Below are 72,089 nucleotides of genomic sequence, written 5' to 3'. Positions count from 1 at the left end.
TGTGTGTGTGTGTGTGTGTGTGTGTGTGTGTGTGTGTGTGTGTGTGTGTGTGTGTGCATGTTTTGAGATAGTGCAGGTTGAAAGTTCAGTCACAAGTATAGTAGTGCAGGTGGAATGTTCAGTCGCAGATATGGTGGTGGGGGATGGGGGGCGGGGGTTGTCAGTGGCCTTGCTGGCTAGAGGCTGACAGTGGAGGGAGAGTGGGTTGAGTGTTCAGCATCTTGATCGCTTGGTGCATTGTGCTGCTCGCCAGCCTGGAGGTACGGGAACGGAGGCGCCTGTACACAGTAAATTGTGTAGTGTTAAAATAACACTTAAAGAGTTAAAATCAACACTGTTCTAGTGTCTATTTGGTCCTGCTCCAGATCAGTGTTAAACACTGGTGTTAGACTTAAAGTGTTAAGCTAACACTATAAAGAGTAAAGCAGTTTCGGGGAGCACCCTACTAACAATTTTTAGTTCTAAGAAGGTTCCTGGAACACAAGCCCTTGGTTCCAGTTTAGTTCTGGGTAGTCCCCAGAGTCATGTTTGGTTATTTTTCCTTGTTGGTTGCATATTTGGTTCCTTAGACATGCTCCTGATGTTCCCCCAACCTTGTTTATTATTGTGAATGTGTTTTGGTCCTGCCCCACTATCTCTCACCATAGTTGAGGTACCCTGATCATGGTAATTAAGCACCTCCCATCCTCCACCATGACTGAAACACCCTGCGCCTGGCATCAGCTTGCCACACTGCTCTCTTAAGCTAATGGTGAAAACATGTAAAATGTCTATGTTTAATAGATCAGTCTATGCTGCACTGCATCACAATGTGAAAGAAGAAATATCAGCTGAGCATTTATGAACACAATCTAATGGGGATTAATACCAAATGTTTTCCTTAATGAAGTTAAAATATAACCATACCATCTACATCAAGTGCACAATGGAGCAAGCAAAGTAACATGTGCTGTTACTGACTAGCTCACAAAGCAAGGCACAAGATGTAGCTAACAAATGCCATAAGCCAAAAGCGCCTTTAGCTTGCTTGCAAACATCAAGTGCACAATGGAGCAAACAATGTAACATGTGCTGTTACTGACTAGCTCACAAAGCAAGACACAAGATGTAGCTAACAAATTCCATAAGCCAAAAGCATCTTTAGCTTGCTTGCAAAGCAGGTAAACAAGCGCTATGCTGTGCCATGCTGACCAGCCAGCAGGCAGGCAGGCAGGCAAATATTTAAAGCACTGTGACAGTCCAGGTTTATATACAGGCTCAAGAGTACCATGTGACCAGATTGATTAGGAGTTTTTCAGGTGCAAGCAATTGAGTCATGATATACCAGCCCTAAGTAATTAGGTTTGGCCAGGCGCTGATGGACAGATTGGTTGTGAGGGGCCTGCTTGTTACCGGCAAAGGTGTAACAAGATCTCAAGTTATTTCTTTCACTCAACACATCTTTTGTGTGATGTTGTGTGCACAGCCAAACCTTAGATCAACCCAACCAAGTTGAGTTAAATGAATGAAATGGAATAAAAAAAAAAAGATTGTGTACATGATTAAATCTGGAGGAAATACTGTTACTAATATGTAGACGTATATGATTTAATCGGGTGGACAGTCATCATTGCTTATGCTCTGAACAACACAGTATAAACAATGTTGGGCAGACAAACTCCATCACCTCGAGGAGGCGGGGGCTCTCTGGAGTACTTCTAACTCCACACAATTTAACAACTTCATTTGTCACTGACACTGGAGAGCATCTCACTCCATTTGGTGTTGGAATTACTCCAATAGTGTTAATAAGCCTTAACACTGCAAAATTAACACTGGCAAATTTACTGTGTACCTCTTTCCAGAGGGCAGGAGGCTGAACAGTTTGTGTGCAGGGTGGCTTGTGTCTTTGATGATCATCAGTGCTTTCCGGGTGAGGCGTGTGGTGTAAATGTCCTGCAGGGAGGGGAGTGGTACTCCAATGATCTTCTTCACTGTGTTCACAACACGCTGGAGTGTCTTCCTGTTTTTCTCCGTGCAGCTTCCTCCCCACACTGTGATGCAGTTGGACACGACGCTCTCTATGGTTCCTCTGTAGAATGTTGTCATGATGGAGGGTGTAGCACTTGCCTTCTTTAGTTTGCGCAGGAAGTAGAGACGCTGATGGGCCTTCTTCGCCAGTGATGTAGTGTTGGTGGTCCAAGAGAGGTCGTCGCTGATGTGCACTCCAAGGAACTTGGTGCTGCTCACTCTCTCCACAGCATCGCCGTCGATGGTCAGTGGTGGCAGTTGTTTTTGGACCCTTTGGAAGTTGACAACAATCTCCTTGGTCTTGTTGACATTCAGCAGGAGGTTGTTGTCTTTGCACCATCTGGCCAGCAGGTCTACTTCTTCTCTGTAGTGAGTCTCATCGCCCTTGGTGATGAGGCCCACCAGTGTTGTATCATCCGCAAACTTCACTAGATGGTTAGTGCTGTGGGTCGTTGTGCAGTCGTGTGTCAGCAGCGTGAACAGCAGGGGGCTGAGAACACAACCTTGCGGAGCCCCCGTGCTCAGGGTCAGGGTGCTCGAGGTGTTGTTCCCTACCCGTACTGCTTGTGGTCTTTGCATCAGGAAGTCCAGCAGCCAGTTGCAGAGGGAGGTGCTGAAACCTAGTTTGTCCAGTTTTCTGATGAGTTGTTGTGGTATTATGGTATTGAATGCTGAACTGAAGTCAATGAACAGCATTCTCACATATCGTCGGCTTGCTACCAAAATCGCCTAAGTCCGAATTTGGTCGAAATGAGATTTTTGCATAAACTTACTCCCCTACAACAGCTGCATCACCCTGCCTTTCTGCCAGGGTCATTGATCAATCACAACAGTCACCAGAGTCAAAAATCTGTATGTATAAAGTCACACACTGCCTATGAGAAAATGAATGACCAGGGACGTAGCTATAGGGAGGACAAGGAGGGCATTTGCCTGTAGGCCTAGGGCCCTCCTGCAGGTGGCAGGGGTAGGAGCCCTATTATGATCTTGGCAGGTGGTATGGGGGCCCTATCTATTCATCCTGGGGCCATGTGCACAATTGTTCTGCCAATGTGAATGACTTGGGTAACTTGACTTAGTCATTTTTGATGCAAGAAGCAGTTTATTTACATCTGTTAAGAGTCTCTCTCTCTCTCTCTCTCTCTCTCTCTCTCTCTCTCTCTCTCTCTCTCTCTCTCTCTCTCTCTCTCTCTCTCTCTCTCTCTCCCTCTCTCTTTCTCTCTCTTCAAAGACAATGGCCATGTTTCAAAACTTCATTCTTAGACATCTGTCTGAGGTAATCTAGCTACCACACAACGGTTGTAGCCTTACATTAATTAATAGTTGTAGCCATGAAATAATTTGAACAGTTATTAATCATGTGCTTTATATAATGTTTTCACAGCTTTATAGGAGACTGCAATTCCCTATGACATGCAGTTATTTCATAAATCATTCTATTGTTTTATAATATATATTTTGATCAGCATTGAGCTGATGATTATGGTGCAATACATTATTGCATACTCAGTGAGAACACCAATTTCATTCCTCTAAGTTTCCACTAGTGGTTCTATACCATAATTTGAATGCCATGGTCATTGTGTTGAAGTGGGCAGGGCACAGTTCTATGACCAGGTTACCTCTGTCATGGGCAAGGTTGGGAGGGTGGGGCAGTTCTATGAGCATGGAGAAGAGCAGAAGTTAACCAAAGATGATAAACAAGGAGGAGACAGTTCGTGAGGAGGTACAAGGACCAAAGAAGTGCCCCACCCCTTCATCCTCCTCCATGACTGATGGGACCTCAACATGGAGATTGGACGCCACTGCATGGCCTTCTCTGTATGGCAATGCAATCTGAATCTGTCCTGATATGAGCAATGAATGTATTACCATCATGGCAATTGCTCTGGCACATCCACAAAAAGAGTTTTACTTTGATGAGAATGTAAATAATGTTAACATTGAAAGATAACATGACTGAAAGTGCTAGAAAGTAAAATTAATCTGTGCAAATCCATTAGTAGATATGAGATTTAGCAGCATGCTAAACTGTTCTACAGAAAAGTTTCAAACATTCACCATTTCCAGGATTTAATTTTGGAATGAAAATAAAAAGAATAGTATAACTATCAAAATAATTTACAGTGCATTGTTCTTGTTGTGCTGCATCAAATAATTTATTTTAAAGTGTTTTGTTTTCCTTAGGAGCAATTTCATGTTTAACTTGCAGCTTCGGTCAAAATAAATAAAGAAAATAAATCATTATCTTAGACAGGTACTGTATGTAGTGGACCAATGACACAGACAGGATGACAGGATGATGCAGATGTGGTAGGGGAGTAAAGTTCTGCAAAAATCTCCTTTGACCAAAATTATTAGGGGGGACTCTTATTGCTCTTTGCCCAGGGTCTCAGATTTCCTAGAACCGCCACTGATGTTTGGCGCCCCCTAGGTAATTCAGTTTTCCCCTGTTTTCCGAAAACCCCAAAATCGGACTTAGGCGGTTTTGGTAGCAAGCCGACGATATGAGTCTTTATTGTCCAAGTGGGTGAGGGCTGGATGGAGGGCAGAGCAAATTGCATCCTCCGTGGATCGCTTGGCTCGGTATGCGAACTGGTAGGGGTCTAGGGTGGGGGGTAGGGTGGCTTTGATGTGTGACAGGACTAGCCGTTCGAAGCACTTCATGATTATGGGCGTCAGTGCTACAGGACGGTAGTCATTGAAGCATGATGGTGATGATTTCTTCCGCATCACTAGGTGGCAGCAGGTAGCGAACAGCATTAGTAAAGATGAGAGAATTAGTAATATATGAATATAGAATGTGATTGCTTGACTATCGCAAGTGCGTGTGGGTAGCAAAGTTTTTGAAACGAAAAACTCAGATCTGACAAAATTCGGACGCTGATGAAAGAAGACAATACCGTGAGCTCGAGGCAATACAATGAGAGTAGCCTATTTGGATTTACTACAGGGGATGCAACGGCACCGATTCCATTGTGCTTGGTATGTGGTGAAAAATTATCCAACAGTGCTATGGTACCAAGCGAGCTTAGACGCCATCTCCAAATGTAACACTTCACTTCAAAACAAGAATGCCTATTTTGTTAGCATGCTTAAGCAGACAGAACCAGGCAGAATTTACGAGAAAAAACACAAAGGCAAATGAGAGAGCCCTTAAAACTAGCTACCACCTAGCTGAACTTGTAGCTAAATCAAAAAGTCGCAAACAGTTAGGTCCCCCTCTTTCCTCCTTTTTCAAGATATTCTGATATTACAAAAAAATACTTCTCCTGTTGTTTTTTCTTGCAATGTCTTACAAAATAGGAAGTTTTCTCTGATTGCGTCCCCATCCACAAAATGCACATTGGCCAGGAGTTGGGCATGTATTCCTATAGAATGTTTTTGGGACAGAATAACAATTTGTATAGTAGGGCTACTTTGACGTTCATAGCCTCTTTAAGAAGTTAACATGTTAGTGCACTTTCTACTTGAAAGAGGAAAAGATGATAAAAAGTACAGTTCTGTGTTGATTTGATTGGTATTCAATACACTTTGATAAGAATATTGTTAATATAGGCGTGGGTACAGGATATAATTTGTTTTCATTATTTATTACATCATAATTGGTTGGTGGTGTGCCGCGAGATTTTTTTTAAAAAAAGGTTGTTCAAAAAAGGTTGAGAAACACTGGTCTAGCCTATTAGATAGCCAACATATTCAATAAATTAACATCCTTAATTTAAAAACAACACCACACTCAGTGTTGTTTTAAATCAATATGGTGTTAAAATACACCAACACACTCTGTTTTAACATCGACACTGAATATTTAACATTCCCATATTTGCTGTGTATGATTCACCCAACTGCAGTATTTATAATATGAAAGTCAGCCATCTTTTACCTGAATTTAAGATCCAAAGCAGTGCCACAACAAACCACTAACCACCGTCTTATTCACCAGGCTGTGCTCGAAGTCCAACCCAGCCACCTCCAACGCCACAGACTCCACCTGGTCGGACCCTGATAGCCACATATTGCGATCCTGAGGCATTGGGCATTTCACCAAACCCAACCACTGCATCAGTCTTCAGAGAAACGCCGTCTGCAACACCTCAAACACCAACATGGTATTGGAGCATCTTTAAAAACCTGAAGATGACAACCACTTCTTTTCCAGTGACGTATCAAAGTAACAGACCTACCAGGCCTACACTTAAATTGCCAAGTTTTCTGGAGAGGAGAAAGTACAGACACAAGAAAAAGGGATTAAGGAGAAAACAACAATCAAAACATTCCCCTGACAAGGACAGAAAGACTCCAACTGTTCAGACCCTGACAGCCACATATAGCGATCCTGAGGCAGTAATTTCACCAAACCCAACCACTGCGTTTCCAGAAAAGGACCACAAAACTCAAAAGCCTTATACAGACACACAGAGGGCAGGTAAGTAGTATCTTCATCAATAGAGAGGGATCGGGAGGATGTGATGCTATGCATGCAGTTACCTAGACTGTCTCTGGTCAATCAATCAAAATGTACATTTTACACAAAATGTATGTGTACATGTACAATGTACATTTATCACAACCACTCAGTTGACGCAAAGTACTTTACTTACAGATAAAACTATTAATATGAATGCTTAACCATTAACTGTTAAGTAATGAACATTGTTAAATAAGGTCTGATTCACATAATAATGTTTGCTTCAAAATGCCAATATTTTCACCCACAGTAGCACCTGATTATTTAAACAACAACTCACACTGCTGACTGTACCAATGACTGATGGATTAAATATCACAACCTACATATTTCATGGCTTAATTAATCACACTGGGTTAGTCATAGGAAGAGTTTTGTGTTATGGAGAAGAATGCTTTAAAATAATGACTAACAAGAACACTTTGCAACAATCAAGCTAATTTCTTTTGCCTGTTTGTGCAGGCCTGTGTCTGAAATAGGGGTGTATACAAATGTCCCTGCATGCCCAAGAGAGTCAACTATCATAAAGATAAACTTTATTTTGAGGGTTAATTAAAGACAGGGCTGTTGTGCTATAGGAGTATTTTATTCACACACTACATCATCATGTCTTCAACAGATAAAACTCCTGTGAGCAACTGTCCCTGTCTGAGGCTGTTAAACACCATAGAGCAACTCAGTTTCCAGGGGCTGCACAGTTACACAGTACAACACCAACCCCCATGTGCCATCACGGCTATAAGGTAAATATTCTTCTACTTCAGAGGGGAAAATAAAGTGAAAAAAGTGAAAACCCATTGGGAAACTCCAACTCACATTGTCATTGTGACACAGCACTCCACAGCACACAAGTGAACACTGCACACAACGAAATTGCATTTATGCCTCACCCGTGCAAGGGGGCAACCCTCAATGGCTCCCCTAGGGAGCACTGCGGCGGGACGGTACCATGCTCAGAGTACCTCAGTCATGGAGGAGAGCACTGGTTGATTACTCCCCCCACCAACCTGGCGGGTTGGGAGTCGAACCTGCAACCTCTGGGATGCAAATCTGACGCCCTAACCGCTCACCCATGACTGCCCATAAATACCGCACCTTAAGGCCACACTGGCCGAAACGTTTCTGTAAATAAAATTCAGCATGATGGACAAGATTCCGGATTTTAACCTCTGAGGTGAACTAGTGCCTACCTGCACCTCGAAACCTCTGGGGTGCATTGGTTTTCCTCCTCCAATAATATTCTGCTACTAGCATAACTACAGATAAAATATCGCAATAATCCACTACATATAAAATACACACCCCCTTTCTGATCTTATTACAGGTTCAGTGTCCATTAGGCCTACATACAAAACAACACCAATTTCTCACCGCTCCTTTCTTATTTTATCTTATCTTATTACAGGTTCAGGAGAGTGCAGGGGACATTTGTATGTGCAGATCCAGGGAGTCCTCGGACGAGGGAAGCTATGGGATATCTGGACAGGAGGAACAAGAAACCCAGAAAACCACCCTCCAGCTCTCCATATCAAGATCATGAGACTCCTCCATCAAATTCTACCACCACACCAACTGTTCAGCACTGGGGACCTACACCCTCTACCCTGACACCTGACTCTACAGGCCAAAAGAGGCACCCTACACAATCAGGTGAGTCTACCACTCTTTTACGTATAGTGGTGGAACATACATGTACGTACAATACAATTTATATAGAGGTCTGGTTATTATTGAAGTATTTTGTTGTTATTATAGTATTTTACTGGCACATGATATCATAGTGTCTTCAACAGTTGACACTCTTGTGACCAACTGTGACTGAAGTGCCCTTCAACATCGCACCAGTAATGCGACTGAGCTAATATTTGTTACAGGCTACAGTCTGTTTAGTTCACAGGCAACAGGTCTGGATGTGTAGTAGAAATGTGTGCTGTTTACGTGCATTTCAGTGCTGTCTCTAATACAATATAGCAAGGTGGCCCAGAGAACGTGAAGGTCACCAGTGTAGACTTCACTGGCAATGTAAACTGCCCTAAAAGTCAAAGTGCAGGGTCATTCCAGCTGGAATCAGCAAATTTCTGAAAAATCTCCCACTCGACCCCCTCGGATTTGCCTGAAAAAAATGTATGTGATGGCTTAAACATCCAATAGATCATATCCACAATATCAGAACTCAGCTGTGGATACTTTTGGCACAAAAAATCTGTAAATAAGGACACCCCCTACGCTTGTTTAAGCGACATTGCATGAGTGACCATGTTCAGACTCAATTATCTCCAGAACTATTTGTGTCAGATTCATTATATTTTCAGGGCTAAGAGTCCCAGACCTGAATATCATATATTACAATTTGCAGCACTGTAAGTCAAATCACACCGTAATAATGTGCCTCTACTTTTTGTAGATATCATATGTTCTAGGGTTTCCAAATGTCTGTAAAAACCTCAAAGTTCTACATGTAAGGTTCATCCTTGGTCAATGGTCTGATATGTACCATGTCTTTCACATCATAGTATATCTAACAAAAGGCTCCAATGGTTGTTGAGATACAGAGGTCCAAAGATGGGAAAAAATTAATTCGCACCAATGTTTGGAGCAATATTTCCAATGTATGACACTAGTTAGGAACTTTCTGTTTGGTGTTTCTGAAAGAGGATGTTTTTTTAAACAACATATCAAAAAATTGGGATGGTGTTTTGCCTCATTCTTTTTATAACGGACTTCAAAATCTCAATTGGCTACAATTACTTGAAGCTATGAGGACCATGTCACCAACCGACTTGTCGCAACTCTCAAATCCATGGCTCTGATGTCACCTTAACAGTGAAAACAAGATGGCTACCCTGTGAATGACAAAGCAAATTCTAGGGAAACCATAACATTTGAAAATAAATTGATTGATGGCACACAGCAAGAATAGCACATTGCACATGGCTTTGATAGACATTAATTATTTTAATTGTAAAATCATAATAATAATTATCATCATCATTTTAGTAGTAGTAGTAGTAGTGGCAGTAGTAGTAGTGGTAGTGGTAGTAGTAGTAGTAGTAGTCTTGGAATAAAGTGATGAAATAGGAGAGGATTAAAGAATTGTAGCACTCTTGTTTGCAACAAGGACTCCCATCCTAACTAATCTTTCAATCAGCACCTGTAACTTTATATTTGCTATGAAGCTTGTGTCTTACTCGTTAAGTTATCAGCTGTATTGCAAAATAACTTAATTCATACTGGGTAGTAGAGATTCCCCTCAGACTAGTTTGACAGCATGGTCCTGGAGTATTGGTTAGAAGAGTTTGCTTGCATGCAGTACTCAATATCAGGTGAATATTGAAGGCACAGAAGTTCATATTGGCACCAGACAACCGTGTGGTTCTTGTCACATTGTTGCGATATAAGTCAGCTGCTTGCATCATTGTAATAATATCCCACTGCAATGCTGACAAGTGGATTGCAGGTTAGCAGCAGTGATTTCAACAATCACGGTTTGGATGCTTGTACACAATGTTCATTACTTGTGAAGTTTGTCATCACATTGATCCAGGTGAGATGATGGAAGCCGAAAGGAAGCTTTGCAGCATGCAAAATCGTTCAGATATGGTGGAGGATTGGGGGCGGGGCACAGTTCTACAGTCAGGGTACCTCTGTCGTGGTGACTGTTGGCGGGGGTGGGACTGTTTAATGGTCGCATTGGAAAGTAAAAGTTGATTAGAGATGACACATAGGAGGAGACAGTTTTTAAAGAGGTATCTTGATTGTAGGACTCCCAAGTAAAAAAAAAGTGTACTTAATATATACTTAATAAGTACGTTTTATTGTATTTAAAGTGTACTTCAAAAGTGTGTATTTAAAGAATGTTATTTTGGGACAACTTATAGTATACTTAAATGTACTTGAAATATAATTAAGTAGAGCTTAAACACATTTTAAGTTGACTTTTTTGTACTAAAATTAAACTTTGTATAAGTGTACTTAATATACTAAAAATATATTTAACTTTAAGTACATTATAAGTATACTAACCAAGTCACTTTAAAATGTGTTTAATGTGTACTTTAGCATGCGGATAAGTGCATTTTAAGTACATTAGAAATCTATTTTAACGTCATGAGAAAGTACTTTATAGTATACTGCAGAAGTACATACTTAAGTTGTGTTATTTTGGGACAACTTATAGTATACTTAAATACACTTGAAATATAATTAAGTAGAGCTTAATCACATTTTAAGTTGACTTTTTTGTACTAAAATCAAACTTTGTACAAGTGTACTTAATATACTAAAAATATATTTAACTTTAAGTACATTATAAGTATACTAACCAAGTCACTTTAAAATGTGTTTAATGTGAACTTTAGCATGCGGATAAGTGCATTTTAAGTACATTAGAAATCTATTTCAATGTCATGAGAAAGTACTTTATAGTATACTGCAGAAGTACATACTTAAGTTGTGTTATTTTGGGACAACTTATAGTATACTTAAATACACTTGAAATATAATTAAGTAGAGCTTAATCACATTTTAAGTTGACTTTTTTGTACTAAAATCAAACTTTGTACAAGTGTTCTTAATGTACTAAAGCATACTTTACTTTAAGTACATTTCAAATGTATTCACAAAAATCGCTTTAAGTACATTTTAAGTGTATTGACTCTAAATGTATTTTAAGTATACTACAAGTAGATTTTACTTTAAGCACATTTCAAATATATTTATTTTAAGTACACTTTAAATATATTTCAAAAGTATATGAAATAAACTTGTAATTTCTAATTGTTCATTTCCATTGTACATTGTCTTGTTCACAACCATCAGCCATTCACATGAACTTTCCTTTCACCTTCACTTCAGACAACAACCACTGCCTCAACCAGGATTCGAACCCACAATTCATTGAACCACAGACCCTGCTGGCAAACAAACGGCCGACGAAATGTTAAAGAAAGTTAAAGAAATGTCAAGGTGTTGGCCAATCACGAAGCAACCCTGACGCGTTAACCCCCAATCATATTCCCCCCTCAGCTTCCCCCCTCGAACATATCTAACAATCCACCAATCACGGCTCTTCTTCACTTCTGTTTTTTTCAAGTCGCGATGGGATGTTCAGATCTGCTAAAGAAGACGAAGCAAGTAAACACAACACAAGCTCCCCTTTGGCAAGATGACACAACACAACAACAAACAGTGGAAATATGTCCAAATTCGACAAGGTGAGTGGTTGATTAATATGTGTGTATGGCTGCTAGCTGTCGACGTTTACTTTAGAAAGTACTTCATGTCGCGCCATAGCTAACTGCAGGCAAGCTGACACTTGTTTGCGGTCTGTGGGATATATGACCATTAAGCGAGACATAATAACACGAACTTAACTAAACCATGCACGGCATTGTGTTGATAAGATTATGTAAGGAAATTCTACCGCTGATTTGTTTTATCAACTTGTTTACTACACCACCATGGCTCACTTATTCTGACACTCGCATGACGTTTGTTCTCCGCTGGTTATTTGTTATTGCGCGAGTAGACTGTGCTTAATAGAGGCATGAAACGTATGAAAAGAATAACACCTGATTTGTCCGTGATATGATTGAATTAACAACTGATTTCAGACGCAGGCTACGCTAGTTCTAATGGACTGCTGTCACTGTCAGCACTAGTAGCTAGCTTGGATGCTGATGGAGGGGAGGAGTGATGATGATTGTGATTCTGTGGTCCAAGATTGAATGATGGCCTGAGAAGATGCCTGTAGCTGCTACTATATTGTTGATCTGTGTGGGGTAGTAGCCTAAACTATGTGTTTGTGGCATATTGTTGAAAGAACTCTGGTATACATCAGAGGAGTGCTCAGTGCTGCCAGCCTACTTGCAATACAGACATAATCACTTCAAACTTCAAAATGTGAAAATGGCATACAGATGGGCCTTTATGCAACAAAGATCCTTATTTATTTGTTTGCTGTGATAATAATGTTCTCATGCATGACATGACAGTTGGGAAGTTGTAATGATGTATGGTAGTCTACGAATTATGTAGTCTATTGAATGTATACAAAATCAGCTGTTAAATGGAGTCTATTGCTATAATCATCTAATTATTGTGTTATTAAGCCCCAAGTTTATTTGAAAAATAGTTATTGCATGCCCAAGAAGTCACACTGTAAGCTAACAATTGCTCTCTGTTGACATTTGTTTAATATTGGAATGGATGGTCGAAAGGTAGCCCTACCATGCCCATCATCATTAGACAACCAAGGAATGTAGGTGGACTGGGATATTTTCCTTCTTTTTTTTCCAGATTGAGAAGTGTCCAAGGATGGCTGGCGGTCAGAGGTCCTGTTGTGTGTCTGTAGATTCTTACTCAGCAGGTAACACTACTATACTATATCATATGTATCCATCAACACTTGTTCCAGGTCATGTTAAGATTGTCTACCTAGCTGACAGAGTATGTTTTTCTGCATTGGTTTATCCCAACTCACAGAATGTCTTTTTGCACAATTACCTTTTTTTACGTTTATTATCTCTACTATTTTATTTTATTTTCTCCTCCCTGATGACTATTCCTGTGTTATTTGTGTCTTGAAATGTCCATGTGGGCTTTTGTGTATTCGGGTATTTATGTAAGCTACTGGATACCTGAATTTCCCCCTGGGGATCAATAAAGTTACTCTACTACTATACACTTGAATTGTCACTGATAAACACTTGAATTGTACTTTTCTTTTTTACACTGACATCTACACGTGAATATGAATGCTAATATAATCACTTTTCTTATTTTGGATCAACTGCCTGCCAACAGGTGCAGACGGCACTGGGGTCCACGGGTTGTATAGACAGATGTACTTCATGAAAGACTGACTGCTTTGCAGACTCAAGCTACTCTGTCCACTGAGGGAGATGCAAGATCTTCAGCCAATGTTGTCTCAGTGAGTAATAATATGAGTCGGCTTGTTAAATGGCTAGATAAAAGTATGTATGTGTAGTTAATGTACATGTACATGAATGTAATATATATTGTCTATCCTCCTCCAGGCTCCAGCCACTGAGTCAGGCACCCCAGGCCCTCAGTCCAGCTTCGGTCCACACCCCTATTTTTGCATGTGCCTCTGTAAGTAACGTGAAACTTTACTAATACATTTGTCATAATATGAGCATACAGTACATCCACGCCTAGACAGACCCACATCTTAAACCGTTCCCATTGTCCTCAGTAGAATATAGTAGTGTGTTTACAAAGCAGGAAATGAACATAGGCTATCATTGTATGTTGCTGTTTACACCCTCCCTAATTAGTCGTTGTTGATCAAAGCATCTGTTCAAAGTAATAAAATATACATAACTGTGGTGTAAAAAATAAAATTTGTGGTGTATGGGAAATCCTCACAAGTGTTCTAAGTAATTCAATTCCATGTGTTCTTTCCATTCATTCATTCTCTCTCTCTCTCTCTCTCTCTCTCTCTCTCTCTCTCTCTCTCTCTCTCTCTCTCCTAAGGCTCTGCAGGACCTGACCCCAGATTCTGAGCACACGTCACTGTTGGTGGAAGAGCACGATGAAGTAGAAGTGGCTGCCGCAGAGGAAGAGGAGGGCGTTGACCCCACAGTGCTTGATATGGCTCCACCATCTCCTGATGACGACACAATAAGGCACACCTTTGGCTCTTGGCACAGCTCCCAGGCACATACTTTACTCCTGTACCCTCCACTGCTGCCCATGACACAAGATCCAACACTGGCATGACCTCCATGACCTCAACCACACTGCTGGCCCTGGCACGACCTCAATCACTGCTGACCCTGGCACGATCTCCACTACCTCCAACCCTGGCACCATCTCCACCACCGCTGGTACCTCCTCCTCGCGGGTTGCAGGGATACAGCCTACTGGACCTACTGAATTGCACAAAACTATGGTAAGCAAAAGTGTGGAGTGTGAAAATGGATAGAAATGTTATGGAAACTAAACAGAGGTGTCAAAGAACACAGAAGAACACAGTTCCTTCCAACAGAGTTAACTCATCTGACCTGTTCACTTATCTTATGGTCAGCTGACTCTGTGCTGGTTGGAATAAGTTTGTGGTGTGTGCTTTTTAGGTTTTTAGTGTTTTTAGTAACAACACAGTCTAGCTACCTCATTAGGTACAACGGAGTAAATGGTGTAACAGCTATGTAATTTCATGTGCTAGTGTTGTACTTACAGCACACATTTACTTTTAATTATGACACCTCAGAAAGTGAAGTATCAATATGCTATTAAATGTATAACATTGTCATTCTCTCCCCCCCCCCCCCCCAGCACATTGACAGACTTCCAGAATATTTGCTTGGGCTCCTGGATCAGACATCTCTTCCTCACTAATCACAAGGCAAAATAGTAGCCCTTTGGAAAAGACTGGATGAACGTGACAAGCGGGTTGCTGTATGCTGCACGGCACCAAGACAAACTCCTGATTGGACATTTTAAAATGCCAAAGAAGCCTTCAAAGACATCAGTTGTGGAGAGCACAACCCGTAGCATCTTGGATGCAAGCAGTACACCTGTGGCTGGACTGTTGTCAGCTTGTGGAGACAGTTGGTATTAGACTGTGTGATGAACACAGACTATTTGAAAGGTTTGATAGTCTCTGTAATGTTAATGGGTTTTTTTGTTGGGCGGGGTCATTATTGGGATTTGATCTGATTTTTATAATCACGTAATGGTGCAACATGTCATATATTTTCTTTTAAATGGCCTATGGATACTTGACCCGGATTTTCCTCCGTCTGGACCATGCACAGTGACTTTTTGAGACTCAGACTGTACCTATGAAACATGTGATGGACCACTCTTATTCTCTCATCACCAACCTCAGCGGTGTGTGTGTGTGTCTGTGTGTCAGTGTTTTTATATATGAATGGTACTGGACACCTTATTTTCCCTCAGGATTAATGAATGTTCTGCTCTACTCTAAAGAAGGAATTAAAGTTGCCATTGTCAGCTGATGCTGGCTTTTTTGTTAACATTAAATATGGTTAAAAAATAAAATTTCTACTTAATTATACCTCTGCTCTGTTCCTTCTGTTTGTTGTTTTTACTAAACACATGGAAACTTGTATTGCATGCTTTAGTGGGAGATGAGAAATGGGTTCTTGAAAGGAGGACAGTTTTGCATTACTACTTGATGACTTTTATGACCATTCTATTCATTCATTTCATAACTCCATCTTTTTATTCATGGAATTAATTGCACCCAATTCACTTGAATTCCATACACTGGTTAAATAAATGTAAAGAATACTTTGAAGTAACTCTAAATATGGTGGACACTGCAGAATGTAAGTGGTAATGGACCTTGATGCAACCTTTTGCACGAGAGATTCACATTTCCACAGCTTAGGTAAGTGGTGGAGGAAAAACAAAAAATGACATACTGTTGCATTGACATACTCATGTCATTCAGTTCAATAATGCAAATAATATTTCTATGCAAACATCCAAATACAACATGAAATTGTGCCATAATTCCATTCCGTGGTAAATGAAGGAAGAACATCCCAAAACGCTCCCTTCCCTACTGTAAAACATGTAACCTTGTAATAACAAAATATTCAAAATGTATTGCTGCACATTTGTTTGTGTCCATTGAGTGGCACAGATCATTTATATGTAATTATCTGATATTTGTAGGCCTTATGGACAAATAAAACAAAAAGTGAATGCATACATTAACATTATTCCTTTAGACGGTAATGCCAGTTTCAGAGACCTGATGTTCTTGAACGCACCATTTTTCACCCTCCCCGTTTCGAATCCCGGCTGATCTTCACAACATTTTCAAAAAGTTTTGATCTACTGTTTCTAGATCTAACAACGCATGAAACAGCATGATATGACACCAAATCATTGTACCAGCCCCCCTTTTTTCTTCCTTTCTCCCTTTTTCCCTTTCTTTTCCTCCTTTTTCTTCTCCCCCCTTCTTCCCCCTTCTTCCCCCTCGCTTGTGGCCGTATGTTCCCCAGCTTTAGCGCTGCACTCTAACCACTAGACCACAACTACCTGTTCTTCAACAGGCACAATTACGTTCTTGAAGTAATAGTCTTGAGTAGTACACTTTAAGTATACTTTTATATACTTAATAATAATACTTAGAAATCATTGGTGGTGGTATGCTTTTATCGAATTAAAGACACTTTTTTTTTGTTTAATTTGTGCACCAAAAAGTACACTTAAAGTGCACTTAATACACTAATAACACAACTTAAGTACAGACTTCAGTATTGTGCTTAAAAGTTTAATAGGTAAGGCCTTACATGCCTTTTTAAGATCTGTTTGTGCTCTTCAATATGGTGTTTTTACCATGAAAATACATTAACAAAATGGAAGGTGGAAGGTTATTTAATGTTACAAAGCATAATGAATAAATAAGCCTAGGTTAAAATACACTAAAATGATGGTTAAAAAAAGTACCCAGGTGAAAAAAGTGTACTTAATATACTTAATAAGTATGTATTTTTGTATTTAAAATATACTTCAAAAGTGTGTATTTAAAGAATGTTATTTTGGGACAACTTATAGTATACTTAAATACACTTGAAGTATGATTAAGTAGAGCTTTAAGACATTTTAAGCTGACTTTTTGGTACTAAAATCAATCTTTGCAGAAGTGTACTTAATATACTAAAATCATACTTAACTGTAAGTACATTTTAAATATACTTACTAATTCACTCTAAAAGATGTTTAATGAGTACTTTAACATGTGGTTAAGTATAACTATTTGAAGTATGCTACAAATCTATTTCAAGGTCATAAGAAAGCACTTTATAGCATGCTGCAGAAGTACATACTTAAGTTGTGTTATTTTGGGACAACTTATAGTATACTTAAATACACTTGAAATATAAGTAGAGCTTTAACACATTTTAAGTTGACTTTTTGGTACTAAAATCAAACTTTGTACAAGTGTACTTAATATACTAAAATCATACTTAACTTTAAGTACGTTTCAAATATTCTTTCTAATACCAAACTTTAACACATTACTTTTAAAATACAAATACACTTAAAATACACTTAAAATATACTACACTAATAGTATGTTTTCAAATACAATACATTTAAATACAATACACTAATAGTGTATTTTATAATACTACACTTTAACACATTACTTTTAAAATACAAATGTACTTAAAATAGACTTAAAATTTAATATACTAATAGTATATTTAACAGTACCACACTTAGTACACTTAAAATATAATACACTAATAGTATACTTTATAATGCTACACTTTAGCCCATTACTTTTAAAATACAAATGTACTTAAAATACATTTAAATACAATACACTAATAGTGTATTTCATAATACTACACTTAAGTACATGACTTTTAAAATACAAAGATACTTAAAATACACTTAAAATATAATACACTAACAGTATACTGTATAATGCTACACTTTAGCACATTACTTTTAAAATACAAATGTACTTAAAATAGACTTAAAATACAATATACTAATAGTATATTTGACAATACTACACTTTAGCACATTACTTTTAAAATACAAATGTACTTACAATACATTTAAATACAATACACTAATAGTGTATTTTATAATACTACACTTAAGTATATAACTTTTAAAATACAAAGATACTTAAAATACACTTAAAGTATAATACACTAATAGTATACTTTATAATGCTACACTTTAGCACATTACTTTTAAAATACAAATATACTTGAAATACACTTAAAATATAATACACTAATAGTATATTTTACAATACTACACTTAGCACATTACTTTTAAAATACAAATGTACTTACAATACATTTAAATACAATACACTAATAGTGTATTTTATAATACTACACTTAAGTATATAACTTTTAAAATACAAAGATACTTAAAATACACTTAAAGTATAATACACTAATAGTATACTTTATAATGCTACACTTTAGCACATTACTTTTAAAATACAAATATACTTGAAATACACTTAAAATACAATATACTAATAGTATATTTTACAATACTACACTTAGCACATTACTTTTAAAATACAAATATACTTAAAATACATTTAAAATACAATACACTAACAGTATATTTTATAAAACTATATTTAAGTACATAACTTTAATAATACAAATGATTTTAAAATATATTTAAAATACACTAAACTATAAGTATATTTTTAAATACCATACTTAAGTACTGTACTTGATAAATAGAGTGTACTTAAAATATACTTTCAGAAAATTAAATATATTTAAAGTACACTTAAGTACACATTTTTTTGACCTGGGCTTCCCACCCTAGTCTGAGCGAATTAGCCAAAAAAAGGGTCAAAGGTGGAAGTAAATAAAGCGAAAGCATATTTGGTATCATTTGAATCGTTGTTTTCTGTAGATTACGAATATTTGGTGCCTACAGCGCAGATTTGTACAGAAAAAAAGTTATGGAGCTTTGAATGGAGCATGGTACAATCATTCTTGGCTCAAAAACGATTGTGAGCACATCTTGATATTAGCTGATATCTCCTAAGTAAATTGAAAGATATTCATCAAACTTGGTGTATTTACCCACTATGTGTCATTGAAAAGTTACAATGACAATTTAGGTCAAGAGGTCAAAGGTCAAGGTCATAAAGGGTTACATATGGAAATGACATGCCGTATTGAGTTCATGTATCCGAAGCAGGCTAATGGTTGTTTACACTCAAAGGTTGAAGTAAATAAAGCGAAAGCATATTTGGTATCATGTGAATCGCTGTTTTCTGTAGATTAAGAATATATGGTGCCTACAACGCAGATCTGTACAGAAAAAAAAATACGGCGCTTTGAATGGAGCATGGTACAAACATTTTTGGCTCAAAAACGAATGCTAGCACATCTTAATATTAGCTAATATCTCCTAAGCCAGTAGAAAGATATTCATTAAACTTGGTGTATTTACCCACTGTATGTCCTTGAAGACCTACAATGAATATGGAGGTCTAGAGGTCAAAGGTCAAGGTCACAAGGGGTCTCACAGGGAACGAACATGCAGTATTGGGTTCATGTTTCCAAAGCAGGCTAATGGTTCTTCACACTTAAATTTGAAGTAGTAACTAAGTGAAAGCATATTTGGTATCAATTGTATTGTGGCCCTGGTGAGTCCCTATGTGGAGCACATTGACTTAATGACCCTCTTTTATATAGAAGAATAAAAAAATCGGTTTGCCATTTCTGTAGGCAAATGTGCCAAACTGTTACGTAACTGACAGCCAACTTCCCATTTGTCCCTCCCTTCCCAGAGTATCAACTTTACCCTTCTACTTTTGTGTCATGTATTGATATGCCTATCCATGGTCAGTAAAAATAGAAGTCTACACATGCATTTTTATTTTTAGCGAAATATCTTATCAGTTGGCATATTTTTCATATATGTACATATTTGAACATTGTGACAGTTTTGCCATTGTAATGCCAATGCAGTCTGACATTTGAGCTATCTATTATGATCAAATAAAGTTGCTATGCATGTGCATGTTCATTTAAAAGATGTATGTTAAGTAATAACAAAAAAAAAAACGTTAAAAAAAACGGAATACCGTAGGAAGCCATAAGGGGCATGTATAAGGATTGACATGTATTGCATTATCTACATTTCGTATGAAAAGGGTAACCCCTGTATTGTGATATGTATTGTATTGTGAGGTTGTTGACAACACCCAGCCCCAAAAGCCACATTGTAATTTCCTATATAGTGCAGTAAGGGATGCACAGGATTGTTCAAAGTCAAGCAGCCACACCACGGCCTCTGACAAACTTTCTAAACTTTGTTTTTAGAAGATGGGACTGTTTTAAAAAGCATAACTTCTCCCTCTCTCACTCCCTTTCTATTTCTTGCTCACACACACACACACACACACACACACACACACACACACACACACACACACACACACACACACACACACACACACACACACACACACACACACACACACACACACACACACACACACCTCAATTTCCTTGCCAAAAAACGTTTAAAACACATATAAGCCCACATGCCCTCTGTCTTTCTGTCTTTTTGCCTGGGATGAATTTCAGTATTAAGTTGTACTCAGTAAGCTTAATGTCTTCATTCATTATTTTCCATATCACTGCCATGGATGATGAAATAGGGCTAGAAGAGGGATCTGGCATACGTGCAGATCTTTGCATTATATGTCAGTGTGGAGGTGATCTGTCATCTTGTTCCACTGGATTGCAAAAGCTGATTGACTATAGCATTGCTATAGGCAACAACACACTTACCTTTTTTTACCGCTAAATTGCAAGACAATGCCAGCGTTAATATACACAGAAAATGCCAGAGGGTAGTGGGCAACACCTTATTGACCATTAAACGCAAAGCAATGCGGACCACTGATAGCAGTGATGCAAAGACAAGGAAAATTACAAGAGCATATAAAGATGTGTTTGACTGGATGAAGCAATGTATGTATTGTGGGAAATACTGCAATGATCAGTTAGACAAAAATGTTTCCCAGGTCATGACTATGGAGTATATAGATTGTGTTCTTTCAGTCTGTGCTGAACAAAATGATGCATTGTCAGAAGAGGTGAGATGCAGGGTTATCAACTGCATTGATCTGGTACAAGCTGAAGCAGAGGTATCAAGTGGATCAAAGACCATAATTGATGGAGGAGCCCTACTGCATAGGCTGAAGTGGATACCTGGGCAGACTTTTCAGGAGTTGTTTCAACATTATGCATCTTATCTGAAGACAAAGTATGGACAATGTCATGTGGCCTTTGATGGCTACGAAAGTGGCCCCTCAACCAAAGATCATGAGCACTTGAGGAGATCTGCAAAGATAGCCCCAAACATTACTATAAGCAGTAATGCAATTGTTCAAGTAACACAAGAGGCATTTTTCAGAAATGAGTCCAATAAATGCAAGTTCATAAATGAGCTGGCCAAGGAATTGAGAGAATATCAGATTTTCGTACAGCAAAGTGATGGCGACGCAGATGTTTTGATAGCTGAAATGGCTTTGAGGTTGTCAAAAGAGGGAGAGTCTGTAGTTGTCGTTGCGGATGACACTGATGTCTTCTGTATACTGCTGCATCATTGGAATTCGACCATGGGTGACATATTCTTCAGATCAGAAAGGAAAGGCCGGCAGAGGAACCAAAGAGAAGATCAAGTATGGAATATGCGTGATGTTTCAATTGCCAACCAGTCCATCAAGAAACACGTGCTCTTCATTCATGCCTGGGGAGGATGCGACACCACTTCTGCAACATATATGCAAACTTTTGTTACTACAGCAAGCTTGTTTAAAATGAGCTATCATGTTGTTTTTGATGTACTGAAGGTTTGTTATAGGGATTGGGTTTTATTACATCACTTATGAACTGAAACTATTACTTTAAATCTTGTACTAGTGCAGATGTTTGGCAGTAGTCTGGCTCTGCCATCCAGTCGCTCTAGGTACTCCCAGTCAAGATTGTTCTCCGTTGTGGTACCCAAGTGGTGGAACAGTCTCCCAGAGGCAGCAAGACTAAGCACATCTCTTGCAGCCTTCAAGAAACAACTAAAGACATTCCTCTTTCGAGAGAATCTACTAGACTAATGCTTGAACTGGCCTTGCCCCAGGGCAGACTCCTGACATGATCTTTAGTTTAGTTTAGTTTGTGAGTGTGTGTTTGTGTGTGTGTGTACTCGTTATTTCCTCTTTATTAAAAAAAAAACTAACCCCTCTTTGCAATTGCACTTGTTGTTTTGTATATCTCCTGTGCACTTTGTATTTGCTTGTGATGTTGGCTTGATTATGTCCTCTTTTGAAAGTTGCTTTGGTTATAAAGTGTCTGCCAAATGCAATGTAATGTAATGTAATGTAATGTTTGGAGTTTTATAAAAGCATATTATTTTGATTTTCAAAGACAACTGCATGAACATATGATGTAAAGCAGTGTTTCCCAACCTTTTTTGTCTTGTGTACCCCCAAGCCTTTTCGTTGTGCCATGAGTACCCCCGAAGTCAAGTTTTATACCGCTTTCTCTATCCCAATGTAACTGAGCTACATGTATTTGATAAAATTACATGATGTTTCCAAGTACCCCCTGCAGTGTGCTCGCATACCCCTAGTGGTACACGTACCCCTGGTTGGGAAACACTGATGTAAAGGTTGAAACAACTGTTATTTTAATATAGAAAATAAACTCCATTGTGTTTTAATCAGTGTCTTTGTCTTTTTATGTCAATTCACATGTTAATGCTTTAAGCTGTTACTGTAAGATGTGAGCTACATTAAGCGGTAACCTCATGACCTTTGACCTCTACTTTTGACCTTATGACCTTTAATACCTAATCAGTTTATGTATAGGGTTGATGAGCTGTTGTGGGTTTAATAACAATCTTTCAATACATTTGAGAGGTAAAAAAAGATATTTTATGTCAAGTATGACCTTGCGTGACCTTGACCTTTGACCCCCGAGACATTAACTCCTCCTACTTTCATCAAGAACTTATGGTGAGTAAATATACCAAGTTTGGAAAAGATCCTTTCACTGGTATGGAAGATATCAGCTAATATACCTATTGGTGACATCATACGATTTTAGCCCAAAATGCATTATAATGTGTTACATTCAAAGCTGAATAACTTTTTTTCTGTACAAATCTGTGCTGTAGGCACCTGAAATTCTTATTCTGTATAAAATTACGGAAAGATTGATACCTAATATGCTTTCGCTTTATTTACTTCCACCTTCAAACCTAATTCGCTCAGACTAACCCCCATCATCCTCCCCTGACCGAAGTGCCCTGAGCATGGTGGTGGTATGCTTACTGAAGTCAGTACTTCTGTTGTTCTTCAAGGTGTTCTTCATTGAACTGCCAATGAAGGAAGATTGTACTCAACAATATGAGTGCAGTTACCTAATGCATCATCATTGACAATGGCAAGCTACCTTGTAAAGACAACTCGTAAGATGTAACTGGTGATTGAAATTTAGGTGTGTATAAAATGTTTTGTCACAGGCCAGAGCATTAAAAGTTCCTGACTTTTTTCATTCATTTCACATTTTTTTCAAATATTAAATCACCATCAGCAATAACAACAATAGTCTTGGTTATATAGATTATTTTATTTCTGCTTTGTTGCATCAAGGAAATCATATCAACGCCTTGTTTTATTTCCAGAGTTTGTTTTTCTTAATGACTTCTCTCAACCATCTTGAATTTATTGAATTCATTGAATTTATTTATCGTCTGAAGAGACCCCTTCCCAATACATGCAATGTAATGAGTACCCAATCTTGATTCCCCCATGTCCTTGGCCCAGAACAATTCACCACTTCCGCTTCCCTCTGCACTATTTGATCACAGGCTTATGTCACACAGCAATGCGCTTTACGATCATTAAAAGAAATGAGGCAAAACACCATTCTATGTTTTTGCTATGTTGTTAATAAAAATATCCTCTTCCAGACACAACAAAAAACAAGTTCACAGCTGGTGTCATACTTTGGAGGTATTGCTCTAAAAAATGGTGGGGGCGGGGGGGGGGGGGGGTTCATGACGCCACTTTGGATGGATTTGAGACATGCATGCCACACTGCATTGAGATTTGAAAAGGCATTATACAAATAAAGGGGCAAAACACCATCCCAATTTTTAGATATGTTGTTAATAAGAATATCCTCTTCCAGAAACAACAAACAGCAAGTTCACAACCGCTGCCATATATTGGAAATATTGCTCCAAACAATGGTGTATTGTTTCCTTCCCATGATGCTGACTTCCTGGAACTATTTTGGAACTATGCCATTGGTTCCATGAGCCGCCATCTTTGTGTGAAAATGGAGCACAAAAATCAAGGGGATTGGCCCCCTTCTTAGGATGGAATTGAGGGTTAAGTCAGAGATACTGAAATACTGAGCTGAACAAGTATAAAATCACCTATTTGATATCAGAGATTTTAGGTTTTAGTGTACACTGACTTGGCTATTCATTTTAGGTGTAGTAAACCCAACTTTTCTAAGGTAACAGGGCTTCTAAGGTACACCGGCATGTCACACAGGAATGAGTTTTTAAAATTCATTATAAAAATAATGGGGCAAAACACCATCCCAATTTTTAGATATGTTGTGAATAATAATATTATCTTTCAGAGACACCAAACAGCAAGTTCACAACTGGTGTCATACATTGGGAATATTGCTCCAAATAATGGTATAAATTAGTTTTTGCCCATCTTTGGACCTCTGCATCTCAACAACCATTGGACCCTTATATTAAATATGATGTGATGTGAAAGGCATGGAACATATCTGACCATGTACCAAGGATGAACCTTGAATGTTGAAATTTGAGGTTTTTATGGACATCTGAAAACCCTTGCAATTTTAATTTCAAAGAAAAGTAGAGGGCCAGCATTAAGGTGTAATTTGACATACAGTGCTGCAAATTGTAATATATGCTTGTCAGGTCTATGACTCTAAGCCCTGAAAAAATAATGGACCTACCACAAATAGTTTTGGAGATAATTAAGTCTGAATATGGTCACTCAGGCAGTGACACCAAATCAGGGGGAGGGGGTGTCCTTAGTTACAGATTTTTTGTGGGAAAAGTATGCACAGCTGAAATCTGCAATGGTGGATATGTTCTATTGGATGTTTAAGCCATCACATATATTTTTTTCAAGCAAATCCGAGGGGGTCGAGTGGGGACCATTTGCTGATTCCAGCTGGAATGACCCTGCAGTAACTTCACCAACATTAAAACTGAGAAAAATGCCTTCAAAGCCTTGGTATTCCATTAGGTTGGATATTGCTTCTACAAATTTGTCATAACAATTAGCTCTGAAATGGGACACATTTGGACCACACAGCTTTGTCCCAAGATAAAGGAGGTGTGAAGAAGACATTTTTCAGCATAAACTCAATTTTGACCAAATATGTGGTTACTGCACTTTGCCTTTGTAGGGCAGAATACAAGGCTGGATGTTTTTCTTTAGAAATGTACAATTGTGTGCTGTTCCTAATAAGTAATGTAATCCACAGCAAACGCACCTGTGCCTGATAAGTGCTTGATAGGATTCTGTGTCAGAACATATGAAACGGAACATACTATTTACTAATCAACTTTTGTTACTATAGATTTGAAACTGAGACAGGGGCAATCATATGCTCACATCCAGAATCACCATGGGCCAAGAAAGGGATGGCATACCTGGATCGAAAACCTCCGACGCCAAAGCCTGTGACGCCAAAGCCTGTAGCCGTCAAGTCATCAAGACTATACTGTAATGAACTGTAATATACTCTAATGTACTGCAATGTACTCTACTGCACTCTACTGTACTGTAGCCTACTGTACTGTCATATACCATACTATATTCTACTCTAGTGTACCGTACTGCACTATACTCTACTGTACTCTACTCTAGTGTACTGTACTGTACTCTACTCTACTCTAGTGTACTGTACTGAACTGTACTGTACTATACTGTACTCTACTGTACTGTAGGCCTACTCTACTGAACTGTATTGTACTGTACTATACTGTACTTTACTATACTGTACTCTACTGTATTGTACTGTACTGTACTGTACTGTACTATACTGAACTGTACATACTGTACTCTACTGTACTGTACTATGCAGCACTCTACTGTATGCTACTGTACATAGGACATGTAGAGTATGTAGAGCACTGATTCTTGAAAGTTTGGCAAAAACATGTCCCAGCAGTAAAATGCTAATTCTGTTGAAAATCAACTAAATTGTCATGAACAAAATTGAACAACACAGTTGTTTGAAATATTTAAGTGTAATTTTATTACTTTTCATGGCAATAAACCTGTCCACACCCTGTAAAAACGGCTGTCCCAAGGACTGGCATCATCATTTCAATTGACTTAAAATACAAAAATCACTAACAGAATTGAACAATATCACCATGATGTGGAAGACCATATTAAAGTGGTTCTACAGATGTGCACATAGTGCATGTAAAACAATATTTACTATTATTTTGTGATTGCTCAAAATGTGTCCAGCATATTGGTCACCACCGTCAGATTTTTTCTAAAAGACAATAAAATCAGGTATGCACAAGGTCATTTTCATTACTGAGGACCCCTTTTCAAACCTTAAGCTCTACTGCATACTTCACCATAACTGAAGCTCCTGTATGTTTACTATTTTGTCCTCAATCTGTTAATTTGTTTGGACACTGGTACTGTCCCAACCATAAACTGTCAACACCGTCGGGGGGTTTAATAGTATTATATTACATTAATGTTATTTAATATATACTTTCTCAGAAAAGGTATGAAGCACCCAAGAAACAGAGCGAAAATGAAGTGGCTAATGTGAACAACCAATGCATAATATGTAAAAGAGTGTTTTTTTGTCTCACACCGTCAGATGTCACCACCGTCAGATTTTGTTCCGCTCATCATCTTGTTCTATATTTTACTAAATTGTGCAGGTTAATGAAACATTACTAGGCATGTTAGTAATATTTGTGATCCAAAATGATACTCTAGCCACCACTGAGGTGCATTTGGAGTTTTTTTTGTCAGTAAACCTGACGGTGGTGACATCTGATAGAGTTCACCAAAAAACTCATGTTTTACGTGTTTTTGACATGTTTTTTTTTTTGTGATTAACATTTTTATTGATCAGACAGAAGTAAATATGTCAGGTATAAAACATATAAACTATTTACAACAGAGAAAGTGAGCTCATACAGTAACACACAAATCTACAACGAAAAGGATGCAGTAATACAAATTAAGATAGAGACAATGACAACATTTCAGACAGTTCTTCCACTACAATGTCCCACGAGGAGATGGTGTGGGGTTTGGCTTTATTCATTCTTGCTGTAGAACGTTCCAGTAGTGCAATAGTCTTAAAGTCTGAGAGCCAGGCAGAGTTCATGGGTAGCTGAGGGTTAAACCAGTGTTTTAGAATGGTTTTCTTGGCAGCTGTCAAGCCAGCACACAGAGTTCGTCTTTGAGTGACACTTAGGTCTAAGGAGTTGTCGTCATTCAGCAAACACAAATCAGGTGTTTTGGGGCATTCTGTGTGGATGACATCTGATATAGTTTTAGACACAAAGTCCCAGAATCTTGATATTGGAGAACACTCCCAGAACATGTGCATGTATGTACCTATCTGTTGAGTGTTACAATGTGTGCATGAAGGACTTGTGATTCTACCCATTTTGTGTAGGAGATAAGGTGTGGTGTAGGCTCTGTGTATTAATTTGAAAATAATTAGCTGATGTGCAGGATTCTTAGACACTGACTGCGGGAATACCCTCCCATATCCACGACCAGTTGGGAGTAGACCCATATTTGGATAACTCTCTATCCCATATTAGAGTGACAGGGGGTGGTTTGCAGGTGTGAGCTAGTAGTTCCCCATATATAGGTGAGACAGACCTATAAAAGAATGAAAGTAGCCACTTTAGGAGTGGATGAGGGGTGAGGTTTTCCCCCCAAGGGACACCATAAGTGCAGATCTTAACCTAAGATACATGAAATAAGATGTACCAGGTAGTGAGTAGCTGTGTTGTAGATCCTGGAATGTTCTGAGACCATTCTCATTAAAGATGTGTTTTAAATGACTGACTCCTTTGTCCAACCATGATTTGCATGTGAATGGTTCGTTACCAGTCATAAGATTGTGATTATTCCATATGGGAGACTGTTCAGTGAGTCTCAGGGAGTTGCCCATATAAGTTTCAATATCATGCCATATATTCAGTAAATTAAGAACAATGAAGTTATATTTAGTTTTTGACTGTCCCTTTGGTTTTCCGGTAAATAAGATATCTTCTAAATGGTAAGGAAATACAGACTGCTCTTCTAAACTTCGCCATGTCACTTTTGAGTTTTTGTCCATCCAAACTCTCAGGGACTTAATCTGGAAGGCCCAAAAATATAGTTTAAGGTCTGGAAGGGAGAGGCCTCCTTTGGGTTTGGGCTGCTGTAGTAAAGAGATTTTAATTCTTGGGCGCTTGTTGTTCCAAACAAATGCAGAGATTAGACGCTTCAGATCAGGGAAGAGTGTCTGGGGGGGAGAGAGTGGGAGCATGGCAAATAGGAAGTTTAACCTGGGAAGAATGTTCATTTTTACAGTGGCAATTCGGCCTTGTATTGTTAAGTTTAATGGTGCCCATTTCTGTAAGTCATCCTTGATGTTATTAAATATTACTGTATAGTTCTGCTTTACTATTTGCTGAAGTGACGTAGATATCCTGATTCCCAAATATGTGAATTCCGAGACAACAGGTATGTTGGGTGGTAAATTTATGTTTTTGCCTGAATCATTAAGGGGCATTAGGACTGATTTTGACCAGTTAATTTGGTAGCCACTTAAGGATGGGGCACCTAAGTCTCCACCCCTTCCGGGCGGCTTCTGGGGCTGGCAACGGAAAAACTTTTGACTGGGCTGTAATGGACTGATCAAAGCTATTTTCCGACCCACCTCGCATTTCCCCGTCGATCACACATATGCTGTGCCTCAGAATTAATAACAACCAATGGTGTGCTTGTTGACTTCACTTGGCAAGCGATTTTTGAGTTGTGAGTGTGCAAAAATATGTAATTATTTGGACTACACTACAGACGTCGCATGTCCGACGTGCAGCCACTTAAGCCACGGTGCAGCGGTAGGGTTGGCTGTGCCTCGGTTCACGTCAGATATGCGAGGCGCAAGTGTAGTCTCCAACACAGTTTTGCACAAAAGCTAAAATAAAGTTTCTTGCGTGCCGAAAATGAGTGGTCTTACGACGCAAATCCAAACCTTTCAAATTCACTGTCATCATATGTGAAATCCGGAGCACATGCCAAACGGGATGAGGATTTAGCTTGTCTCGCTCCATTGACTCGCATTCAAAATTTTGCGAGCTTCTGCCCCATGTATCGGAAGTAGAAGGGCGTGACTTAGGTGCCCCATTGCTGAAGTCATCAAAGATCTCAAGGCACCATGGGATTGATTCAGTTACACTGCAAAAAATGGCCCTTCAAAAATAAGACATAAAAGATTAAAACAAGCCCTATTTGCTTGAATCAAGGTAAAAAAATCTGCCAATGGAACAAGTCACTTTTGTCTTGGTAAGAATTCTTAAAATAAGATCAATAATCGAATCTAATCTAATCTTGTTTCAAGATTAAATAATTCCAAAATAAGACTTGGAAACTTATTTTGACAGTTTTAATTGGCTCAAAATAACCAAAATGGTTCTTAAGACAAGATCATACTTCTGACATTTAGCCATTCAAGTCATTGTATTTGCCTCATTTTAAGAGCAGTGTGCTTAAATTTGGGACAAGAAGCTTAGCTGTATAAACTGATTTTAAGATACATGTACTAATAATAGGATTTCCAAAATTCTAAAATTAAGCATTGCCATCTTAAACTATCCCCCTTTTGTGGCCTACAACTAGTTTAATACTCGTTAGTTTTTCCTCATTCATTTAACATCTGTAGTCATTTAGCAGTTGCCTGAAAATTAAGCCAATATTGTGGAATGTTGTGTATAACACAACAGCACCAAAGGGCAGCACACCAGAGAACGACAGCGAGAGAGCAAGAGCCAAGTAAACTATGGTACCCATTTCCTGACCTCACTGAAAACAAAAGCAGTGAACATTTATTGAACTTTGTTAAACTGGCCATCAAAGCATTTTAAACACCAAAGCATTTTTTTTTTAGATGGGACTGGCAGACAATGTTAACAAGATGTATATCAGGGATCAATCGATTGAAAACAGTCAAGGAGTTCAAATTAAGCTTTTTTTATTGTGGCTATAACACAAGGCCCACAACAGACATGTTGGTATTAATGGTGATCCAAAATTATACTCTAGCCTCCACTGAGGCGCATTTGGAGGTGGTGACATCTGATAGAGTTCACAAAAGAAAAAAAAAACCTGCTTGTGACAAATTTTAAGACCATGCTTACAATGTGTAGGCCTATCTAAAATTGTGTTGAATATTAAAGTGAGGAATTACTTCCACAGTTCACATCTTTTCACTTCTAATTTTGTCTGACACACAAAAAAAAGTACAAGCCTTTATGAAAGTAAGAGCCTTTTCATGAAAAATGTAAACATGGGGAGCTTGACCACACAGGCTGCACAGCCAAAACCTTTGTCTATCATAATACACCATTTTGAATTTGAACTTGGAACCTGTTTTTGCCACATTTTTGAGAATGAATCAGTGATTGTGTTTTCCACTGCAGGTTTTCTGGTAGGCCTACAGCTTGACACAACTCGACTTGGCTGCCACTTTTTGCTTTACGATTGAGCTGTGTCGTGCCTACTTGAAAAGCAAAAAGTGGTGCCCGAGTCGCACTGTATCGAGCTGTAAGCCTACCGGAAAACTGGCAGTGGAAAAGAGCCAATAGTGTGGTGCTTGCTACTGGGAGCTCGCCAGGCACTCGCTAACAAGTAATAAGAAACAATGATATGGAGTGTACCAAAGTGGGTGAAAACATTATGCAACTTCCAAACAGGAAGCGCATTAGTAAGACTGATAACTACTAAACAACATTCATCATCATGATGATTCTCAGGACAGTGATTCCTTCAAAACCAGTGTAAGAGAACACCAGTGGGTCATTCCAGCTGGAATCAGCAAATTTCTGAAAAATCTCCCACTCGACCCCCTCGGATTTGCCTGAAAAAAATGTATGTGATGGCTTAAACATCCAATAGATCATATCCACAATATCAGAACTCAGCTGTGGATACTTTTGGCACAAAAAATCTGTAAATAAGTACACCCCCTACGCTTGTTTTAGCGACATTGCACGAGTGACCATGTTCAGACTCAAATATCTCCAGATCTATTTGTGTCAGATTCATTATATTTTCAGGGCTAAGAGTCCCAGACCTGAATATCATATATTACAATTTGCAGCACTGTAAGTCAAATCACACCGTAATAATGTGCCTCTACTTTTTGTAGATATCATATGTTCTAGGGTTTCCAAATGTCTGTAAAAACCTCAAAGTTCTACATGTAAGGTTCATCCTTGGTAAATGGTCTGATATGTACCATGTCTTTCACATCATAGTATATCTAACAAAAGGCTCCAATGGTTGTTGAGATACAGAGGTCCAAAGATGGGAAAAAATTAATTCGCACCAATGTTTGGAGCAATATTTCCAATGTATGACACTAGTTAGGAACTTTCTGTTTGGTGTTTCTGAAAGAGGATGTTTTTTTAAACAGCATATCAAAAAATTGTGATGGTGTTTTGCCTCATTCTTTTTATAACGGACTTCAAAATCTCAATTGGCTACAATTACTTGAAGCTATGAGGACCATGTCACCAACCGACTTGTCGCAACTCTCAAATCCATGGCTCTGATGTCACCTTAACAGTGAAAACAAGATGGCTACCCTGTGAATGACAAAGCAAATTCTAGGGAAACCATAACATTTGAAAATAAATTGATTGATGGCACACAGCAAGAATAGCACATTGCACATGGCTTTGATAGACATTAATTATTTTAATTGTAAAATCATAATAATAATTATCATCATCATTTTAGTAGTAGTAGTAGTAGTAGTAGTAGTAGTAGTGGTAGTGGTAGTAGTAGTCTTGGAATAAAGTGATGAAATAGGAGAGGATTAAAGAATTGTAGCACTCTTGTTTGCAACAAGGACTCCCATCCTAACTAATCTTTCAATCAGCACCTGTAACTTTATATTTGCTATGAAGCTTGTGTCTTACTCGTTAAGTTACCAGCTGTATTGCAAAATAACTTGATTCATACTGGCTAGTAGAGATTCCCTCAGACTATTTTGACAGCATGGTCCTGGAGATTTTGTTAGAAGAGTTTGCTTGCATGCAGTACTCAATATGAGGTGAATATTGAAGGCACAGAAGTTCATATTGGCACCAGACAACCGTGTGGTTCTTGTCACATTGTTGCAATCTAAGTCAGCTGCTTGCATCATTGTAATATGCAATGCTAACAAGTGGATTGCAGATTAGCAGCAGTGATTTCAACAATCAAGGTTTGGATGCTTGTACATAATGTTCATTACTTGTAAAGTTTGTCATCACATTGATCCAGGTGAGATGATGGAAGCCGAAAGGAAGCTTTGCAGCATGCAAAAGCGTTCAGATATGGTGGAGGATTGGGGGCGGGGCACAGTTCTACAGTCAGGGTACCTCTGTCGTGGTGACTGTTGGCGGGGGTGGGACTGTTTAATGGTCGCATAGGAAAGTAAAAGTTGATTAGAGATGACACATAGGAGGAGACAGTTTTTAAAGAGGTATCTTGATTGTAGAACTTCCCACCCCCCATCATCCTCCCCTGACCGAAGTGCCCTGAGCATGGTGGTATGCTTACTGAAGTCAGTACCTCTGTTGTTCTTCAAGGTGTTCTTCATTGAACTGCCAATAAAGAAAGATTGTACTCAACAGTATGAGTGCAGTTACCTAATGCATCATCATTGACAATGGCAAGCTACCTTGTAAAGTCAACTCATAAGATGCAACTGGTGATTGAAATTTAGGTGTGTATAAAATGTTTTGTCACAGGCCAGAGCATTAAAAGTTCCTGACTTTTTTCATTCATTTCATATTTTTTTCAAATATTAAATCACCATCAGCAATAACAACAATAGTCTCGGTTATATATATCATTTTATTTCTGCTTTGTTGCATCAAGGAAATCATATCAACGCCTTGTTTTATTTCCAGAGTTTGTTTTTTTTAATGACTTCTCTCAACCATCTTGAATTTATTGAATTCATTGAATTTATTTATCGTCTGAAGAGACCCCTTCCCAATACATACAATGTAATGAGTACCCAATCTTGATTCCCCCATGTCCTTGGCCCAGAACAATTCACCACTTCCGCTTCCCTCTGCACTATTTGATCACAGGCTTATGTCACACAGCAATGCGCTTTACGATCATTAAAAGAAATGAGGCAAAACACCATTCTATGTTTTTGCTATGTTGTTAATAAAAATATCCTCTTCCAGACACAACAAAAAACAAGTTCACAGCTGGTGTCATACTTTGGAGGTATTGCTCTAAAAAATGGTGTGGGGGGGTTCATGACGCCACTTTGGATGGATTTGAGGGATGCATGCCACACTGCATTGAGATTTGAAAAGGCATTATACAAATAAAGGGGCAAAACACCATCCCAATTTTTAGATATGTTGTTAATAAGAATATCCTCTTCCAGAAACAACAAACAGCAAGTTCACAACCGCTGCCATATATTGGAAATATTGCTCCAAACAATGGTGTATTGTTTCCTTCCCATGATGCTGACTTCCTGGAACTATTTTGGAACTATGCCATTGGTTCCATGAGCCGCCATCTTTGTGTGAAAATGGAACACAAAAATCAAGGGGGTTGGCCACCTTCTTAGGATGGAATTGAGGGTTAAGTCAGAGATACTGAAATACTGAGCTGAACAAGTATAAAATCACCTATTTGGTATCAGAGATTTTAGGTTTTAGTGTACACTGACTTGGCTATTCATTTTAGGTGTAGTAAACCCAATCTTTCTAAGGTAACAGGGCGTCTAAGGTACACCTGCATGTCACACAGGAATGAGTTTTTAAAATTCATTATAAAAATAATGGGGCAAAACACCATCCCAATTTTTAGATATGTTGTGAATAATAATATTATCTTTCGGAGACACCAAACAGCAAGTTCACAACTGGTGTCATACATTGGGAATATTGCTCCAAATAATGGTATAAATTAGTTTTTGCTCATCTTTGGACCTCTGCATTTCAACAACCATTGGACCCTTATATTAAATATGATGTGATGTGAAAGGCATGGAACATATCTGACCATGTACCAAGGATGAACCTTGAATGTTGAAATTTGAGGTTTTTATGGACATCTGAAAACCCTTGCAATTTTAATTTCAAAGAAAAGTAGAGGGCCAGCATTAAGGTGTAATTTGACATACAGTGCTGCAAATTGTAATATATGCTTGTCAGGTCTATGACTCTTAGCCCTGAAAAAATAATGGATCTACCACAAATAGTTTTGGAGATAATTAAGTCTGAATATGGTCACTCAGGCAGTGACACCTAATCAGGGGGAGGGGGTGTCCTTAGTTAAAATGTTTTTGTGGGAAAAGTATGCACAGCTGAAATCTGCAATGGTGGATATGTTCTATTGGATGTTTAAGCCATCACATATATTTTTTTCAAGCAAATCCGAGGGGATCGAGTGGGGACCATTTGTTCATTCCAGCTGGAATGACCCTAGTGAACAAAAAAACAAAACAAAAACAACAACCTGGCATGGGCTGGGGAAACACAGCAGCATTCGAAAAAAAAGACTGGCTAAAATGACCTCCATTCATTTAGGGCCTTTTTGAAGGCAGTAGTCTGGTCAAGGCTATGAACGCCGTCTAGAAGAACCTCACTTTGGATAACTGAGAAAAGAGTCGCGGTGAATTTCGGATATGTGAGGTGGAAGGCGTAATAAAGGGCAAGGACATAAAGCATGCCCTCCAAAAGCAAGTCTTTTTCGAATGATGTGATGGGTGTGTTCCCCACAGCCAGCATGCAGTTGGAGGGGCCAGTGATGAGGACTGGACAGGAGAGGGTCCGTTTCTGCAGGTATGAGTTTGGATCCTCGTTGTCCTGCAGAATAGAAACAATTTTGAATCAGTCAAAAGGAAAAAGGACACGGAAGCGCTGCATGGATCCAGACTCTTTTTACACGGGTGCTCTAACAGTAAGGGGGTAAATTAGACATAAAAAAATAAAGCACAGGAGACTGTGGCACTCCAGTTTCCTATTTTTTAGTTTTTCTTCAAGGCAAATAGACTGCCCGACGTGTTTCGACCTACACAGTCTTTGTCAGGGTGCAGTCACTCAATCACAAGGCACAAAACATCACAGCTGTCAATTAGTCATTGGTGCTGCCAAAATTAACAGTCAAGTATGAAACTTGAAAGCACAAGGCATGAATAAAGTTCAAGTTGCACAAAAAACACCAGTCATGACTAAAAAAGTAATGTTCAGTCGCCAGGCTGTGCCCTCCTAGTGACGCAACACCTTCAGTGTTGCAACTAGTCAGGTCAAGAGCAATGCAAGTACTTTTCTGAGTTCCCGAAAATACGGGAACTCCACCCACTTTCTCTGGAAGCAAACAACCATGAGCAAACCAAGGGAGACTGGTCAGTCATGCCGTTTGGGAAGTGTTAATTGTTATGCTCTTGGTCAGACCAAGTCTCGAAGAGATTTGAACGTTGATGATAATCAGGCTAAATGTTCAGGTAAGTATGAGATTAATATACACAGATCATGAAGCTTTTTTTTGGGTCCAGTACGTAACACCAAGCACTTGACTTCATTGAACGCTAACATTCACACACTGACATAACTTTGAATCAGTGTTACAATATGACCTCTAATTTTTTACGTGTTGATTTTCGGGGGACGGTATAACGCAAAGTGAAAGAGCACTTACAGACATCAATTTAATGTTGTGCCATCACCTATTCTCAAATTGTTGTCTTTGTCATGAGACCAGCCACAGTCACAAAGTTAATGCAGCCATTGAAAGCCAATGCATGCAAGTTCCAAAATAATTGCTTGTAATGTGCCTGGACCAGAGTAGATTGAAGGTAGGTGGTGACAAAACTTGTTGAAAAAAAGTTGTCTAAATTCTTTTACACAAAATTAAATAAACACCTACTTACAATTTAGTTTCGTCACTACCTATACCTTCAAATTGGCGTCTATTGTGGTCGAGGCACTGCCGACAATGCAAGTTACAAGCAATTCCATTAGAATTTGTATGCATTGCCTTTAATTGGCCGCATTAACTTTGTGACTGTGGCTGGTTTCATAACAGATAACATCTGTGGTAGGTACACAGTATGTTGTTACAGGCCTTTACATCTCACCTCAAGGATGTGGAGGAATGCCTCACTGGCGGAAGGCAGCTTCTTGGGAGGCAGAGAGGAGGAGGGAAAGATGTCGGGCAAAGCCCTCAGCAAATCAATTGCTTGTTGAACTGTTGAAGTAAACAAACAAAAAAATACACAAATAAATGATCTCTACATTTAAGTCATCTTATAATGAATACTGGTGTCTTTCTTTAGATAAAAAATACATTTCTGTGTGTGGTCTCTTAATTTACACTTTTATTTTAATATATATGACAATTTATTTCAGTTTATCTCTACTATACTAGTAGAGATATGGCTTGCCTTTGCTTGCTCCCACAGGCGACTTGATGGATTTTTTCGCCACGGCATAAAACTGGGCCTTATTGCAAAACATCTGCCACCTTCCCTTCACCTCAGTCAAGAAGTTCAGATTGTCTCTGTCCAGGATACGCCTGAGCTCATCCATCACCTAACAATCAACACATTGAACACAAACACACGCACTATATTTACAAAAAACATTACACTACCTGCCGAGGCACACAAAATCAAAAAGGAGCAAAGCATCACATTCCTCCAGGGACTGTGAAGTGCTTTAGATTCAACCATGCCTACCGATTCAGCCATAGTTGCCCTCTTCTGTGTTATGATGGTTACGGTGGTCATTCATTTTGAGTTTAACAATAAAAGGTTAAGAATTCAGAGAATGTTTAACCTGACTTAATATGCCATCTGGCTGCATTTCATCAAACTACATGCGAGGAGGTGTTCCGGTTTACCTACACAACCATCTAAAGCTAATGAGTCTTTTTTTTAAATGATCGTATCCAGTATTGCAGGGTGGGATTTCATAGATTGGCTGAATTATGGATCGTATTCTGTTTTCATCTGCATCACAAGTTGAATTCGAAGTGAGTGGCTGAAGTGGCACGTCAGTTAAGATTAGGACAGGTTGTCAACGCAATCATTATCAAGGATTTTTATGAGCATCATTCGAAAAGGTGCGGAGTATCATTCGAAAAGGTGTGGGTGTGTGGCGAAAGCAAAACACACCAGAAGGCTTGAGTCAGGTTAGACTTGGACAATGTTTGCAAATACGCAATTACTCACATGGTCAATTTCCCTGAAGCAGGGGTACGCTTTCAGGATCTGGTCATGTCTATCTTCTTTTAGGACATCAGAGTCAATGAAGGCCCTCCTGGCCTCAAACTCCAGATCAAGCAACTGTGCCACCACCTCCTTGTTTGGGAGGTTGCCCTTCTTCCAGAGACTCTGCAGGGCCTGGTAGTGCCTTGCTTGAGCAGCAGGGCTATCTCTGTCGACTTAACATAGAGAATATAATTACTTTATTAATTATGAAGGAGGGAGTAACAGATAAAGGCAGGACACACATCACTCAGTCATCACAACCATCAGCTAACATGGGGTGTCCTAGAATAAAAAACAAAACAAAAAACACAAAATTTGGATAATTGTAAAGTAGGCATTATTTGAAATTCATTCTCAAAGTGTAATAGAATTTACAAATTGCATTGGGTGTCACTTTCCATCTAGTGCCTTGAAATTCCAAACAAAGGCCCATGGGGAAAATCTGGCCCCGGCATGGCAAGCATATGGCCTGCCATGAGGTCAGAACAAATTTGTGAGATCTTCGATCACTAAATCTTCAGTGGGTCTCCAAAGCATTCACATTAGATGACTTAGATCTTACTTAGACTTAGATCTTATGCCAAGTTTCATAACAGACATTGACAAGATAGGAAAACGGACAAGCAAAAATCTGTTCTCTGTCCAGACATTTAACTTGTTTCTCATAAGGAGGGAAAGTAATCTCATTGCCCCCTACTGGATACGTTCCTGACCTCGATATCAAATGAAAAGGATGCTTTCTTTAAAAAATTACATCTCGGCTCTGACGACGAAGTAAGAGTAGTGGCGGTCATGATATGCATGTTGGTCCGTTTTACAGATTCAGGTGGTAAAATGTTCGGTTTTCAACTGATCTGACTGATTTTAATATTATTAAAAAAGCTACCGGGTAATACAGAATTACACTGAGTCACGTGTGTGACGTGTTTACGTAATATAATTAGCATAGCCAAACAGTAGCCAGAGAGAATATCAGTCATCACAGAAGCCATCATATCTACTATAAGCTAAAACCAAACTAAACGAGTATAGAAATGTGATGCGATCTGGGAAAACCCGGCGGATGTCGCCCTGGCCGTTTCTCAGGAAAGAGCGAAAATAGGTCGGGAAATGATGTTTTCCTGAAATCGGTTTTTCATTAAATTATTGTTGTTTAACATCTTGTCTATCATCTCTGAAAATATTTTGTCTGAAATCGCTGTTTTAATGTGTTAAAATGAAGATTGAAACGGCCCGATGTGTGGTGAGAGGGGAGGCACCCGTGAGCAGTCTGCCTGCGCAGCCAACGTGCTGACTACGCTTGTAGCGCAGGGGCGCGCGAGGTTGAGGGAAAAAACATCAGAGTTTGTAGACTTGAAGGCTCAGAATTTACACATGTGTATTCACTCATTGTCAGCGCATTGAGAATGCCTACTGGGTCATTCCAGCTGGAATCAGCAAATTTCTGAAAAATCTCCCACTCGACCCCCTTGGATTTGCCTGAAAAAAATGTATGTGATGGCTTAAACATCCAATAGATCATATCCACAATATCAGAACTCAGCTGTGGATACTTTTGGCACAAAAAATCTGTAAATAAGGACACCCCCTACGCTTGTTTTAGCGACATTGCATAAGTGACCATGTTCAGACTCAATTATCTCCAGAACTATTTGTGTCAGATTCATTATATTTTCAGGGCTAAGAGTCCCAGACCTGAATATCATATATTACAATTTGCAGCACTGTAAGTCAAATCACACCGTAATAATGTGCCTCTACTTTTTGTAGATATCATATGTTCTAGGGTTTCCAAATGTCTGTAAAAACCTCAAAGTTCTACATGTAAGGTTCATCCTTGGTAAATGGTATGATATGTACCATGACTTTCACATCATAGTATATCTAACAAAAGGCTCCAATGGTTGTTGAGATACAGAGGTCCAAAGATAGGAAAAAATTAATTCGCACCAATGTTTGGAGCAATATTTCCAATCTATGACACTAGGTAGGAACTTTCTGTTTGGTGTTTCTGAAAGAGGATGTTTTTTTAAACAACATATCAAAAAATTGGGATGGTGTTTTGCCTCATTCTTTTTATAACGGACTTCAAAATCTCAATTGGCTACAATTACTTGAAGCTATGAGGACCATGTCACCAACCGAGTTGTCGCAACTCTCAAATCCATGGCTCTGATGTCACCTTAACAGTGAAAACAAGATGGCTACCCTGTGAATGACAAAGCAAATTCTAGGGAAACCATAACATTTGAAAATAAATTGATTGATGGCACACAGCAAGAATAGCACATTGCACATGGCTTTGATAGACATTCATTATTTTAATTGTAAAATCATAATAATAATTATCATCATTTTAGTAGTAGTAGTAGTGGTAGTGGTAGTAGTAGTCTTGGAATAAAGTGATGAAATAGGAGAGGATTAAATAATTGTAGCACTCTTGTTTGCAACAAGGACTCCCATCCTAACTAATCTTTCAATCAGCACCTGTAACTTTATATTTGCTATGAAGGTTGTGTCTTACTCGTTAAGTTACCAGCTGTATTGCAAAATAACTTGATTCATACTGGCAAGAGATTACCTCAAACTATTTTGACAGCATGGTCCTGGAGTTTTTGTTAGAAGAATTTGTTTGCATGCAGTATTCAATATCAGGTGAATATTGAAGGCACAGAAGTTCATATTGGCACCAGACAACCATGTGGTTCTTGTCACATTGTTGCGATCTAAATCAGCTGCTTGCATCATTGTAATAATATCCCATCGCAATGCTAACAAGTGGATTGCAGGTCAACAACAGTGATTTCAACAACCATGGTTTGGATGCTTGTACACAATGTTCATTACTTGTAAAGCTTGCCATCACATTGATCCAGGTGAGATGATGGAAGCCGAAAGGAAGCTTTGCAGCATGCAAAATCGTTCAGATATGGTGGAGGATTGGGGGCGGGGCACAGTTCTACAGTCAGGGTACCTCTGTCGTGGTGACTGTTGGTGGGGGTGGGACTGTTTTATGGTCGCATAGGAAAGTAAAAGTTGATTAGAGATGACACATAGGAGGAGACAGTTTGTAAAGAGGTATCCTGATTGTAGAACTTCCCACCCCCCATCATCCTCCCCTGACCGAAGTGCCCTGAGCATGGTGGTGGTATGCTTACTGAAATCAGCATCTATGTAGTTCATCAAGGTGTTCCTCATTGAACAGCCAATAAAGGAAGATTGTACACAACAATATGAGAGCAGATACCTAATGCATTATCAATGACAATGGCAAGCTACCGTGTAAATTCAACTCATAAGATGCAACTGGTGATCGAAAGTTAAGTGTGGATAAAATGTTTTGTCAGAGCATTGAAAGTTCCTGACTTTTTTCATTCATTTCAACTATCAAATCACCATCAGCAATAACAACAATAGTCTTGGTTATATAGATTATTTTATTCCTGCTTTGTTGGATCAAGGAAATCATATCAACGCCTTGTTTTATTTCCAGTTTATTTTTTTTAATGACTTCTCTCAACCATCTTGAATTTATTGCTAACGTAGCGCCGGTGAGAACATGTTGCGTAGTCACTTGATCATCTGGCCGATAGTACTCTTAAAAAGATGAGGCCAGAATCCCAGAAAAAAATAGTGAGCTGAACAAGCAGGGGTGTTAACAGCTTTGGCTGTGCCCGGGATAAAGTCGTCTGAAGAGACCCCTTCCCAATGCATGCAATGTAATGAGTACCCAATCTTGATTCCCCCATGTCCTTGGCCCAGAACAATTCACCACTTCCGCTTCCCTCGGCACTATTTGATCACAGGCTTATGTCACACAGCAATACGCTTTACGATCATTAAAAGAAATGAGGCAAAACACCATTCTATGTTTTTGCTATGTTGTTAATAAAAATATCCTCTTCCAGACACAACAAAAAACAAGTTCACAGCTGGTGTCATACTTTGTAGGTATTGCTCTAAAAAATGGTGGGGTTTTTTTTCATGACGCCACTTTGGATGGATTTGAGGGATGCATGCCACACTGCATTGAGATTTGAAAAGGCATTATACAAATAAAGGGGCAAAACACCATCCCAATTTTTAGATATGTTGTTAATAAGAATATCCTCTTCCAGAAACAACAAACAGCAAGTTCACAACCGCTGTCATATATTGGAAATATTGCTCCAAACAATGGTGTATTGTTTCCTTCACATGATGCTGACTTCCTGGAACTATTTTGGAACTATGCCATTGGCTCCATGAGCCGCCATCTTTGTGTGAAAATGGTACACAAAAATCAAGGGGATTGGCCACCTTCTTAGGATGGAATTGAGGGTTAAGTCAGAAATACTGAAATACTGAGCTGAACAAGTATAAAATCACCTATTTGGTATCAGAGATTTTAGGTTTTAGTGTACACTGACTTGGCTATTCATTTTAGGTGTAGTAAACCCAATTTTTCTAAGGTAACAGGGCTTCTAAGGTACACCTGCATGTCACACAGGAATGAGTTTTTAAAATTCATTATAAAAATAATGGGGCAAAACACCATCCCAATTTTTAGATATGTTGTGAATAATAATATTATCTTTCAGAGACACCAAACAGCAAGTTCACAACTGGTGTCATAGATTGGGAATATTGCTCCAAATAATGGTATAAATTATTTTTTGCCCATCTTTTGACCTCTGCATCTCAACAACCATTGGACCCTTATATTAAATATGATGTGATGTGAAAGTCATGGCACATATCTGACCATGTACCAAGGATGAACCTTGAATGTTGAAATTTGAGGTTTTTATGGACATCTGAAAACCCTTGCAATTTTAATTTCAAAGAAAAGTAGAGGGCCAGCATTAAGGTGTAATTTGACATACAGTGCTGCAAATTGTAATGTATGCTCGTCAGGTCTATGACTCTTAGCCCTGAAAAAATAATGGACCTACCACAAATAGTTTTGGAGATAATTAAGTCTGAATATGGTCACTCAGGCAGTGACACCAAATCAGGGGGAGGGGGTGTCCTTAGTTACAGATTTTTTGTGGAAAAAGTATGCACAGCTGAAATCTGCAATGGTGGATATGTTCTATTGGATGTTTAAGCCATCACATATATTTTTTTCAAGCAAATCCGAGGGGGTCGAGTGGGGACCATTTGCTGATTCCAGCTGGAATGACCCCTCTGTCTCGATGAAGCAGAGTTTTCTTAAGTTATAGGTCTAAAGAAAGAAGGAACAATAAATACAAAGAAACAGTAGGCGACAGAGGTCGTCGAGCCCTGTGCATTTCAACTCCAGTCTCATGTGCCTCTTGCAGTTTTATCACTACAACTGCGATTAGACTAGGCCTACTAAACGGCACTGGAATGTAGATTTCATTTTGTATTGGATAGCTCTCATGCAAATCTAAAACTAAAGCGCCCATGTGATTTATCTATTGCGAAAAGTTTCATTTTTTACGGCGCTGTGTAGTCCTACTTGTAGTCATAATAAACTGTGCTGAATTGGAAGATGTAGGCCTAGATGTGGTCAAGTCAGGGCTTGTTAGGTTTCTGTAATTTAAAGAAGCCTCATCGGATCATCTCAGATGTGGAAGATTAACATGCTTTTATTTAGAACCGTGCCAAATGAATTTGCTCAGTCAACACGTCTTCAGTAGTCCGTTTCCAGAGTCAATCTGAGATAGCCTACTCGGTGACGTTTAATCTAGTTCATGTCAGTCCTTTCCCGCGACGCACCGGACAGTGCAGAAGAGCGTGAAGAAAAAAAGTTTCTCCTTTCTATTTTTGTGCTGCCTGCTGCAGAGGGTCAAAAGTGCTCTTGTAGGCTACTATTCCGAGGCAGCGCATAGCGAAAACATTCATTCTTTTGCCGCGATGGTAGCCTATACACACTTTGTCATACGCTGTGCTGAATTGAAAGTCGTTGATTTGGTCATAACTGGCTCCCTAACACTGTAGAAGCATCACTGGATCAACTCAGATGTTGAAAAATAATATATCTATGCATTTATGTCTCGCCTAACTAATGGGTTCAGTTAACACATCTTCAACAGTCAAATTTCAAAGTCAAACTGAGATGCACCGGTGACTTTCACCCCAGTCTTTCAAATCACCTAAGTCCTTTCAAGCGACGGGCGAGATAGTGAAGAAGATAAGCGCGGAGAAAACATTTTCTCTTCTGTTATGTCTGTGCTGCCTGCTGCAGAGGGTAAACAAATAAAGCGGTCTTCACCGTACTGTAGCCTACTGCAAGCCTATTCCGAGGCATGTAGGCTAGCCTATGTTCCATAACACGTGCAGCTGGTGTGGAATGGCGCAAAACCATGGTTTACCTCAGAGCAGAGAGCTCATTGCATTTTTCTGAGACACTGATGGTTCCCATTTTTGCATTTCTGACACATTTTGCTGATATTTTCGCTTCATACCCTAAATAGTGAAATGGCAGGTCCAATACACGCCATTCGTTTTCTTTAGGAACCTATTTAAAAATAGCAAAAGTTAAGCATTAAATTGCGAATAGGCTACATGACTATAGGCCTAAATGACAAATCAATAGACCCAATTTAATTTGAAATGATATTCTATAGACACAGACCACTATGTAGCCTATAGACGACCTGCAATTAACCAGCAGTTTGAGGGTCTCTGTGAGAGAAAAAAAGACCCCTGGAAAAGTAATGAAATTAGCCTACATTCGTTTAACCGATTTTAAATTAACAGGCATGGTAGTGTTTGATGAGTGGCCTTCTGTTATTTACTATAATAATAATAATAATAATAATAATAATAATAATAATAATAATAATAATAATAATAATAATAAAAATAATTATCTGAATATCAAAACCAAGTGCAATGTGCTAGGCCTACTGTTGCTTTTTTCCAGTGTTTTGTTGTCCTCAGAAGTAGTGCCATTGGATTCCAAATTTACTGAAGATAAATAAATGAGATTAATGAAATCTTTAAATGTTGCTTTCATTCAGGTAGCCTATTGCTTCTGAGAGTTCATTCTCTAAGTAGTTAAACTCAATGTTACAGGGAGCAGTAGTTAAACCTAATGTCCCTTCACTTCAACATTAGGTCACTCCAAAGTCTGATCTCAAATCCTGTCAAATACATTTATTTTTAATTAATTTTGCTTTGCCATCATCAAGGTACACATTAGACCTAAGGCAATTGGAGGATTTTGAGTGGTTGGGAATCACTCCATTGCTGGTATCCCTTACTCTAAGTAATCCAGTTATGGTGAGGGACTGGGGGCGGAGTCCATTTGTATGATGAGCTACCTCAGTTGTGGTGATGGTTTGGGGGGTGGGGCTGTGCTATGCTCATGGATGAGAGCAAAATTCCACTAGAGACAATACAGAAGGAGGAGACTAATCTTTAAGAGGTACCTTGACCAAAAAACTGTCCTGCCCGTATCTCCCACCATCAGTGAGGCATCCGGAGCATCGTATCAGGACGCTGCACTGCTTCTTAGCAGGGACTCTCTCCTGGAGTGATCCAAAATTCTAGGTAATTATCTGACAGAGTCAGAGCTAATGTCCTGCATTTATTTAAAGTAGGCCTATGCTGTATTACAGATAATCAAAGAAACAATTCTTACACAGCGAAAGTCTAGGTACATTACATTGTATTGTTGTGGATTACAATTGGTCTTACAAACTAATGTAGGCTACGAAAGATGATAATAATAATCAAGCACTGAATGAAAGACCAACTATGATAATGTCTCCATTGGGGATTAGAGTGTCCCAAGTACTTAGAATGGCTCAATTAAACAGAGTATCCCAATAGCTATAATATTAATAATAATAATTACTAATATGATCATAATTATTATCCATAATAATGTGCTATCCATGCTGTGTTGAAACAAGGATGTTTTTTTGTTTGTTTCCTTAGTTGTTTCTTTGACTCAAACTCAAAACTAAACACATTACGAAAATAAATCAAAGAAAAAATAGCTGCAATAGCTACTCTGGCCACAATCCTCCATACTCAACCTCACATTTTCCTAAGTTGCAATACCTACTCTGGCCACAAGTGCCTTGCATAGTTGCAATACCTTCTCTGGCCACAATCGCCTTGCATAGTTGCAATACTCACTGTGGCCACAATCGCCTTGCATAGTTGCAATACCTCCTCTGGCCACAAGCTCCATACTCAACCTTTAGAGTGTTTTTTCTCAGAATTCCTCCGAACGACTAAGTTGACTTTGGGTAAGTATAACATTTGATAGAGACAAGATATGAAAATAACGAAAACACCTTTGGAAAGAGCTTGAAATTGACTTTCAAATGGTAACGATATCTCAAAAATGTAAAATCCCACCATGTGAAGGGTTTTCCCAGATCGCATCACAAATGTGTAATAAGACGGCAATATGGAACTCACATGATTATAAGAATGTTAAGAAACGTGAATAACTTAGATCCGTTTGCGTTTCGGTGCTGCCAGTCAATCTGGCGCGAGACACAGCAAGCATAGTGTAAAATATTTACTGACGTAACCAGAGCGACCTCAAGCTGTAGTCCCTTTCGGACAAGATTGACAATTTCCATTTTTCTTAAAGGGCCACTTCAGTCTATTTCAATATGCTGTTGCTCACGCTACCCTTGACTTGTCAGTACCTCGTGATGCGACATTTTTCAGCTCAGACCTTTCCGAGATCTGAGCTATTCTAATGGGGGTAGATTTTGTTTACATAGAATTTTTTTTAACATAGGCCTACTGCAAATATATTCTCAAAAGGTATTGCTGTTTGCTAGGTGTCTGATGGTGTTGCATAACCTTTTGGATGTTTTTGGAATTTTCTTTTTTTTTTTTTTTATGTAAACAAACAACCTGCCCCAATTACAATGACCAGGATCTCGGAAAAGGCTGAAGAAAAATAAAACAAATTCTCAGGTACTGACAAGTCCAGAGTAGTGTGAGCATTATAAGTGCATCTTGAAATTGGCTGAAGTTATCCTTTAATAGGGCAAAATTTTACACAAGACTTTCACAGTTAGTAGTTCATCATATTGTGAAGGCTGAAACATGTGTCTGGTGTATAAGTTCGACGTCATATCTTTGTGGGATTTTTTTTTTTAAATTTGTCTATGGGGATTTCAATAGGATCGCCCTGGGGTTAGGAACGTAACGGCTAGGATCGCCGTTTTCCACTTTCACTCCTTATTGGGTTAGGTTGTTGATTTGGCCCACAGCCACTTGTGATACATAATTTGGCCCTTGGGAGGAAAATACTTGGAGACCACAGACCGAAGGTAAATAAGCGAAAACATTCCAGATTGGAACTACACCTTACCTTTTTCAGCAGTTTGTGCCACATTGGTGCCGATCCCTTTCCCCCCCTGGGATGTCTTGCGACGTCTTGCCGGAGGGCTGGGTGACGGAGGGCTGCGACGGCAGGGTGCGCGAGGACTGGAAGGCGCAGGGCTTTGACGGCTGGGCGGCGCCGGGCTTTGACGGCTGGGCGGCGGAGGGCTTTGACGGCTGGGCGGCGCAGGGCTTTGACGGCTGGGCGGCGCCGGGCTTTGACGGCTGGGCGGCGCCGGGCTTTGACGGCTGGGCGGCGCCGGGCTTTGGCGGCTGGGCGGCGCAGGGCTTTGACGGCTGGGCGGCGCAGGGCTGTGACGGCTGGGCGGCGCCGGGCTTTGGCGGCTGGGCGGCGCCGGGCTTTGGCGGCTGGGCGGCGCAGGGCTGTGATGGCTGGGCGGCGCCGGGCTGTGGCGGCTGGGCGGCGCCGGGCTTTGGCGGCTGGGCGGCGCAGGGCTTTGACGGCTGGGCGGCGCAGGGCTGTGACGGCTGGGCGGCGCAGGGCTGTGATGGCTGGGCGACGCAGGGCTGGAAGGGCTGGAGGTGCTGTCCAGTATGACTGTGGAGTCACTGCTGCCAAAGTCGTCGTCCTCATCGGACCTGAACAGTCGTTTTCCCCCCGTCTCCCCTTCTTTACGGGGGTTCTGATGTTCCTGAGACGTTTCGATAACTGGGCATACACAGTGACCTGAAACGACACAAAAAAAGACCATTAAAATTCCTGAACTGGGGGGGGGGGGAAGAGAGAAAAAAAAACACACACTAGAATGGTTGTAAAAATACCAACCCATTGGTTTTTCTGGTTCATTTCCTTGTCCCGCAGCATCGGGTAATACCCAATTATTCTTTTCGCCATTACAGTAATGGCATTTTTGTCGGGATAGTGGGAACACGAATCGTCACCCTTTGCCCGCAGTATGGTGATCATGCTTGTAATGGTGTTCCTAATTAGTCTGCAGCGCAGCTCTTTAGACATGGAACATGTCTGCTCTTTGCCGACCCTTTGCAAATCGAAAAACTGGTTTCTTACGTTCTCTAACTCATTATCAGTATAGAGTACATATTCTGGCGAAAAGATTGTGAATGTTTTTTCAGGGGTCTTTTCCTTTCTTTGGCTCCTTGCAACGGGAGTGGACGGGGCAGGAACACCCAGATGCTGGTCCACATCCTGTAAACACAAACACACACACAAAATCAATTAAAAAAAAACATGCAGAGACAACATAGGTCTGATTTTTGCAATGTTGGATAGATGATAAAAGGCTGATCTTGTTACAGTCTTGATACAGGGCTGAAAAGTTAAATTCACATCAAAGAGGATGCCAAGGTTTTGAACAACTTTGTTCTCAATAATGGTGCAGTTGTCAAAGGTGAGAGGCAGGTGCTCAGGAAGGTAGTTACATTTAGGTGGTCTTACAGTTAGGAGCTCTGTTTTGTCAGCATTAAGCAATTCCTCATTAATAAGAAGAAAATTCCTTATAAAGAAGCAGCATAGAACCCTGATCTAGGTTATACTTCTTTATGAGGAATGTAGTGCACTTGGATGACTTATCTGACAACATGTTATGCCATTGTTTTCAGTAAACGAACGCACACAGGCGCAGGTCTCATACCACCACTATCCGATACCACTCAAGTGTATTCGGGTCAAAGACGTTAAAACGTCCCACATTGTCATTCAGTGTGTCATTCAGGATACTTTTTCTTACAGTAACTGTAAAAAACATGATCTTTTTTTCCAAGTGAATGCATGCCAGCTGAGGCTTTCATGCATTCACAGAAAAAAATAATCATGTTTTTTACAGTGTGCAGTGTTTTACACTGAATGACAATGTGGGACGTTTTAATGTCTTTGACCCATTTTCAAATCCACGATTTATTAAACAGGCAATGCAGTTTGTGGCAGTGTGGTGAATACGAACGTGTCAATGCTAGGTGGGTTGCACTTGCATTAGTTGAACGTCAATTTCGATGCCGTGACCAAAAAGTTCGGTGGCCATGTGGTAATAGCAGTTGCTAAATACTAGAAGTGCGAGGTGAGGTAGAACTAGCCATGTGCCCTGTGGGCTGCGGTCACAATGCTAACTTACCTCAGAGTGGAGTGCAAGCCAAATAGCTTTCCTTTTATGAAAATTCTCCGGTCCTGGGAACAGATCACGGAGGTCATCGCGGGTTAAATCCTGGACCTGTACGTTTGCATCTGTGAAGACATAAAAACTCATTATCATGCATCAATATTAAAGTGACATTAACGATAGAAAGAACCAACATTACATCTCCTCCGACATGTCACGCGGGCTCATTAGCTTGACTTTATTTGACAAACCGAAGTATTAATTTACTCGTACAATAGCCGACGAACACCCCTAAAATACTGGATATGAATTTATATACTACTTTGAGCATCACATAGCTAATATTTTTACTTAAATAGTTTAATTTACCCCGTAAAACGGACGCCGTCACTTCGTCGAGCTTCTCCATATTAGCAAGTCTTTGATATTAGCTTCTCCACCTTCTTTGATTCCAGCACGCGAAACGAGAAAGGAAGAGATATGAACCAACAGATCTGCTGCAGCTGGTCGATACCAATTCAAAGGGGAGGGGTGGGTTTTGCAAAATGTTTGCATGTTGTAAAAGTGCTATCTAAATACATGCGTAAGATCTACAAAGTTCTAGTACTTTTATGACTTGTATTTCTTAGATAATATGTCAAGTAATGAATATTCAGTAAATTTCGATCGGGAAAGGAAATGTAAGAATGATACACCCATCAGTAGGATTAGTATCGTCCATCATGAAAGGCAGGTGCACTGCCACCACTTCGCGCGCTCCACTCTACACTTGGACGATCAAGTTCAGCAGTGTTGTAGGAGGAGTGTAGATACTTTTCAAAATGGTCTGGCGGTGCAGTGTTTGCTTTGTGTTTGTGGCATTATCTCTTTCTAATTTGTTGAGCCACATTAACATTATGCATAGTCGCAGCCCTGATTTTCACGTGCTGTGTGGAATTGATGGCTGTATAAAGGACTATAGGGTGTACAATTCCTATTACTATCACATTAAACGCAACCATGCAAGCCACCTTATTCGAGGTACCGACCATAGCCATCATGGCACCGACGACACCACGGACCACAGGATCCCATTGCAAGATGCCCATGCAACAAGCCAAACTTGTCCACCAACCGAGCACTCTACTCTCACAGAAATGGAAGGATCAAGCACTGACGAACGTGTAAGTTATTCTTTTTGCGAACAGTGTCTGGTTGTTTGAAAGTTGTAGACTTTAAAGTCACCGAGTCCATATTTTTACACAGGTGAGACCTAGCTAAGCTAAATACATTGTCTGACATGTCTGTGTTGGTGGTTAGCTGGCTAGTGACTGAGATGTGCTAGCTGCACCATCATGCACAATCAATGCATGTTGCTATTGAAAAGACCGGATGCATTTATTCAATCGACATGTTTCCCCTTTGAAATGATTGTGGTGAGGCAATGCTCCTTTCGCGCATGCACAATTTACCGCAATGTGATCTAGAATTATCGGTGCAAGTATTTCAGTATTAATACTTACCCATTACTAATGCCGTTGCAGGGTGTATTCCAAGAAGATTGCAGCGCAGAAAATCTTTCCAAGCAGGCTGTTGGATTTCTAGTGCAGGCAAGAGAAACCCATCGATTGACACAGGTATGCCTTTCTGTTTGTTTTCGTTGTTAATGATACCTTCAGCCAATTACAACAATGCTCACACTACCCTGGACTTGTCAGTAGGCCTACCTGAGATTTTTTTTTTCTCTTTCTTTCTTTCTCTCTCTCTTTCAACCTTTTCTGAGATCCTGGTCATTGTAATGGGGGCCGGTATTTGTTAACCCTTTTTTTAATCTTCATTTATTCCCCCCAAAAACAACGTTCAAAAGGTTATGCAACATCAGCAGACAGCAACTAGCAAACAGCAATACCTTTTGGGAAAAGTTTTGGAGTAGGCCTATGTTAAGATTTTTTTAAAAATGTAAACAAACACCTGCCCCCATTAGAATAGCTCATATCTTGGAAAGGGCTAAGCCTTGGAAAGGGCTGCGGCATCAGTGGTTACTGACAAGTCAAGGGTAGCGTGAGCAATACAACAGCATATTGAAAAAAATGTCTGAAGTGGTCCAAACCAGTATGTGTCTACTTTAGCTGTTGCTGATTTGTGGTTATTTGCAACAACTCTCATGTGTGATTAATTACCTAAAAAAGTGGGTGTGAGATACTATTTTTAAAGATGCACTGTCTAAGATGGTGGCCAGAGAAGATATTGCAACTGAGCTGCCTATTGCCAAATTTCATCTTTTCATGAATATTTACCTAATAATAAACTAGTATTTACTAATATGACATAAGTATAGCACATTCTGCTGCTAAAAATGGCTATTTCTGGAAATTCAAAATTGCGGACCATGGAGAAGATCCTCCTTTTCATGTATGAAAAATGTCATGTTTCCAGTCAAAATGAACACTTAAAATTTGATGGTAAGCATTCATGAAAAAGGAAACATTTGTGAATAGGAAGGATGATGTGTGTAAATAAACTACTATTTTTTTCACAGTGCACCTTTAATTGTTAATTGAATACTTCTTTGGCAGTAATTTGCATGACATAAACTTTTCTATAAATGATACATGAGTAATTTAATTTCTGTCTGTCAATAGAAAGCCATCAATGATGTGGTGAACGGCGTCCAGTGTTATCAAGCATCACTTTTGGGGCACCTTCAACACCAGCTGAGCAGCATGATGGATAGACATACAGGGGACATGGATCAACTGAAGCAAGATGTTATTGGGATATTTAACCAATTCACTGATCCTTTCAGCCAGATATCAACAGGACATTTGCAAGACAAGACCATCAAGGAACTATTTCAACCAGTTGAACCAGAGACTATTCCTATTAAGACCACTATTTGCTATGTAAAACGTGCTGACTCCAGAGTTTTAAAGTTAAAGGAGAACTGTTTTCATTACGTACCGCTGATCAGAAGTTTGGAGCAATTACTAAGCCATCAAAGAATTTTTGAAATGATTGAAGAAGGGCCGCAGCCATCCAAAGAGGGTTTTTTTATGATTTAGTTGATGGTGAAATATATAAGTCACATCCATTGTTTTTGGAATTGCCTACAGCATTGCAGTTAATATTGTATTCAGATGAGGTGGAGATCTGCAATGCTCTTGGATCCCGGGCAACCAAAAACAAGTTGTTATTTATTTATTACACTCTAGGTAATATCAACCCTAAGTACAGGTCCAAACTTGCTGCTATTCGTCTCCTTGCTATTGTGAAATCAAAAGACATCTCCCATTGTGGTGTCGACAAAATATTAGAGAGGATTCAGAATGACTTCAATGAATTGCGTAAAGGTGTGAAAATGAACACTGCCAGAGGTGAAAAGACAGTACATGGAGCTCTTATGTGTGTGCTAGGAGACACTCTAGGTCAACATGAGCTGGCTGGTTTTAAGGAAGGGGTAGGCTTTGCATACAGCAAATGCAGGCATTGTGAATGCAATTTTGAAGACATGCAAAGGTATTTTGATGAAGATTTATTTGTTAGAAGGACCATGACTAGGCATCTCAGACAGTGTACGGATATTGAAAAGGCAAGCACAGAGTCTCTGAAAGCAAATTTAAAATCTACGTATGGTATTAATAGACGGAGCAAACTAACAGAATTTCCGGACTTTGATGTCATTAACCAGGCACCTCAAGATATTATGCACATTGTTCTTGAAGGTGTTGCTCCCTTTGAAATCAAATGTATTATAAAATATCTTGTACTTTCGGGACAAATGGAGTTAGATGTGCTAAATGGTGCAATTCGTGGATTCCCTTACTCCTGTACAGATATCAGAGATAAACCTTGCCCCATATCTGTCAATACCTTGTGGTCAACTGATAACAAACTGAAGCAGTCATCTGGGCAGATGTTGGTGTTGTTGAAGATTATGCCTTTTCTCATTGACAGTGTTGCAGATAGTGAGTATATCAAACTGCTATTTGAGTTGTTAAGGATAGTAAAAATATTGTTTTCACCCATTATTGCTCTCACCACACTTCAAAAAATGAAGCTTTTAATTGAAGAGCACTTAAAACACTTTAAACAGTTGTTTCCAGATGTCAACATCATTCCTAAACAGCATTACCTTCTGCACCTTCCCTCTCAAATTAGACAACTAGGTCCAGCTGTGCGGCACATGTGCATGCGCTTTGAATCAAAACACTGCTTTTTCAAGCAGTGGTCATTAAAAAGTAATTTTAAAAATATTTGTAAATCTCTGGTAAAGCACAACCAACAATATGAATGCAGTCTTAATGCGAGAGATAAACATCCCATTTTTGATGTAGAAATGGGTCCACCATCAGAAGTTGGCAACATAAATTATGTTAAAGAAAAGATGGCAGTATTCTTTGGGATGGATGTTCAGTATGCAATGTCAGTTCGCTGGCTTTTGTTACATGGAAACAAGTATGCATGTGAAAGGACTTTGATTGTCTCTGATATAATTGGTAATTCTCCTGAGTTTGCATTGATAAAAAACATTTATATTGTAAATTCATCTGTTTATTGCTTTGAATGCCAGCCTTTCGTAACAATTCAGTGGAGTGACACATATTTGAGCTATGAAGTAGAAGTCCCCAACCAAGCTCAGGCCAATGTTTTCGTTGATGATGCTGGTAACCTTATTGATTACACACCTTATTATTATTTTACATTTAAAAATAACAAGTACATTCCAGTTAAGTATGATCTCTCCGATACATTAGCACATTACACACTTAACCAAAATATTTGATCTCTGACTTGAGCTAGGGTAGTATTTCGAGGGTGGGGGTGGCTTCAGTTGATAGGTTGATAATGTCATTGAGGGGCATTTGTCTATTTTAGGGGGGGTGGGGCATTGGGAGGCTTATGATGAGGTCAAGGAAGGGTTATGATGAGGCCAAGGAGACATAGGCCTATATTCAAAAAAGTTTGTGAACTGTTGAATTGTTAAGCAATGTTGATTCTGAATCTTATTGATAATGCATTTTTTTTACTGTGAAAGAAACAAGTAGGCCAAGATAGGATAATGTTGATTCTGTTGATAAGGGGCAGTGCTTGCCATTGGGTGGCATTAGTCTATTTTGCTTTCTAACACTAGAGGGTGGGGGGCATTGGGAGGCTTATGATGAGATCAAGGGTGCATTTATCCAAAAAAGTTTGTGAACTGTTGAACTGTTAAGCAAAGTTGATTCTGAATCATAATGCACTTTTTTATTTGACTGTTAAAGGAACAAGAAGGCCTAGGTAGGATAATGTTGATTCTTCAGTGCTTGCCATTGGGTGGCATTAGTCTATTTTACTTTCTAACACTAGAGGGTGGAGGTCTTTGGGAGGCTTATGATGAGTTCAAGGGGGCATTGGAAGGCTTATCATGAGGCCAAGGGGGCATTTATTAAAAAAAAAAAAAGTTTGAGAACTGTTGAGCAATGTTGATTCTGAATATCTTTTCTTTCTTTTTTTTTTGACTGAAAAAAACAAGTAGGCCTAGTGCTAGGATAATGTTGATTGTGAATATTGATAATTCACCCTTGTTTGACTGTAAAAAAAATGATTAAATGCATTTGAATGTGTGTTACTGACTGTGTCATTTTATAATCTTTAGTACATATCCATTTTCGAATCTGCATACAAAATGGATTCTTTTCTTGGAATGGTTTGACCTTTGGCCTTTGAATGTGTGTGTGCACAGAATCACTCATGACAGTACATTTTGGAATCTGTACAGATGAGGAAGAGAACTCACACACCGATGCAGGAAAGGTGCTTAATCAGTTTAAACAAAAATAACATAAAGTGCTTCCAAGTGGGGTGCATTGCAAAAGTTTCACTCCCCTCATCAGTGCCAAAAAAACATATGTATACAAATGGATTCTTTGCTTGAAAAGTTTTGCAAAGTTGTCAGCATTGTGCGTGATGCTTAATACCAGTTTTTTGTAAAGTCAATCTATTCTCAAAACAAGCAAATGTTGCTCTTGTTCTTGTCCTTGAAAAAGGATGAATCACATTTGACAAAACTTTCTTGCTTAAAAAACTCGTTTTATTTTGAAATAAGCTTGAAATAAGACTTTTTCAAGATATTTGGTCTATACAAGATTTCCAAGATGGGTTGTCTTAAAACAAGCCTTTCTAGCTAAATATGTTTCTGCTTTTTGGGCGATTATGCCTTATAATAAGAGTGGCTACTTGAAAATAGACGAAAAAGCTTACCAAGAATTTTATTTTTTGCAGTGTAGGTTTGATAAATAAAGAGCGATATCATCCGCATACAGAGAAATATGATGGTTTACACCTTTGATTGAAATTGGGGAGAGAGTGGGGTCTAGCCTGATTGCCTGCGCTAAGGGCTCAAGGAACAGGGCAAACAGCAGAGGGGAGAGAGGGCAACCCTGTCTGGTGCCTCGGTGAAGCTTAAAAGGAGTGGAACGTGTTGGTCCTGTACAGACTGTCGCAGTACACCCATTATAGAGGACCTTTATCATGTGCATGAACTGTTTACCAAATCCAAATTGTTCAAGGACTGACCATAAGTAAGGCCACGAGACTCTATCAAATGCCATGGTCGCGTCCAATGAGAAGACTGCGCATGATTCCTCAAGTGAGGAAGAGATATCAATAATATTAAGCAGACGCCTTATATTATCAGAGGCTAGTCTACCACAGACGAAACCTGTCTGGTCGTAGTGGATTAAATCATCCGCAACTGTCTCAAGACGTTTAGTGAGAATCTTTGCATACAATTTTGCATCAGTAGATATAAGTGAGATGGGGCGGAAGCTACTGCACAGGTGTGGGTCCTTTCCCTTTTTCAGAAGGAGAGATATTAAAGCAGTGTTTTGATCTCTATGTAAGGAGCCATGTTCAATTGCATGGTTGAAGGAGTTTAGAATATGAGGGCTTATTATTTCAAAAAGCTCAGAATACAGTTCTGGTGGCAGGCCATCTAGGCCTGGAGATTTGCCCTTTTGCATGGAGCCCAGTGCTGCCTTTAACTCCTCCATCGTTATGGGCGCATCCAATGCATTGATTTGAGATTGGTGTAGCTTTGGGAGGTTGAGACGTGATAGAAATTGCTTGCATTTATCTTCATCAAAAATAAGGTCTGAGCTATAGAGATCACTGTAGTAATTTTTAAAAACAGTGTTTATCTCTTCAGGTTTAGTAATCAGGGAATCATCTTTTTTGATAGCAGTAATGGCAGACATAGCCTCATTGTTTTTCAACCTTAAGGCAAGAAGTTTGCTGGGCCGCTCTCCATTATAATAATAGTTTGTTTTAGTACGGTGCATAAGAAATTCAGCCTTCTCCAGTTGCAGTGCCTGGTATTCTGATTTAAATGATGCCAGAATGTTTGCATTCTGTTGATTAAATGACTGTTTCAATTTAGTTTCTAAAGATTTTTTTTTTTTCAAGTTCCTCGGATGCCTTAATTCTAGATTTATTCCTGAAAGATGCAAATGAAATACAATTGCCTCTTATAAAACACTTAATAGTTTCCCATAATATTTGTGGATTGGTAGAATTCTGATTCATTTCTATAAACAGAGGTAAATTGGTCTTAAGCTGTAAAATAAAGCTGCTGCTCTGGAGGAGAGACGTGTTAAAACGCCAGCGCTTAGAACGAGATGGGGCGGGGTTGAGGGCCATGTTACATACAACAGGAGAGTGGTCAGACAATAGAATTGGTAAAATGTCCACTAATTTCATGTCTTGAATCAGAGTGTTGCACATGAGAAGATAATCTATTCGGGAGTACGTCTTATGCCTTGACGAAAAGAATGTAGGCTATAGTTCCTTTGATTGACGTTCGCGAGGCGCCAAGCATCGCATACATTTAAGTCGGCTATGAAGGTGTTCAGACTTTTAGAACTGCGGTCCGCGGTAGTAACACGAGATCTGTCTAAACGGGGGTCACAGACCGTGTTCATGTCGGCCCCAATTAACAGTTTGTATCCCGAGAGGTTTAGGAGGGATTCTGTTGTTTTCGGGAAAAAAGTAGGGTCAAACTCAGTTGGAGCATATAGGGAGACAAGTGCCAGTTTAACATTGTTGTACGAACCTAGCAGATATGCCATACGGCCGTCTGAGTCTGACCCTGATCCTTCGATACTGAATGAGAATTTTCTGCGTAGTAGAATAATAACGCCACAGGTCTTTGATGCTGCACTAGAAGCAGCCGCAACTTTGTAGTGCTTGTTTTGGAAGCGGTGGACATCGCGCGACTTCAGATGGGACTCTTGAATAAGAACTATATCCGCTTGTTTGCGGTGCAGGTATTCCAGACATTTTGTTCGTTTGATTGGGGAGTTAAGACCATTAACATTCCAGGTAAAAATATTACAGTTAGTCATTAGCAACGATTATATTTGTGGAGAGGAGTGTGAAATCTAAGGTTAGATCTGCATAAGATCTGCTTTGGGTGGTTGAGCCATAGTCTGTATTAAAAAAGCAAATTGTGTGGATGAGCATAACTTTCCCTAATATAAACAATGAAAGGAGAACATACAAAAAAACAACAAACAAACCGCAGGGGTAAGCAATAATTCCCCCAGGCTTGCAACGCAAAACATCATAATGATAACGTGACTTCTCCATAGCGGCACAGCTGGGCATTCGCTATCTTTTTCAGTTAAACCAAAACAGGTAACATAAATGGGTTCGAACGCGTCAGAACCCCGGCTGAATTAAGGTTGATCCCAGTAAGATGGGGGCGAGAGAGGGGGGCGGGGGTGAGAAAGATGAGAGAGAGACAAGAAAGATGTAGGACTTAAACTTCAGTCTTTAGATTCACCCAAGAATCCATCGCGGCTCCACTGCGATGACTATGAATCTGAGTCAGACTCGTGGGTAGAGTCAGCTGCTGCGGGCGCTGTAGCCACTGAATTGTTGGTTTCGGACAGAGGGGGGAAGTGGTCTTGCAGGAATCGGTTAGCCTCGGTCGGCGACTGGAGATGAAGTTGACGGCCATTGTGGATTATCTTGAGTGTCGCTGGGTAGAGCAGGAACGGTTGTAGACCCAGGTTTTCCATCGCTTTCCTCGGTTCGCCCATCTCCTTCCTTCGTTTTGTCGTCTGAGCACTGTAGTCGGGAAAGAATAGGATCTTCTCCTCTTGGTGTTTAACTGGGTATACGGCCCTGGCTCCGTCTAGAATAGCTTTTCGATCTTCGTAATTCAGAAGTTTGAAAATGAGCGTGCGCGGGCGGCTGCTATTCTGTTCAGTGGAGTACACTCGGTGGGCTCTTTCAATGGCAATCTCTCGGTCTTTCAGTGGAGGAATCCACTGTGGGAGATGAGCCTTTAGAAAGGCTATAGCGTCATCGCCCTCCTCTCCTTCCTTTAAGCCAACAATGCGGACATTTGAGCGCCTGCTTCTGTCTTCCAATTCAACAAGTTTATCGTTAAGCTCGTTCATTTTTTTGGTCATGAGTTTGACTTGATCTCTATCGGAACGTGCCGCTGCTTGCATCGTATCGCATCTTGCCCGTAGTGTAGCCATACAGTTGTCTTGTTGACGGACCTCCTTTTGGACAGAATCAATCGACTCTTTAGTGTTGTCCAGTTCGGTTCGGATGGCATTCAGTTGTGGAGTCAGAAGGTCATCAAATGCGTGCCTTACCGCAGTAGAAATGGTTTTATCCAGTCCTTCTTTTTGTTCGGCTAGGGCTAGTTTGATGCTAGCTAGGATAGCGGTGTTTAGCTCTTCCCTCGAGATGAAGCCGGAATCTTTGGATTTCTTCTTTTCTGGTGTTTTTCCAATGTCCTTTTCTCTCGCAAATCGTGCATTGACAGACATGTTGTATCTGTGTCGTTAAAAATCAGAATAAACTGTTTTGAAAATGAAGGATGATATTAGATTTAGCGAATATACCAGCAGAGCTCCCTTTTAGGGTTGTATCGCCATCGACAGGTCACGTGATCTCCGTTTGTGACATGTTTTAAGAATATGCATACAATAATATGCATACAATACTACAGTTATGTTGAATTGTTAAAGTAATTCACTTTAATACAGTAAACGTATGTTTTTAGTTATTATTCTGTCTGCCACTGTTGACAAAACAAGAAAGAGCCCATTTTATGAAAAATGTTAAACATGGGCAGCTTGGCCAATACATTCACTGCACAGCCAAGACCTACATCTATGATAATACACCTCTATATTTTGGATTTGAACAACTTAAAACCTGTTTTTGCCACATTTTCAAGAACCAGTGGCCTACTTCCTAGAGAATCTAACTAATGAAGAAAAAAACACATGCACAAACATACTGTGCACACACAAAAATAAAGTGTTTATGCAAGATGCCATTGACTTGAGAGGGCTATTTATTTTGCTAAATGCAGGTACTAATTAGGCCACTTTCACCACTCTCAGATTACTGTCACCACCGTCAGTTCTTAAGTCACCACCGTAAGAAGGAGTTTTGGACATTTTAAATGAATGTGCTTACAACATTTTCCTTAGGAGTTGTTGAATTATCAAAGTAATAGCCAATTTAAGCCTACACGAATATTTGTGAAATTACAAAAAATTGTTTGTTTTATTTAGGCGTTAAGTAAGCATCGTATGACGGTACATATTTTAAAATTAGAACACATGAAACAGTAATAAAATAGAACAAAAGTGAATTTTCAACATTTAAAGGCATATGTGTGAACCAAAAAATACACATAATCACTTAAAAACTCCAGATGCAACCAAATCATTACAATTTTAATTGCTTTTAATTGTGTCCGACGGTGTTGACAAAAAACAAGGTATGATCGGAGAAACACCTGATTTCTGAAAAAAAAAATACAAAATGGGGAGATTGGCCTTGCCCATTTCTGAAATGCCAAGACCTTTGTCTACGAGGATATAGCATATTATTTTGTAATTCACTTTTTTTTCTGTCAATATTACAACCTGTTTTAGCCACTTTCTCAAGAATCAGTGAGAGGTCAAGTACAATATGAAAAGGTGTAGTGGGAATGAGTTATGTTACTGTTACCACTCAAAAATCTTGAAGGTTAAAAAAGTCCTGGAGCATTTTGTTGGGGGGGGGGGGGGGTGCATGGTAGGCCATTCTTCCTCCTGGACTATACTATATGTGTGCCTTGCGTATTAAGAAAATGAGTAATGGCTCACCTTTATAGTATACCGGTAGGCCTATATGCCATATGAGAATTGTTGCTTTATATTGATATTTCTACTATAGGTAAGGGTGGCAAAGACCTACGGTTCATGCTGTCCATGAGCTGTCAATTTTGAAGTAGCAATGATCACTGAGGTAACGGTAATACAACACAAGTAGGCTACTAGGTGAGGACTTCTGAAATTCTGAAAAAAGACATCCATTTACCTCTGTCTACTTACTGAACACCTATTTAGAAATAATTTTCTTTATTTCATTTCAACCGAAGATATAAATCGAGTAATCTATAATGCCTTTCTTAAAGATGACTGAAATGCACTCACAATACTACCTGTGAAGATGTAGAACTTGTTAATGTTATGGATTATTGACATATATGGACAGCTTGTCCCTTACTCTATCTCATACAAATACAAATATCTATGTTATGGAAATTAGAGGATGGAGAAGCTGCTACCTTGGACACCTTGTTGCACTGACACCTCCCCATTCAGTATGCTGCTGAGTGAGCATTAGCAGCAGTCTATTCTCACCATAGTTTTACAGTGGGAAATACTCATTTTAATTCAGGCCAAGTATGAATCTTCTCAAATTGTTCACAATGTTACATTTGCTGTCAAGCATGTAAGCACAGACTCACTCATATGACATGTTTGAAAGTTTTTTTCAGAGGGCTCCTAGGCTAGAATTACTACATATACCCTAAAGAAACACCATGCAAAGTCTGGTGCTTTTGTCACTTCCGTAACGGTAAAAGCCTTAACAGACTACACTAAAGTTGTTACCTTTTAATATAAGCATTTAATCAAAACCTAATGATGAAATTGATTCTACATCTACCATCAAAACATACATTTCCACCTTTAGACTGCTTTTAAATGACATTTCAAGCCTTAGATATGTCCAAATCTCCAAAAGGCGGCCATTTTGGACGCCATCTTGAATTTCTCAGAGAGCCCAAGGGGGATTCCTGGGGACTTTTGATTCCTAAAGGTATTCTAAACATATCCTGACATTTTCAGCTTGTTACTAATTTGTTCAATCCACCCACTGAATTGTAATTGCGTTGAAACATGGAAAATCATCAATTTTGGACCCCATCTGGGCCATCATATTGAATTTCTCAGAGATGCCAAGTTGGATTCCTCTGGATTTTTTGTATGTTGTTCCTATTATAGTTGAGTGTTAGCATACAATATTTGGTGCCAATCCACCCACGTGAAAACATTAAAAATATCATACATTTTGGACACCATCTTAAATTTCTCAGAGAGCACAAGGGGGATTCCCGGGGACTTTTAGTATGTTATTCTTAAAGGTATTCTGAACATATACTGACATTTTCAGCTTGTTACTAATTTGTTCCGGGTGAAACCCTAATACTCTTGGCCTATGGCACCAAAATCAACTCCTCCCCCAACCCCACCACCTACTCCAGCAAAGGATAACGTGACTCCATTAACTCCAAGTCCAAAGCCTTCAATTGAAATAAGGACACCACCACCAACACCATCCAAACCAACTCCTCCACCACAGTCAATCACCAAGCCTCCTGGACACAACAGTGGGACTACAAACTCAACCAGACCACCTGTTCGAGTTAGAGTATCTGCATGCTTACTGTAGAATACGCGAGCGTGTGCACGATTCGTTCATGAACGTGTTAACATGCATATTTAATGTCAATTTTGCGCGTGTTGGATACGGCAGAGACATGCATGCGTCAGGTGCGATATCTTCAATCTCGCTGGGGGCGATCGTAAGAATGATTACACAGTTCCACGCGTGTGCTTCTACTGGGGTTCTGTGTATAGGTAATTAGTCATAGTCATTTACCATAGATGCAAAAGTTTGATTTACACTTGGAAGTTGTTTTTAAGGGTCTATAGAACAATTTGGTCCGAGGGGGAAAAAAAAGACCTCTAGGGGGCGTCACCTCCGAACCCATTATTATCCATTATAATGCAATAGAAGATGCCTGAAAATTTTCACTTAATGACACAATCATGCACTGTCACAAATATTGATTCAAAATCCATGTTTAAAAGGCTATTGTCCACAGAAAAATTCAAGATGGCTGCCATTTTTTTCAAGATGGCCGCAGTGTACACTTATTTTATCTATTATTGCATTATATTATCATAAAACAGATCTGCTTTTGCAAATAACTACTTTAATAAACACAACTTTAATTTAGCATATTGCTGCATAAATCCAATAATGTCTGATCACTGGGACAAATCTCACATGCCTGAGAGCTGTGCTGTGCTTGTGAGCCTCATGAATGAAACAGCATTTTGTGATCTCTACAGTCCTACTAACCTGTGAATGTATATTACTGTACGGAAAAGTACATAGTAGTGCCAAGTGCAATAGGACCACCTCAGAGAATGTATTGTTAATGTATTTCTGTTTTTTAATATCTTTATTTTAATACTGTTAATATATTTGAATTAATGTATTTGTATGTAGGCGTATGTATTTGAATCTATTTGTATGTGGAAATAGAGGATATGAGCATACTTTTTGTGTATTTGGTTCCAGGGTGTTCTCCAAGTGTTGAATTAACACTAAACATTTTTTACTGTTTATTTGTATGTGTTTGCAAGTGCACACATATTTTGGCTTGAGGGAGGGGGGGGGGGGGTAATTCAATTGTATAGGCCTATTCAATGCACATCAATAATGATTACACGCCTGTTGAAATATAACATTTTGAACAACATTTCAAAAAGCACATAAGTTTTCAAAAGTCTGAAACTCCTATGCACAGCCAGGTTCCAGGTGCTGGTGAAGTGCAGTCATCAGTAATCTATAGTAAAGAAGAAGGATCACCACACACTGGTGGACTTAGTTTTGCACATAAGTTATTTCCAAAATGTGCCTAGTGCAACTTACTGTATGTTAACTTTACAACAGAAGGGTATATAATATTTTTTGTGAAATTATGGTGATACAAAAGTGAGTACACCACTCCTATGTTAAAACTCCATCAGGATAATCACCTGCTTCAGTCACAGTACAGTATATGTTGACATGCATGTTTCTTTTGGTGAAATTCAGCTTCCCAATGTTGACGGCATTCATGCAGCCCCAAACCATGAGTCCCATGACCATCCTTATAGTTTTAGCATGGGACACTTTTCTTTGTAGCCTATTACTTACTTGGTTTCCACCACTAATGCTTGACAATGTATCTTAAAACGGTGTCAAAAGCAATCAAAGGAGAAATATGATTCCGCTTTCTCTATATCAAAGGCCGTAGCGCTGCTTTGCAAAAAAGTAGGCTAAGTGTCTTCAAACGTGCTCACCATGGCCCTCATTTATCAAACTGCGTAGAAATCATCGTAGGAATGAGCGCAGATCTCGTCGTACGACGAAGCTCATGTGAGATTTACTAAACATGTGTACCTCTCCAATCCCATCGTAAGCGCGAGCGGCTGTTGATAAATCCAGCGTCTGAAAACCATCGTAATTAGAATAATCACACCTTCTCTAAAACGGCGGGAAGGAGACCACACCCCTAAGTTTGCGACATGGAGAGGCGCAAACCGGCTAAAACATCCAAGTTTCTGGTTGATTGACAGCTTGAAATTAGGCTTTACGCGAGGTAGACAACAAAATAACACGTGGAAATAATCAACAGCAGTAGTCAACAGTGTTTCGGTTCACAGTAAGGGGTAGAGATTGATTTCCAAATAGCCTACTTACAAAGGATTGTTTGATTGACTACAGTAGACATAATGAAGATATTTTTTTATATCTATATTATTATATGAAATAATAATTTATTTTTTTAAAAATATTATGATAAACGAGGTCAAGAAAGGGTTCCTACGTGAAACTGGGAAAACAAACAGTGCCCAAACCATTTGTTGGGGATAGGAGAGTTTTACATGTCCAGTGCGCTGTCCTTCTTGTGCTCACGTGCGCCCTGCTTCTCTCCTGCGCTCCAGTCCTTCGAGGGGACGGACAGCCCTAGCTTTTGCCATCTAAATGGACGACTATAACGTGTGATCGGACACACACGTGTCAGGTGTGTATTCGGATAGTCATGCGTAATGGCTAAACTCAACCGGGAGATTATTAGGCCCTACTGTATGTAGGCTATTGATTGATGTGCGCCTGAACTAAGGTGTTAAAAAGAAAGAACCTCGGTCCATTGATTCCACGACTGAAGGCACATTCCAATACTCGGCTGTATATTGCACAATTATTCACACATCACGTCAAATCACAAATTAGAAGTCTCTTGCAGTTGTTGACCTATGCCAAATTAACGCAGCGCTCCCAGGAAGGGTGCACTAATTCACACTTGGCTTATAGACTAAATATACAATGTAAAAACATTTTGTAATCATGTAGGTCACATATTTATGATAATGAGTTGTTGCGCTACAACTGCTGCTCAAGTTGGTGATCATAGTCATCTCAAGTCCAATTTGAAAACGGCGTACACCGTCTGAGAGCAGTCGTAGGATTTCATCTTTCCTGCGCTTACGATGACATTTGATAAATGCCAAGTGGTCGTAGAAAAAGAACGTACGCACGACGTACGTACGATTCTCGTTGTACGCTGCTTTGATAAATGAGGGCCAATGTGTACACAGTTGTGCAGATCTGGGTTGAGGTTTTCTTCGGCAGGTTTCAAGTCTCAAGCGTTCTAGTTTCTTCATTCTTCAGGAAGAACTAAATATTCTATTGCCAATGTTTATGATTTGACTTAGGTTATTATTAACTACGTATGTGACTCTCTAAGACAGTATTTTCCATTGTACAGTGCATTGTTAAACCAAAGCTGATGGCAATGCCAAAGGTGTTAATTAAACAACTGAGTAACCGGTTGGGGTAAACAACAGAACGGTAAACAACAACGACTAAGACTTATTTCCAGTTTGACTTTTAACGGTTAACTCTAAAAAGCTTGTAAGTGTGATGTGTTTGTTTTATTTTCATTATTTTATCTTATATAGGTCTATTTTTTATTTATTTCAATGTCACACTGTAATGGCAATGGTGGTCCTCAGTGCAGCAGCAGCAGCAGCATGACTCCATTTTGTGTTTCAGTGGCTGTGTCTTGACACACACACACACACACACACACACATAAGTACACACACACACACACGAAAACATAAGTACACACACACACACACACACAGGTACACACACACACAAACACACACACGTACACACGTACACATGTACGCACACACATAAACACGCACGATCTTAAGTCAGCGCACTCTGTGTGATTTAAAACAAACTAACTAACTACTGTAAAAATATACCTACATTAAATTTATATTCATTTTTAATGTAGGTCTATATGTTGGCCTCAGTTGGGTTACTGGGTGAAATGACAAAGCACTACTTTTAATTACAGTACAAACTTTGTACTATGTTTGAAGTATGAGTGCATGTGTATACGTGTGTGTGTGTGCATGCACGTGTGTGCGTGTGTGTGTGTGTGTGTGTGTGTGTGTGTGTGTGTGTGTGTGTGTGTGTGCATGCACGTGTGTGCGTGTGTGTGTTTGTGTGTACAAAGTTGGGTCTTTGAGTGTCCTTCTTCCTGTATGGAGGTTATGACAGCATGGTTACGAAGTCTCGGTAACCATGGTGACGGGGTCTCGGTACATACCCCCTCCTCTCTCTGTGGTTGGCTTTTCCGCTCCTCTGAGGCAAGCTGCATGTGTGTGAATGTGCAAGTTTGCCTGTGTGTGTGCGTGTGCGTGTGCGTGTGCGTGTGCGTGTGCGTGTGCGTGTGTGTGTGTGTGTGGGTGTGTGTGTGTGTGTGTGTGTGTGTGTGTGTGTGTAAGTTTATTTGTGTTAGTGTTGTGTGCATGATCCTGTGCATTTAACTTTTGTGTGTCTGTGTGCGTTTACTTGTGTGTTTGTTTGTATGTTTGTGGCCTATCTATCTATGTTGTTTTTGTGACAGTATGTGTAGGCTTAAGTGTGTGTGTGTGTGTGTGTGTGTGTGTGTGTGTGTGTGTGTGTGTGTGTGTGTGTGTGTGTGTGAGTGTGAGAGAGAGAGAGAGAGAGAGAGAGAGAGGGAGAGAGAGAGAGAGAGAGAGAGAGAGAGAGAGAGAGAGAGAGAGAGAGAGAGACAGCGTTAATTCAACTTTGGGTTGAAGCCAGGTAGGGCAACAGGAATAAAGTAAATGCATCAGATGTTTGAAAGAAGACCAGTACTTACGTTTTAGTTCATGTCTTCTGGGTCAGAGGGCTACCTGAGGGCTACTGAGAGCTACCCGAGGGCTACTTTTGTTCAAAATCCTCTAATCCTCTGGACATCATTCCCAAATCACACTAGATTGAATGATAAATTGCTTATACGTTATAAGGAAATATTCATTATAGGCTACAAAGACATATTTTTTCTGAAAAAAGGTTCGCACACTCCTTTGAATTTTTTTCTTCTTCAAGTTATTTTTTCTTTTTATTCATTCATTCAGTTCAGTTCAGTTCAGTTATGGTTTATTTGAGTAGGGACAAATACACATCATGTAGGCTGTACAACAACCTAACAGATAAGTATCATAGCATTTGTAGCCATAGGCTAATTTCCAATGCCCCTCCCTAGAAGGGCTTTTAAGGTAAAATATAAAAAACTGTTTTAATGTTGTTTTAAAATACAACCTATCCATTCATCCAAGCATTCATTCAATCTAAGAAGACAGGCAATATACATACACATACCTAATCCTATATTAATGTACAGTCACTCGTTCATTCATCCACTAATTAATCAATTTGATAAAACATGTACAATAGCACCCCCCCCCCCTTACACACATAGTCAACTGCCACCCACCTCCCTCCCTCACACACACACACACACACTCAACTGCACCTCCTCCATCACCACACACACACACACACAACACTCTGAACTGCCCCCCCCCCTCACACACACACACACACACACACAGACGCACACACACACACATTCTAGACACACACACATAGAATCACACATGATTACATATCTGGTTGTTTTTTAGAAATTCCTTCATCTGACATCTGAACGACCTATGACTGTGATTGGCCTTGAATTCTGGGGGCAAACTATTCCATAGATTAAGACCTTTAATTAAAAACGAGGACTGACCAAAGGATGTTTTACGGTGGGGTATTCTACAGTTCCCTGCTACAGCCCCCCTGGTAGACCTCCCAACTGCCTGTATAGGTTGGGTTAGGTCACAGAGCACTTGAGGGGCTTGACCATGCAGGCATTTATATATCAGGTTGATATTTGACAAAGCAATATAATTATCAAAGCTCATCATGTTCAGATCCCGCTGAACATCGCAGTGATGAGCTCTAATTGGCCTTTTAGCTAGAATTTTTAAAGCACGATTGTACAGTCTCTCCAGTGGTCTTGTTGCTGTGAGACCTGCCTGTGACCATGCAGTTATACAGTAGCCAAGGTGAGAGAGAATCATTGAATGCAGATATATATTTGCTGCTTCAAATGATAAGCAATTAGTCTAAAAGTGCATAAGTTCAATCTAACTGTTTTGCTGATCTTCTGTATGTTTATCAAATCTAAGATGTTCATCCAATATCAATGGCAATGACGTTTCGACCTCTTTGTCTTCTCGGTGAATCTGAGGAAGACCGAGAGGTCGAAACGTCATTGCCATTGAATGAAAGAATAAAAAGAAAAAATAACTTAAAGAAGAAAAAAATCCAAAGGAGTGTGCGAACCTTTTTTCAGGAAATACGTTATCTTTTTGTTCAGCACCAGGGATTGTGCACAAGTAACTCTCTACAAAGACATAATCTCATATTTAAATTAAGAAAAGCCTTAACTGTGACTAAAATCTGGTAGTCGTCACTGTTTAATAACATCCTTGGTGGGCACCTCGGACGCTGGTGACACCAGATTTAACATCTTCTAGAGTGTATTTGGTCCCAGAGTACTCTCAAAATGTTGAATTAACACCGGATCTTTTACTGCATGTGTGCGTGTGTGTGTGTGTGTGTATGTGTGTGTGTGTGCATGTGTATGTGTGTGTTTGTTTGCACGTGCGTGTGCACATTTGTACGTATGAGTACTTATGTGGTTAGCAGTGTGTGTGTGTGTGTGTGTGTGTGTGTGTGTGTGTGTGTGTGTGTGTGTGTGTGTGTGTGTGTGTGTGTGCGTGTGTGTGTGTGTGTGTGTGTGTGTATGAGAGAGGGGGTGGGAGAAAGTTCTCCGTGTTCTCAGTGTGGGCACTGCGGTGTGTTTAGAGTAGTTGCAGCGTTCCGCACCAAGTTGTATAGTAGAGTAGAGTATTGTGTGTGTGTGTGTGTGTGTGTGTGTGTGTGTGTGTGTGTGTGTGTGTGTGTAGACTAACGCGCAAACACGCAAGGGGTGCCCCCCACCCCACTGGTCTGTGTATGCAGAGGTACGTTAGGTATTTCCATCCTTGCGTTGGAATATCACACTTCAACCTCAAATGCCCTTGCCATAATATGTATTGCAAAGGTCAAGGTCAAAGGTCAGCTCACCAAAAAATAGAAAAAATATGGACTGTCTAATTTTAATAGAAGTGTTCAATAAATCGGTGAATAGTAATAGTGTGCGGATTTTTCTTTGTTCTTTTACGTTCGTTTGTTTGATCCAGCTCCTGTTTTACTGGATGTGCGCGTATCACTTACACTACTTCTGTCTAATTTTAATAGCAAGCATCTAGGGTATATTATTTGATACGTTTGACTTGACCTCTTCTGCTGTGCTGTGCTCTGCTGTGCTTCTGTGTGAGTGTGAGTAGGAGAGAGAGCGTGGGTGTGTGTATGTCAACTGATGTAAGGCTTTTTGCTATACTCAGATTTTTGCTATATGTTTACTGCAATGTGCAATAATGTGTATTAGGTCTTTGTTTATGTCTTGTATCTATGTATCTATGTAAGCTGTCAGACACCTTAATTTCCCTCGGGATTAATAAAAGTACTCTACTCTACTCTACTCTACTCTACTCTACTCTACTCTACCAATGAGTATGAATCATGTTCCATTGCTGGAACAAGTTCCTGTAGGCATGTGATGCAATAATCAAATGACTTTGCATTATGAGTGTGAGGAAAAACTCAGCCCAAGTGGGTCATCATATCTCTCCTTGCCTAAAGTTGAACAGTGTTCTGTGGGAAAATTAGCCAATTCGTGCCCAAGACGACCAAATATGTTAATTAATAATAAGTGGGGTAGCATATATGTACTACATTTATTTAGTTACCGGTATTTGTAACATTGGGCTTTTGGGAGGATCAGACGGTACACTCTAAGAAAATTTCCCTGCAAAATAACGGCAGTTACTGGCAATTATATTTACCTGTAATTCTACTGTTATTTCACACCAAAAATCAAATACAGCTCATTGCTGTTTAATGTATCACAGTATATAACATTTTTTCAGTAGCAATTGAACTGTTAAATAACAGTACTCTACAGAAAAATAACAGTACATTTCAGTTAAAAAGTTGAATTGTACTGTGTGATGACAGGCAAATACTGGGTCATAGTTGTATTCATGAATATGGCCATGGCAACTTCCCACCCCACCCATCATTCTCCATAACTGTGGTACCCTGGCCATGTTACCACGCCACCCTCCCATCGTTCACCATGACTGGAGTGCCTTGAGCATGATACTATGCCGCAATGCTGTATTGAGAAAATGGTTTGCGGTGGTCCTTTGAAAGTGTGGGCATGAATAAAATTTCAGAGTACGCAGTGCTATGTTACAATGATAGTGTACGAGGTGGGCTTTTTACTGTATCACCTGATGAGCCAATGATGAATATAGCATTGGTCAGTCTTTAAAAAAATAATTTGCACCAAGTAGCACAGCAAACAAGCAGCACTACAAGCTAGCTCTCAAAGCAATGCCTAATTTGCAGCAGGCACATTATATGCAACAATGCCACAAATGATGCCACATACAGCAAGCTTTCACAAAGAGGAAAGTGTGCAAGCATGTAAGCAAGCATGTAAGCAAGCATGTAAGCAAGCATGTAAGCAAGCATGTAAGCAAGCATGTAAGCAAGCTTGTAGGCAAGCATGTAAGCAAGCTTGTAGGCAAGCAAGTGCTATGCTGTGCCATGCAGGCCAGCCAGCAGGCAGGCAAGCAACTGAAGTGTTGATAGTCCAGATTTATATACAGGTGCAAGAGTACCATGTGACCAGAGTCATCAGGCCCTTGGCAGGTGACGCCCGTAATTGAATAATGGCATAACAGCCCTACTCAGGTGAGGCCAGGCACTGATTAGCAGATTGGTTTAGATGGGGCTGCTTGTTGCAAGAGTGTTACAAGTTCTTAAAATGTTTCAGCCATTCACACTTTCATCACTATCAAAATGCATGTGCTACTCACACTTTGCTGCATCAAGCACTTTTTATTAAGTATTGTAGTTTCCTTAGAAATTGTTTCATCATGCTTGATACTATCAGATAATCTTTAACCAGTCAGAATGACTTCAGTTCTTCAGGTGGTATTGAAGTTTGATGGTGATCACGGACAAGTGGAGGATGAATGGGTTTCAATGGTGCTGCCTAAAATAACTTGTTATTTTCTAGAGATGCACCGGATCCGGTTCCGGTTCCGGATCCGTCAGGATAATAGAGTTTTTCACAGGGTCCGGGTCCGGCAGGATCTTAAGCAGTGGATCCAGTATCCGGCATGTTACCTAAAAATCAGGGTCTGGTGCATGTCTAGCCTAGGCTTTTCAGTCTTTCACAACCCCAATCACTGCATGGAGTGAAATCCCTTTGGAAGCGGCTATTGCAGGCAGTGTGGCAATAAGCCAATGAGTCTAAAAAATAGTTTGCGCCAACGTAATAAAAAGGGCCCACGTGTGCGAGTAGACTATATGTTTCAACCCTTTTGTAGGATCCGGTATCCGGTTCCGGATCCGGCAGGATCTTATTCAGTGGATCTGGTATCCGGCAGGATCCTAAAAATCAGGATCCGGTGCATCTCTAGGTTTTTCCACAACGGCGAATACTGCTATTGTGCAGTACTTACTGTTTATGCTCAATATGTGACTCAAAGTAATATTTTCACAGTAGTTGTCTGTTTTTTCAAAAAACAGTAGAATGCTGTTGCAGAATTGCCGTAAATAAACAGCTATTTGTTACAGTGTAGAGATGGTGTCAAGTAGATACTAGGAGAGAGAGAGAGAGAGAGAGAGAGAGAGAGGGATAGAGAGAGATAGAGAGCGAGGTTCTCAAGGGCTTTTTGCCTTCACCACAGCCCCCCAATGAACTGCATTTGTATATTTCATATCTATAATCCAATGGTTCTTAACCTATTTGTCTTAAAATAAAAAGCTGTTTTTGTTGTCTTTTTCGACTTTATTTCATAGGGCAGTGTGAGAGGTGGACAGGGAGCGAATTGGGAGAGAGACGGGGAGGGATCGGCAAAGGACCCGGACCAGGTCAGCCACGTGGCAGGCAAATGCCCTACCGGTTGGCCATGACAAGCAGTGCACCCTTACCTATGCCCAAGACAAGCCGTGCACCCTTACCTATGCCCAAGACAGGCTGTGCACCCTTAACCACACCTTCTACACATTTATATGCACTTAAAAAGTTATTGAAGTGATTAATTAAAAGGATTCATGCTTTAATTCATCAATACCTCGATGACTTTACATGGGATCCAAAACGTGTTATAATTTGGTTTTTATTTGGCCTAATTATAATGTACGCAAGCAGAATTTTGGTCACAACCTCAGCGCAAACAAAATTCCACGGACCCCCTGCAATCTCTGGCGCACCCTCAGGAGGTGCCCACACCAGTTAAACTATTTCAGCCTGATGACTCTTATATGTAGCCTATGTTGTTTGACCTTTGGTGCCTGGAGACACATATACGCTGCATTCAGGCTCTTGAGATTTAAGCATTTTTAATACAAGGGTCATTCCACGTCAAATCTCCGAATCATCCCGCACGACCATCTCAGATTTGGCAGAAAAAAATCAAAGAGGTTCACAAACGTCCCAATAGGAAA

The 72,089-nt window shown here is 39.6% G+C and overlaps 1 protein-coding gene across 1 annotated transcript; it reads right to left on the bottom strand.

The window, feature by feature from the left end:
• Nucleotides 1–34,812: 34,812 nt before the first annotated feature.
• On the bottom strand, nt 34,813–49,470 carry LOC134466127 (uncharacterized). Its single transcript, XM_063220022.1, has 8 exons — nt 48,960–49,470; nt 47,657–48,037; nt 47,226–47,557; nt 46,859–47,142; nt 37,522–37,733; nt 36,733–36,880; nt 36,427–36,536; nt 34,813–35,155 (listed from the first exon to the last, which is right to left on the bottom strand). Exons 1-8 carry the CDS (start codon nt 49,095–49,097, stop codon nt 34,853–34,855), a joined length of 1,908 nt encoding a protein of 635 aa, XP_063076092.1. The 5' UTR covers nt 49,098–49,470; the 3' UTR covers nt 34,813–34,852.
• Nucleotides 49,471–72,089: the final 22,619 nt, after the last annotated feature.

The sequence above is a fragment of the Engraulis encrasicolus genome, chromosome 16, assembly GCF_034702125.1.
Source record: "Engraulis encrasicolus isolate BLACKSEA-1 chromosome 16, IST_EnEncr_1.0, whole genome shotgun sequence".
In the NCBI taxonomy this organism is placed as follows: domain Eukaryota; kingdom Metazoa; phylum Chordata; class Actinopteri; order Clupeiformes; family Engraulidae; genus Engraulis; species Engraulis encrasicolus.
The sequence above is the reverse complement of the archived record's forward strand: the minus strand, read 5'-3'. Positions and strand labels throughout refer to the sequence as shown.

Excerpts from the sequence above, each read along its gene's own strand:
- LOC134466127 (XM_063220022.1), bottom strand. The coding sequence starts at position 49,097 with ATGATAATGAGTTTTTATGTCTTCACAGATGCAAACGTACAGGTCCAG. Across the intron at positions 36,881-37,521 it reads GCTTCAGGGAAATTGACCAT|GTGATGGATGAGCTCAGGCG; the intron begins GTGAGTAATTGC and ends GTTGATTGTTAG. Across the intron at positions 35,156-36,426 it reads CATTCCTCCACATCCTTGAG|GACAACGAGGATCCAAACTC; the intron begins GTGAGATGTAAA and ends TCTATTCTGCAG.